This window comes from Triturus cristatus, chromosome 5_1 (genome assembly GCF_964204655.1).
Source record: "Triturus cristatus chromosome 5_1, aTriCri1.1, whole genome shotgun sequence".
Classification (NCBI taxonomy): domain Eukaryota; kingdom Metazoa; phylum Chordata; class Amphibia; order Caudata; family Salamandridae; genus Triturus; species Triturus cristatus.
In genome coordinates, this window is record NC_140587.1 from 548277904 (window position 1) to 548349992 (window position 72089).

The window sequence follows — 72089 nt, forward strand, 5'->3', positions numbered from 1 at the left end:
TCTGTTGCCGAGTGTCCAAAAGCATATAATAACATCTTGAGTGATGAACTTAACCCTTGTACAGAACGTTCAAGGTGTCTTGAAAGAGTGCCTACGAAGTGGTGTTATAATCAAACTGAGTTTGAAGAATATTATCCCATATGTGCACGCAAATGAATGTGTGTCACATGTCATCATGTTTAGGGAGAGAAGGCAACTTAAGAACATGTGCATGTAAAATAGTGATTTCTTTACCAGGCCTAATACTACCACATGACAGAGGCCCCCATTCAGCACAAGGCAAATGAATATCTGGGAGCAATAGGAAGCTCAGGAGCCCCTCGTCACATTCTGCAGAGGGATGGGCATTATTTTCCATTATGCTGCTGTTAATCTAATTTGGTGTACTGTGGTGTCAGCTGTACTATCCCCTCTACATGGTCTCTTTACCACAGGTTCCAACTCCTTTTGGCCCTCTGAGCTCATTTGATTGTCTCCACTTTATAGGCATCGGTTTCCTCCCCTTTCTTTCAGTTTGTAGGTCTATATTTTCTAAAGTGTTTTGTGCCAGCATTTCACGTTACAAACTGACTTGCCCATCCTGCTTCTCAGTTTGGTCAATACTGCCCACTGATGTATAAAAGATTGAATAAACTGTATTGATATGCAGTTCCTAATGAAATAGACTGGTTGTAAGCGAGAATAAAAAGATGCTGTAAGGAGTAATAGAACAGGAGAATAAACTCCTTTTCGGAAAAAGGCCCTCACACACCCGGCAAGTAGGTGTCTTGCTTCATCATCGGGTCTGCTCCTACTGCTCCTACTCGGGCCGGCGCTGCAATGCAAAGATTGAGCCATCCTCTTTTTCAAGTTTAGCCTTTGAGGTCTTTGCTGTCTTTCAGAACACTGATACATGTTTTCATGGGCACTTCTATGTGCCATCCTTTGTTACCCTCTAATCTTGATGAGTTTAGGAGTATCTCTTTGCTCTTCTTCTTGGACATTGATTCTTGTTGTGACTATCTGTTACTGCACTGTTGTTAATGACTGCTGTGACCGCTGGGACATTTGTACCCTATTGGGTCTTTGGCCTTGTAAGAAATTGGCTTACTGGTTCAGAGCGGTGGAAGTCCCACTCAGGCAACAACCACAATCCTTGAACCACATAAGTCACTAAATTGACCTGTGCTTATCCCTCTAGTAACTTGGCACAAAGCAGTCAGGCTTAACTTAGAGGCAATGTGTAAATTATTTTTGCAGCATACAAACAGTAATAAAGTGAAAACAGAACACATGATTTTTAATAGAGGAAAAAATAAACCAACAAATTTCCACTTGCTCCAAGTTGGAGCAACTAGAAATTTTTGATTAGTTGGGCATCCGCCTGACTCCTTCGATCGACTGGGGGGCACAAATGGAAAAGCAAAGTTACAATTAATCTACCAATGTGCCCATATCAACAAAATACGTAGGAAGACAGTATCCTGCCAAATTGCCCCAGCCCTCGAAATTTATAACACCAAGATCTTGGGAGGAGTACTCAATGGTGCTAAGCTACGGGGCACGGGCAATCAATCCCTCCTCACAATTGTCGAAAACTGCTTCCTAAGAACACTGGTCGATCTTCCTGTTAGCTCCCCTCAGAAACCTCTGGACCTTGCCCATAGGCAGCTGCAACATAAGTTGGATTGTAAATTGCTAATGTTCTGGTTTAGGGTATGGGCAGTGGAAGACCTGGAAACTTACCGAGAGACTTTGAAGGATCTCCTGAAATTCTCCAAGGCAACATCAATTAGGTGGTTTATCTCCCCACATGAATTATTGGGGAGGTTGGGGATGGAGACCTTCTGGACTAATCCAAAAAGTATGTTGCAAATCTCGAGGGTGAAGCTGAAAGTATTGTATTGGGAAAATACATTGGCAATGGTTTTGGCAGAACCAGTGAACAGTTTGACAACAGACTTTGCTTTTTAAATCCGTTCCACTGTTTGAGTCAACTATAGATGAAATCATTCTAACAATGACACGTAAACGTTTTTTACAGTTCCGCTCTAAGACTCTGCCCACCAGACCAGTTTGCTCCAAGTGGCGTTCTAATGCTTCCTCTGATGTCTTGTGACCTGCATGCAAAGCCTGCCCATAATCAATTGTCCATTTAATTTTCTTTTGCCCCCATTATTTATCCCTGAGGAGAAAATTGATTTTTCCATTGTGTAGACTTGTTGGTCCGGGTCCTTATCCTGAGGTGATGAGAACATTGTGCATTGATACCTATAAATCAATGGTCTTTGGCCTCTCAAGATTCTGGTATGCACTGTGGATCAGGCGTGGGAAGCTACTAGCATGAAGCACTATATTCTCCCAGGAACTGTTGCATTTTGCTCTTTGCACATCTACTTAATGAAATTGTTTTTAATATATTTATTCTTAAATGTTTAAATCCCTGCTTTTTTACTTGTGCTGTGTACTTTTTAGGATCCTGGTCATCGTAATAAAGTTTTTACAAATCCCAAACCAATATAGAAAAATAGAGTAAACTATGGGTATCTGGTCACGTTGGACCAGGAAAAAGTTACAAGTTCAGGCTAACTACAATGGAGCAGGGGCTGGGTACAGGACCAAGTTCTGTCCATTGTGATTTGTACCCTATGTCCTTGATGCAAGGTCTGTGTGGTATGGCCTTGCACGGCTTTGTGTCGCTTGGGATCGGTTCTGGTGAAGCTTTAAGCTGCGCAGCAAAGTTTTGCAGGGCTTTGTGTCACTCGCCCTTGGATCCAATGGGCTTTCGTCTGCACAGTGAGGCTTTGTGAGGCTTCACGTCACTCTATGTGGATCAGGTGCAGCTCTCAGATGGGATTGGCATGGTGTGGCTCTGTGAGGCACTGTGTTGCTCGGCGTCTGTTCCACTGAAACCTTCAGTTCGAAGCTGCATGACTTTGGAGGCACTGCTTCGGTTTGTGCACATCTGATAGAACCTTCAGTTAGACAAGGAGGAGTGCTCTCTGATGCCCGCCAAGGATCCAAGACCTGTGTGACACTTCTTGTGAATTAGGACTCACTCTAGCAAAGGCCAGCAGCATGGCTCAGATAGGTTGAGTTGGTGATGATCAGCTGGGCAGATGCAGGGCAAGCCTCTGAAAGCTTGTTGTTTCCCTGCAGCTCAAACACAAGGTCACCCAACTGAGCCTTTGAATATCACAGTGGGTAGCCTGGAATCAAGAAAAGCAGGTCCAATTTTCCTTCGTCAAACAACAAGGAAGTCTTTCTGGCAGCAGGGCAGTTGTTCCAGCAACAGGGCAGTACTTTTCTGAATCTTCCACAAGTCCATGAGTGTTCTGATAAGTAGTTCTGAAGATGCCACATTTATACCTGGTGCAAGCCTGTATGTGAGGGAATTCTCTGACCTACCAGGAAACTGGTTCTGGTATGTTCTTCCCCTTTGCCTGGTCCTGGCTCCAAACTGCGTAGGGTGGCAAAGGGAAGGGCAGAACTGGTGCCAGATTCCTTTTTGTATGCTGTGGAAATGTTCCTTTGAAATGTATTCAGGGCAGGGTACAGCTCCTTCCTATCCATTCTGCCAGAAAGACCCATTCCCAGCTACACCCAGGTCCTATTGCTCACTGTCTGGGCCCAATACACAACTGTGATATGGAAACCATTAACAGGCCTAGGCAACTAGAAACTCCAGTAAACATCCTCAGACCTTAAAGCAGGAAAATGTCAACTTTCTAAAAGTGGCATTTTCAAAATAAAAATCTAAAATCCAGCTTCGCCATTAAAGACAATCTTAAATGACAATTCTTTTGAGTGTAAACAGCATATCTTGATCTGCTCCCAATCTGAAGTTAGCACTTATTAAATGTTATAAGGTAGACATGTGTTAGCCTATGGGGGAGATAGGCCCTAAAACAGTGAGAAATTACTTTAGGAGTTTTTCACTGTCAAGACATGTAAAACGTAAGCCCACATGTCCTACTGTACTACCAGGTAACCTGCCCTATAAGCAGTAAGGACCTACCTTAGAGGTGAATTATAGGTTTTAGAAAGGAAGGTTTGGGTCTGGGCAAATGTTTATTTTGCCAGGCTGAAATGGCAGTTCAAAACAGCACCACAGTCTGCAGTGTGTGTGAGCCACAATTAAGTAAATTAAATGTGCCCATTAGGTTTAGGCCAATATTATCATGCTTCAGGGACAGGGAGCAAAAGCACTTTTGCAATGGTTAGCATGGGTAAAATGGACCCATGGTCCTAATGCCAACAAAAACGAGCTCAGCAATGAGAAGAATGCTGACATTTGGGGTGGTCCTGCATAAAGGTACAGGTCCAACAGGCCTTGCCCTACCTGTGGAGTTATGGACACTGAGTGGTGTTGTTTGGTCCTTTTCTGAAATATCATCCATGGTTCAGGCTTGGTTTGTGTCCTTTTGTGGTTTGGTTGTGGTCTAAGGCAGGAATTTGTTTCCAGGCTTGCCTAGGGTCACTACTTGCAGGTCATTCCCTTTCCTGTTTGTATGATCAAGTTGTTCATCTGTGCTGTGTCTTCAACTCTGATCATTATCTTAGCTGCTGATCACTACATCTATTTTTGCTTCGGACTGGAGTATATGCCTTCCTATTAAGCAAGTTTCTTGGTTCTCTGGTTCCAGCTTGATATTGATGCATGTAATGCTATGTACTGGCTGGAGTCCAGGCTTGGCTCTTTCCCTTGTGATTGGTTAGTTTGTTCATTGGCCTGGGCTATGACTATAGTAATTGTGACTTTGAGGCAGATTGGCTCAGTCTGCAAAGTAGGGATACTGGACAGATGTTGGTCAATACCCTGTAGATGCATCTGTTGACTTGTGGGGTTTAGAACTTCTCCTTATGGTGGCCTCTGGCTTTTTTTGTTCCCCCTGGACCTTCTTCTGATGTGCTGAGCTTCATGGTTCTCAAGGTGTTTCCTGCATATCTAGGCAGTGGCGGCTAGCTGAGGGAGTGCTGCGGGGCGGTGGGGTAGGGTGGGGAAAGGGCAGGGTGGGGGGGGGTAGTCAACTCCGGCATACAGTGTAACGGAGTTAAGTAAATAAATAAAACAATTTACATAGCGCGCGCTGCATCCTCTTTGGCATTGCGAATGTCTCTCTTGGCTGCCTCTGACCTTCGCCTTTCCTCTTTGTTTTCTGAGGATTCTTCTGTTACTCAAGTTTGATAGCGCTCTGGTGCCTTTTTTCGAGAGGTCCTTCTGGCAGCCATGGTATTGACTGCTGTCCATGGTATTGGCTGCTGTTCTTTGGTGACCCCCATTTGGATCCTTTCAATTTTTCTCAGCTTCACTGGGGAAGATTCCTCCTTGAACTACTCCTCATTTAGCTTTATTAGAGGCATGAAGGTGTTTGGGTTCTTTTGTGTCTTCCTTGGTACACTTTCTTTGCTGCCATGGCCCCTGGTGCATGGGTTCAACCTTTGCATTCATTTCTGTGTCTTAGTTCACCATTGCTTGCTCTTCCTTGCATATGATTCTAGATGACGTTTCTTCTGCTTTGCTCCTATTGTTGCTCTATTCCTTCATACCTACCTCTGAAAAGGGACAACGACAATGAACGGTGATTTGTAGCTTTCCCACACTCCACTTTGTGTCCGGACTGTCATCATCAGTCCATGTTTGCCTTTCCTTTCCTCTTCTGTGAGCTCTGAATTTGTGTTGTCCTCCTGTTGATCTTCCTTTTGGGATCTGGCTTGTTACAAGCAGATGCTTTCTGGACTGGTTCAGTTAGTTGTCCTGACAAGGTTGTCAGACTGACCAATGTCTGTTCCTCATCCTTATTTCGGGGCTTTCTATTGAATGCTGCCCTCTTCCACTCCTCCCTGGAGGAAGTATGAGCTAAGAATAGGGTTTGGGTATTTGGTATGGGTTACGACCTGTCAAAAGGTATTTAATACCAAAAAACTGCGAGTTTAGGGGTGCCCTCGAATTTGAATAGCAAATCCGCACGGAAATGCCACACACTGTGCCTAAAAAGCATATTTCCTTGCTACCAAATTCTAACACACAGACGGAATTTCCACATAAGTAAATCGCATTTGAAAGACCAAATCCACACACCCTATTTCTGATTCTCAGGAATTATAATTTCCTATCGTAAACACCAATATTTTCCCACCAACGTTTTAATTATGTGCATGATTGGCTTTGCGATTCTAGCCTTTTAAGAAGACTGGGTGGTATGCCGTGGAAGCTGTGGCAGCATGCTTGTGTGTTGTGCTTGTGTGTTGTACTTGTGCTGCGTGTGGGCGAAGGGAAGGGTAGGAGAGAAGAAGCTGCAGTGAAGTATGTTGAATATTGGATGTATAGAAAGGCGAAAAGGGAATGTGATAAGAATGTGAAAGTCGCTCAAAAGCCGTGTGAAAGGGGCGGCCAATAATTGGAGCAGATGTCGCGAGGGATGTCAGGTCAGAGTGCACTGTTATTCAGGGCAGACAGAAAAATATCCTTTCCTAAATTGGTCTTAGTGAAGTGACTGTATCCCTTTCTAGTTTGTATTTTCTTAGCCTAAATTGACTGAAAGTATTTTAAATTAACTTTATAAATGATAAATCTTCAAACTGAAACAGAACCTAATAGACAAACAACTGCGCGGTGTCCTGAGGTGAGAAATGGCCCGGACTGCGTAAGCCGACGGCTGGCGTAAGGAAGAGGCCGTAAGTGGGTCCAGCTGGAATTTAACCGAAACCCTAACAACCCAGCTGGGAACTGCATCGACTGGCCCGGCCCTGTTAACCGCACTGAACGAGGAACGCGGTGGGACTGTCATGTACAAGATATATATCTGCATAGATTTCAGCATGTTTTGCGCCTCCATAATCGGTGTGTGAGTGTGGCCCACTCCGTGCTCACCTATGTCTGTGTATGTTCGCCTGAGTGACCATAACAAGACAGGTCTTTAGGGCAATCAGACCACGGGCGCAATTTTAGAGCCAAATTGGGGGGGAGCTAATACTTCCAGCAAGGTGTCCTTGTATAAAGTACCTCAATACCTTCGGGTGGAGTTCGAGCTGTATAAAACTGCAAAAACAACAAAGTCGAAGAGTACTTTGCAGGAAATGCATTCTCACACTGTGGCAGCAAAAGTAATTTGCAACTTTAAGGAATAGGCAGTGTGGAGATGCAGGGGCTGTAGGAATGGGTGAAAAACATGGCAAAGACTCGTTATCAAGTAAATGGTCTTTTAAAGACATGTGGAATACTCAGGTGCGACTGCAATAAGACGCCACACAAACCACTCACAGCAGCCCAAAAGCTGTCTGTGTGTGGGGGAAGCTGTCTCAGACCGGGCTGACACACACCAGGAGGGGGGGGGGGGGGGGGGTGTAAAGCCTTATGAGTCCTATCCGCGCTGTGCGCCTGAATAAGACAATGCCCAATGGGCTGCTCTGGCAAGTGGGTGTGTGGGCTTTGTTTTAGGCCTTGCCTGAGCCAGCGCATGCGCTGCTCTGGCCGAGACATTTAGTAAGTGGGCTTTTAAAAGTCCGACCACCCGCTTTCACTGGCCTCAAGCTTGCGGGCACGTGCAGAGCCGCCATCTGGCTTTCCTCGCGGCACCCCTACAGCACGCGATGAGGCGCCATCTGGCTTTCCTCTCGCATCGCTCCACCCATCTCTCGCCCCATTTCTCCCGCTCTTTACCTATCGGCCCTCTCTCTTCACCTTTCTACGCTCATTACATGCCTCCCGCTTCCCTGTCTTTCTCACTCCATCACTTTCTTTCTTTGCCATACGAATGAGCGAACTCTATTCAAATGTCCTCACCGCAGAATGACAATCACTTAAAACAACAACAACAACTCAGACGTGCCACATTTAAAGTTGCCCATGCGTGTTGCATTTAGAGACGGCGTAGCTCTCAAGGATTTACAAGTTGGCGCACTTGTATGCATTCACACCTGATTCATATTCACTAGAATTTCTGCTTTTCGACGGTACTTTTTAATGATACAATAGTCTTTTCAAAAAGTTTTCTTATAACTGTTACTCCACAAAGCCAGCATATCAGCTAATCAAAAGCATTCAGCTACGGATGTTGAGTCATCGTTAAAGGCTGCAGCGCATTCTTTAACCTCCTTACTTCTTATAAAGGTAGGCCACAGAAACTAAATGCCAAAACCCATTGAGCAGGGCGTACTGCTCAATGCCAGTCAGCACAAGCACACCACAACTGTGTTGGAAGAGTTGAGCCGCAGTTCAGGGGGAAAAATGTAGCGCTTCGGTAACCTCACATCAATCATTTTTCCACGGGATATCAATAATTCCGCAATACTCCACATGCATTGGTAAATTCGGTTACGAAGTTACCAACCTATTGCAGGTTGGACTGCAATTGTCCCCTTAGAAACGGGGGGGGGGGGTTAATGAGGGACTCCAGATCACCACAGCCGATTCCCTCAGGCAAGTTCCCAATTTCTAGAAGGTTCCAACCTAGCGAGTGCCCCTGAATAAGCCTCTAGGCGCTACAGCACCTTCTTGCATGATCCTATATTACTACCACGTAGCATAATTTCATACTAGTTTTAAAAGATAGGGGTGCTATTTATTCGCTGGTTTGTTTTGGGGACCCTTTCGCTGCCCTGTCCGTCTTCGATAACACATGACCTGACTGACATTCAATTTGGTGACGCGCTATTGTTCGAGATCAAAAATATTAGCTCATGGACATACAACCCTTGACGAAAAGGATCTATTCTGAAAGGAGCCATTGTGTACTACTTAGTTGTAATTGACACGTTCCACAGTGTCAAACTGGCATGGACAAGCACATCTAAGATGGAATACGGAAGCGGGAACAGTCTAAGTCCAGGGTCAAAGGCTGAACCGAGGGGTCACTTCACTGACCCAGCGATCTTCATTAGCTGGCAGCAAGCAGGAGATGGGAAAGGGGCGGTGTTAGGGGTATAAAGCAAGGCAGCAACAGAGCAAGCAGGTGGACAAAATAATCCATGCAATACACAACATATTTAAGCTTAAAGATGCACAACACGAGGTGGTGGTTACGGTTTAAAGCACTAAAATCGATATCTTTAATATGCACCATCTGTCACCTTGATGCAAATATTTTCAACTGTCAAAAGCTGAAGCAATTCTTTACAATATGCTGGGTGACGCTGCAAACCATTCGTATTGTCAGGCACAGAATTTGATGTTTTAACTCAGTCTTTAAACTGCATATTAAAAGATTAAACGTCATTGTTTAATGGAGAACATCAGGACTGTAATTATTCACTTACTTTAAGACATGAGCTTTGTTGCCATTTATAGGGAACAAGAAACGGAGACATCAATATAGATAAGGCGACTGAAATTATCTGGCATTGGGGGAACAAGTTATGCGGCACAGGAAAGAAAAACAAAACTTAAATTATGCAAATGCAAATTATACAACTGTTCTGTGACCTACTTGTCAGTTATGTATACCAGAATTCGAGTACTATACACAGCTCTTAAGAAGGAAAACTATACAGTTCAGCCAATCCTATTCAAAATTGTATTCACCACAATTAATAATTTGGTCTACTCTGAGGCACGCAAATGGCATTTTGTTAACAGTGGGCCATTGTGTATCACCCAGAGAAAAATAGGATGCGTAAAACATATTCAGCGTTGCACTCAGGAGAAACCCTACCTCATTATTCACCCCCTCCCAGTTAAGCCTTGTCTCCTGGGTTGGAGCAACACTATGTTCATAGCTGAGGTCCTCCTCACCCTACTGCTCCCCAGCATCCCATCTGTCTGTCTTGCATAGCTCTAACACTCACTAGATTCACTAGATTGCCAATAGGTCTCGCCTTTGGGACCTTATAAGTGTTTAGCCATGCAACAGTTGATGTTGTTGCACCAAGGAAATTGTGCTGCATAACTAAATACTTATAAGGTCCCAAAAGCGAGACCTATTGGTTATGCCAATGCTTGTTTTTTTAGCAATTGGTGGACCTGTTTTATGGCCAAATGGTCAGGTTTTTGCTGCTGATTTCCCTGATATAACCACAAGCATTGCCTACAACAAACTAAAGTACATACAGCTTCCAGACATTGCAAAACACCTATATAGCTTGTATAAAACTGGCCTGATTTGCAAATATGGGCCAATTTGTAATTTACATGGTTTGCTAAATGGGGATACTTTTATATTGATGCCCAGGCCTAATTTTTGTCTTAGTCTGACTTTGGCATCGAGAGCTAGAATGGGGTCCCTGTGTGCATGGACAAACGCACAAGCACACTGTTGATAGATAGGTCCAAGAGATGCAACCGGCTACAACCTGTGTTGCCTAACAAAGTCCTTTCTGAAACTTTCCTTTCCTTTCATGGAGTTGATTGTAGATTCGATAATGCAAAGAGATAGAATAAACCTCCTAGGGTGGAAAGAACAAAACGGCCCAAACTTTGTGTGGCTGGGAAGGAGATTTCCTGATTAAGAAAAAAACAAAAAGAAAAAATGTTCAGTTCCAAACGAGCCACAGTTTTCCCAGTATGGACTTGCACTCTGCGTACAATTCAGCATTGTGAAAATACTGACGAATAACGTACATGACATTTTCAGTGGTGTGCCTCGAAAGCTGCAGCTGATGGAGTTTTCCAGTTGTACTACTGGGAGAGATTGTGAGCTGAAGAAAATATCAAATCTGCTCTCATTCGTAGGAGTATTTCTATGGGGGCAGATTTACTACTTGTTTATGTGAGTAATTGTGGTGTCTTATATGGTGTCGTTATGTTACCTGACTTTGAAATACACTCAGAAAACCAAATTGAGTCCAGTCAAGCTTGTTTGAAAAACCTTAGCTCAACACTGGGTAGCTGTGTCTTCGAGCAGTCAGGCTTGATCAGAGGAACAAGTGTAGAGCAATTAGAAGAACCAAAGCAACACAATAAGAAAATCATACAACAAGAAATAAATCCCACACCAAATGAATCGAATAGATCTTGCTTTTATGAATTTTTAGACACCAAAATAAAAAAAATCCAGCAGATAGTTCTGGAGATATGGATGTTTAAGTAAAAATTAAATCTCAGCTTTTCACTTGAAAATATGAACAAACAATGGCAAGCGCAAAGTTTAAAAACTTTGTAAAACTTTTAGAGCTGTGTTCGACTACTACAGCCCACTTTGGGTAACCAAATCCAACAGGGGGATGGTCAAGGAGGCTAATGAGAAGTAGTAGGACAGTTACCTTGGCACCAAAGTACTCTTAAGTCCAGTTCCAGGAGCTATGGGTGAACAGCCATAGACTTTAATGGAGTGGTCCAGAAGCAAGGGATAAAAGATGCTAAAGATGCTAAGGATGCTGTGCAGTCAACAGAGGTTTCCTGGGGCTACTCATCCGTCCACGGTCCAGATGGGATGACCTAGGCCACAGAGTTCGATGTCCTTCAAAGTCCTCTTTTGTCCAGCAAAAGTCCAGTTGCCACTGTACTACTGGTTTCCAATCACAGCAAAACCAGTGGTTCCATTTGGTGAAGGCTAGTGTCTGTCTTAAGTGCACCCTGACGACCCTCCCAGGTCCAGCAGACTGAAGTACAACCTTTCAGCTGTGAGACTTGGTAGTCTGGGCTGCACATCGGCAGTCAGTGGTGGTCAAATGATTGTAGCTACTGACTGGCCAGAATGGACTGCTTCAGCTTGAATGTATGACGTTACAACGCATACATTTACAACGCATGCCTTTACAACACAGTTTTTACATCGCAATATCCTTTACAAAGCATACATTTACATCACATGCCATTACAACAAATTTTTTAAAACTACATTTACAACGCATTCCATTACATCGCATTACCATTACAACGCATACCATTACATTGCATTTAAGGTAAGTGTTGGATAGTGTAGGGGTAAAAATTACTATTCTAACTCCAGGGGTTGCAACAGTAGGGTAAGTGTTGGATAGTGTAGGGGTAAAAATTACTATTCTAACTCCAGTGGGTGCAACAGTAGGGTAAGTGTTGGATAGTGTAGGGGTGAAAATTACTATTCTAACTCCAGGGGGTGCAACAGTAGGGTAAGTGTTGGATAGTGTAGGGGTAAAAATTACTATTCTAACTCCAGGGGGTGCAGCAGGAGGGTAAGTGTAGGGGTTCTATGCATTGTAATGGTATGCGTTGTAATGACTTGCGATGTAATGCCTGCGTTTTAGTGACATGCGTTGTAATGTCATGCCTTGTAGTGACATGCAATGTAATGCCTGCATTGTAATGACATGCGTTGTAAAGGATGTTGCAATGTAATGACTGCGTTGTAAATGTAGTGCGATGTAATGACTGCATTGTGAAGGTTGTTTCCCCTTCAGCTTTGGCGGTCCTGATACTTTGAAAGAACTACAATAGAAACTGGTAGTCAGAGAGGCAGTAAGGAACAAACAACCTATCTCTTAGCACCCAAACAGACTATCCTTCCTGCGACAATCGCTCTAGAGCTGAAATATAGGTGAGAAAGGAAAAATGGAAAAGAAATAAATTCACAAAAATTGATAGGATTTCCATCAACTGCCAAGAGAGGCCAGTGTCATCACTTGGTTATCCTTCAATCTTGCTACTGCTCCTCGAAGCATCGAGGGAAAGTATGTAGCAAAGATTGCGACTGGACGAAAAAGATAAAGCCAGAGAAGGAGCCTTCAGGGACAGAGACTAACCAGCATGGTCACGATTATACAAATATAGTACATCGTCTCTTGTGTGATGAAAGTGTTAGTGCAGTGCATATAAATGAAGATTAAAAAGGGAGTTGGGAGAGAGAGAAACAAACTTTAATAACCATCTCTCTGCCAATTCTGTTAAAAACGTGTATCAGCAACTTTTAGCAAATAGGTTGCTTCACAGATTGGTCAACTAGTTTCAGCCTGAATGGACCTTGTTCCCGGCTTTCTTCAGGACCTAAAAGTTAACCAGCTACTACAGAATATGTGAAAGTGACAAAAACACAAATAATTGTCGTGCTATAAGAGTTGTCAAAGAGTACAACCTTAAGTGATGAGATCTCTGAATGAGCAGGACACTCTTCACTCCTGCATTGTGTGAGATTCAGACCTCACCTCACCCGGTCACTAACTCAGGTTTGGGAGACCCCGCCCTATCCGCCGGTGCCTCGGACTCTCCTGAATTTGTGGGAGGTGGTCCTGATACTTTCACAGGAAGTCAGGCAACTGACTCTTTTAGATCACCTTTTCTGTTTGGGCTCGGGATTGACTTTTCCAGAAGCCAGGCACCACAGACATAGTCCTCTCTTTGCTAGCCCAAGGGTTAGCAGGTGCAGTCCCAATGTTGGTGCAGCCTCCCTTGCTAGGTCCAGGGAACAGCAGAGCAGTTGTTCTTTTATCCTCTCTCCAATCCAGATGTGATCTGGGATCTGAGTGCCAGAGGGGCCTTGTTTATGTCCAGAAAAGGCCCTTAGTGGATGTGGTGGTCACTAGCCAATTGGCTAGTAGGAACTTTCCTGCCTGAGGATAACTTCCTACAAAATGTGGTATCAATCTACCCAGAGTGCACTATTCTACTCACACCTAAGATCACATAACCCCTTCCTTAGTGTGAGGAGCTTGGTGGCCCACCCTAGTTGTATGGCTACCTGAGGGATACACACCAATGGAAAAAACAGTTTGGAAACTGATCTTCCCTCTGTCCTGACGCCATCCTGTCTACTTCAAAAAACAGCAGCCTTTCTCATGTGTGCCAATCATCTGCCCTTCATAGGCAGCTTCCCCTTTGAAGCTCGCCTTTTGAGTTCACACCCTGTGTGACCACCTGCCAGGGAAGGGGACACCTCTTCTAATGGCAGCCCTCTAATGTCCTTAATGCTAAGAGTGGTTCCCACTTCTTCCCAGGGGGGAAAGACGGCTGTCTTGTGGTCAACATCTGCGTGTGACCATAAGAAAACTTTAGCAATAGAGTGGCAACATTCTAAAAGTTGCATTTACTTGAAAGTTATATTAAATACATATTGGGCATCACCCTGCCTTAGTGCTCAAAAGGCCTGCTGTAGGGTTTACTTAAATGTACTAAAAGGGACGATTTGTGTTTTTCCATTAGTTTAATTGGCAAACTTGAGTTAGCAGTTAAAAACTGCTCTGCCAGTCTGTAGTGGCAGGCTGGGAGACAGGTTTTCACATTGCCACATCCAGAGTGGCAGAGTTCATGCTACAGCCTTGGTAAGACACTTTAACTTATAGGCACTGAGTACCTCTGATACCCTATACGAGGATATTTAAGTAAGTAAAGTTATGCCAATTATGTATAGCCAATCCAACATTACACTTTTAAGGGCCAAAGCAATGGCACTGAGATCTTGTTAGCTGGCCTCAATGCACTCTCAGAGTAAAAAGACAGCAGCATCAGTCCAAAACATTGGGTGTGTTTATGCAAAAAGATGCATTTTCTTACAGTTTGTAAATCAGGCCCTGTGTGTTCGTATTCAGCCAGTCACTTCTTCAGAAAGTTCAGTGAGTAATAATAAGCATGTTTAATTCATTTAAATTTGCTGTCATCTGTGTAATTTATTAAGTGAGAGGTGATAACAAAGTCTAGCCTGCTATATTGGCTCAACAGCATCATTTGGGAGAAGCTGAAGATTTTGATTCTGAGGGGCACACCATAATACAGTGAATGCCCATTCTGCATTGAAAAGGAAGAAAATGAACCCTGGCTCTTGTGCATGGCCATGAACAGGGCATCAACCTAGGTTAAATGCTGGTGGAGAACCTGAGCACTAAATAGGTACAACTATAGGTGTAAAATTCAAACAATATTTGCCCCTTTTATTACCCACTTTTTACACAAATGCTAAATCAAGCAGCTAACGCAGGCTTAATTAGAAATTGCGTTGAGGAGTTTAACCGCTTTGTTTTGTAAAAGCCAGGAAAGCACAATGCATCTCTTTAGAGTAAGCATTAGTGCTAAATTACTGAGGTGGGTGATATACTGGCAGTCCAAGTGCTACAGCCCATGGTGAAGTGAGTTTTCCTATAGGGACCGATTGATGGTCAGTTCCCCAAGGAGAGGTCAGTCTGCCTAACCTTGTCCAGTTCAGGATCTCTCTAAACCAATTGATTTGCCTTTAGGTGATCCTCAGTCTTTCCTTTTATTTAAAGTGTAGTTAAGTGTCATCCATGTACATAAAATATCCTATAACCTCAGAGGACATCAGTGTACAAAAAAAACACAGACTTTGTATAGCGCATAAACATCTAGCATGCCTTTAAATCTAAAAAAAGGCAACTTGCATCGTAAATAAGCAGGACAATTGCCTAATCAATGGCCTAGAGACTTTCCCTAAATGCGAGTGAAATGAAACGGGAACTTATGATAAAACAGAAACCTACAGAAAGGAACTAAGGAGCAGGTGCAAGTCTCTTCTTGTGTTAAGAATGTGAGAAGGCCCTGGAAAGGAGATAGTTGTATCGCCAGAAATACCAACTACATTCGAAAACCCTAACATCAGTGTGACAATTTCAGAACGAGGTTACACTTACTAGAACTGTTTGGCTAAAATGGGCAGTGCACAACACAGGTTGGCAAAATGGAAACTCATTTTAAATGTGTATAAGTCTTCCATATTGATAAGGCTTTAGTGGGCTTCAAACAGGTATAGAAACGAAATAGCAATTGATTAATAAAATATAGCAAAACACATTAAGCCATAGGTGTGGACTTGCATTACTGTTGTGTATAACCAATCAAAAGGCATATATATAAATGATTTTACATTTGAAAGCCCTCTATTTTTTCAGGGAGGCAATATCACTTCAACAAATCAATAGCTTAAGGTTGAATAATTTCAGTTTTAAATTCTTCATTACCATATCCCTCAACATCCTCAAGTGTATCATGCAGATTAGCTGGGGCAATGCCTTTATTAGTCCAAGAATTTTGTATGATGCAAATACTCAATATAAGTAGAATGTACAGCTGTACAACTTTATTATCGCAAGAATAGGTATAATTGCGATCTCAAATATCTTCATTCTCCAATTCAAGAATATCCCTGACAACCAAGGCCGGGTGCCATTCAAGTAGAAATCATACACATTTTGAATCTCAGTTAATTTCTTCACACTATCCATACATTAATCTATCTGCTTGTGTATGCTAAGGGAAATGTTGGCAACTCAGAACCCACCATCCCAAAAATACCCTCTCCTATGGCTGCAAGAATGTCATCTAAGGCCATTCTACTCTGCAAGAGCATGGTCCGAGGGCATCCTACTGACCTGTTATTAAACCTAGGGAAATGGCAGTGATAATGGCTACTTCTTCCAGTAGCTAAGCATTGTGTCTAGTGTCTTGGAAGGCCTGTCCTATGCCATAGTTAGGGAGCAAAATTGAGAAGAATCTGTTTGTTTCAGGGACCTTGTGGTCCCCCTCCCTATTTCTCTGCTCTTGCAGCTGTGTGTGCCTGCAGCCTGTCTCCAATGTTAATGTTAATTGCGATTTGTAGAGTGGTTAATACCGGCGGGTCTCTAAGCACTGAGAGAGAATAGCCACAGTCCCCACGAGTGAATGTTAACCCCTGATCGGTCTGCGTTATGCCCAGGCCTCAGTGAAGAGGAGGGTCTTCAGTTTCTTCCTGAACGGAAGAAGGGCTTTTTTGAACTGGAGGTGACCCGGCAACATATTCCAATACCAATACACTTCTGGGGTGGGTGACAGCTTATGCATTCCCTCTAGACAGCCACGAACACAGGATGTTTAGGTGCGTCTGAGCACTCATCTGCATTCTGACGGCTCTTCAAGGCAGGAAGAAAGGGAGGAGCTGACACATACACCTATGTGCGATGTCCCCACACAAGGGCTGATAACTCCCTACTAATAGTCTGGAGCAAGGGCTGGAAAGAAAGGACTGCGGTGCACTTCAAAGACCCGTCTTTGAATTCACCTCCAAAACAAAGGCACAACTGGGTATAATTACTGGGACTCTGGCCCCACCAATTCAGACACTGATGGACCAATAACTGCACTCTTTCAGAAGAGCTGCCATGCTGCATCAAGGACCGACACTCTGCTGGACTACTGATGGGGAAGGCCCATGTGCTGCTGCCTGCTGCTCTTTGACCCTGCTGAGAAGAGCTGGGCTCTGTCTTGCATCAAACTGATCTCTAAGGGCTTGTTGACTTGCCTCCTGTTCTTTGAGAGACAGGTCTATCAAAGTCTCTATCCCTGCTTCTGAGCCTGGTTCACTGGAAGTGGACCCAGATACTTGCACCAGAGAAATCCACATATCTCCAGTCTGTGTGTAGCAGAACTGGCGCATCGACCATGTTGCAGCAGTAGAATCGGCACATCACACTCGAAAACCGCCACTTCGGAACCAACGCATCTCCACCACTGCGTGGAGAAGATTGACGCATTGTCCCTCCAGCATAGATTAACTCGGCGCATCTCAACCACAACTGCCACACTCAGAGCCGGACGCATCGCCACGACTGCATGAAGAAAATTGACGCATCACCTCGAGTGCGGGCTCAACATCGGTGCATCGCTTGTCTGCACCCCGCATCTCACTGTTGTGACCAGGATCAAGGTACTCTGTTCACCAGGCCTGCATGGCACCTTTCCCCTTCTTGTGCTCCATTGCGGTAGTCTTGAACTGTTAACTTTGCCCTGGTCCCGCGAGACCAGATAACCCCCATAGACTCTTATTACTTCTAAGCACTAGAACTCTTTTTTTTTTTCAAAATTCATTACTCAACTTCTACTTATTGGATTTTGTCATTCTGGTCGTGATGCATTTATAAAATTATTGTCTATTTTTTCTAAACCAGTATGGAGGCTTTTTATAGTGTTTTCATTGTGTTGATGTGTGTGTGTTGCACAAATACTTTACGCATTGCCTCATTAGATGAGCCTATCTGCTCCGTGCCAAGCTCTTTGTGAGCACAGGTTATCTTTTAGTGTGTATCTAGCTTACCCTGCCTAGAGTTGTGGTCCCTACTTGGACAGGGTGCAGTTTCTCCTTTGAATCCTTGTGCCCCTTCTTTTCCGATTTAGTGAGTAGATAGAGTGAATCAGCTTTGCAGTGATCTAAAGTGACAGATGCCTAAAGAAGTTATTAATATATTGCACCAGAGGAAACTCCCCGGGGAAAGAACAAAGTGTCCAAATCTTTCTTTAAAGCTTGGGGGAAGACTGACAGGGATTCTGTAAATTCTTGTGGGAGCGTTTGCCGTAAATGTTGGGATCTGCCAAATGAGACCAACAAGAGGAACTGAAGATAGGGATGGAGAAAATAGCACAACTGAGGACCACCATGGGAAACCATTCAACACTTGCAGGGATACATGAAAGGATGAAAGCTGAATTGCGGACCACAGAAATACAAGGGATATCCACATTATTGATGGCATTCAGATATACACATTGGTGTTTCCTGAATTTTTTTTTATTGGAAGGTTTGGGGGTATTACATCTGCTAACAGTTGGTACTAAAACCTCATATGAGGTCTGCAATGATGGGATTAATTCATGCTGCAGCCTCGAATTTAAGAGGGGACTGAAGGATTCAAAGCAGTATCTTTTGTGGGATGATATTGATTTTCATGGGTTGAAAAAATTGGTCACATGTCATTGGATTCTGTGGACCACAACACGGAAGGTACCTGGGAAAGTAAATTGGTTAAGTCGGGTGTTAATTCATCCCTATTTACAACAGGTTGACAATTAGTATTTACAAAAAGCAACACCAGAATCTCATTATTGCGGTGCCGGATTATGTTGAGGTAGACTCCAACAGGGGTACAGAACACTGTTGCAGTTTATGCTGACCCAGTAGATTGGCTAGTAAGGTAGAACTTAGTAAGAAAGCATGCTTTGAAATACCGACTATGTTTATGGACAAGCTATAAAAAAGTAAACTTAAAGTTAATCAAAGCAGCGGGGCTGGCACCAGCATTATTGAGACATTGTTTGTTTACTATTTATCATGTAAACAGCATAGAGGCCCTTCTGATCTACATCAATGAGGGTATTCAGACCACAGTCTAAATCCTTTTTGCTTTCCTAAAATTCGAAACAGGAGGTCTGAATATTTTGGTTAAAGTAAGGCAGTTTGTGTGCATTTGAAACAGTTTTGGGGCAGTCACTTTTACAATGTCTCGGTTTACCACTGGGAAAACATAACCCTCCTACACCTGAGGATTCTCCTCATCTCCCAGTACCTCTTCCCTGTCCTCCCATTGATGTCCTTCTTTGCTCTTCCCTTGTGGAGACTCCTTGCCGTATTCCCTTCACACTTTGCTGCATGTTTTGTAGTTTCAAAGACATTAGTTTAGATTCAACATTATTTTTATTTTTCTCCTTCAAATTCATCTATCTTATCGCGATTCCCAGCAGAGATATTCCGGGGTGAGACATTCAAACAACCATTGCTTTTTAAATATGAGAAGAGTATGGTTTAGTAGTAACTAACTAAGAGGTTACTATTCTTGTTCCCTAAATTTATTATTATTATTATTATTCTGAGTTTTGTATAGCGCCTGGTTACCAAATAGGCATCCCAGCGCTTGACGGCACAAGCCACTACTGCAAAAAAACAGGGCCTACACGGGAAACAGAAAGGTTTTTAAAAGTTTACGGAAACGAAGAATACTGGCTTCCGCGCGCAGCTGTAGGGGCAATGAATTCCACAGGGAGGCCACATTTATAGAGAACCTTCTGCCACCAGTTCTTGCCTTTTTCACCCTGCTGACCTGAAGGAGATGTTGATGGTCAGAGCGGAGAGAACGAGAGGCCTTGTAAGGCTGGACCATTTCCTCCAAAATGGGTGGACCCACCCCATGCAGAACTTTGTGGGCAATGCAAAGTGATTTGAATTTCACCCTGTCCCTCACCGGGAGCCAGTGCAATGCTCTCAACGCCGGGCGGGCAGATTGGCACCTAGGGAGACCCGTCAGAAGCCTAGCAGCCGCATTCTGCACTTGCTGCAGTTTATTCAGGGTAGCTTCGGGAGCACCCAGGAAAAGCGCATTGCTGAAATCCAGCCGCGAGATGATAAGTCCCTGGATGAGAAGCCTGCGGGTGGCTACTGGGAGTAGAGGCAGAATCTTCTGAGCTGAGCGGAGCAGGCCAAAACACACGCCAGCAGTCTTTTTGGCATGGGTTTTAAAAGATAGGTCCTGCTCCAGCCATACCCCCAGGCTCTTAATCTCCCGCTTGGGGGAAGGTACCGATCCCAGACAGTCTGGCCAGCTGCTGGGGGACAGAGATGGAGAAGAGTTCCCCAGCAGCATCAATTCCGTCTTGGAGCCATTTAACTTAAGGGCTGAGCTGCACATCCAAGTGTAGATCTTTTCAAGACACGTGTGCAGCCGGTCGGGATGGTGTGCCGACTGGGGAAGGCCAACCACCAGCTGGGTATCATCAGCATAACTGATGATTTTAATACCCAGCGGCAGTACCACACTCTCCAGGGGGGCCATGTAAATGTTAAATAAGGTAGGGCTCAATGAGGAGCCCTGTGGCACACCACACTGGAGAGGGGATGAAGATGATTTTTCCTGGCCTTCCCATACCTCAAATGAGCGACCTTCCAAGAAGGAGGCGAACCATTTGAGGGCCAAACCCGTTATCCCCACCCCAGAGAGCCGTTGGAGAAGCACCTGATGGTCCACGGTGTCGAAAGCAGCGCTGAGATCCAGGAGGATCACTGCCACTGAACCTCCCGAGTCCAGCATGCTTCTCGCATTCTCCACGACCGCCAGCAAGGCGGTGTCAGTCCCCTGACCAGGGCGAAAACCCGTTTGGGAATCGCCCAGAAGGGAATTGATTTCCAGAAAGTCCGAAAGGCGGCTGTTCACCAGCTTCTCAGCCACCTTACTGATCCCCGGCAGCAAGGAGATAGGCCGAAAGTTAGCGAGGTCAGCGGGATCAAGGTTAGGTTTTTTCAAAAGGGCCTTGACCACCGCGCCTTTCCAACTAGGGGGAACTACCCCCTGGGCGAGAGACAGATTTATCAGGTCCGTCACAGGGCCACCAATTATAGATGACACCTGTTTGAGATATTTAATCGGTACTGGGTCTTTCGGGGAGCCGCTCTTCATAGACCCCAGAACCGCCAAAACTTCCTCCTTAGTGACCGGACCAAAGGAGGCCAGCTCCACCGATTGCGACTTACGTTGGGAGGTGGGACTGTCCTCCAAGGACAAGACCTCACCTGGCCGAGGAAGGGAGGCCAAAATGTTGTCAATTTTACTTTTGAAAAACGAGGCTAGTTCTGTACATTTTTTACGAGGGTCCTCGTGGCGAACCGGAGGGTCGGGGGCATTCAGTAGCTCCTTAATAACCCTGAATGATTCTTTAGAAGAGTTGGCTGCCGAGCCTATACGCTCTTCAAAGAATCCTGATTTTGCCACCCGGATAGCGGATTTATACCTGCTCAGGGCCGCACGATATTCTTTGCGACTCGACTCACTCCAGTCTCTCCTCCAGGAGCGCTCTAGTCTCTTGCATCCCTTCCTCAAGGTTCTCAGTTCAGGTGAGTACCAGGGTGCAGAGCCCATTCTCTTCCCCCTCGTGAGTTGTATCTTTTTAGGTAGGAGAGTATCCAGGGAATCCACGAGCCAGGTATAAAGGTTTGCGTCAGCAACTATAGGGTTAGATCCCAGGGAGGGCTGCGTGGCCTCCAAATGCAGCATCCAGGTGTCAACTGGGAGCCTCGACCAGGCTCTCTCTAGGGTGTGTACCCGTGAAACCACTGCAGTTGGACTATCGAATTGCCATATAGCGGACACCAAAAAATGGTCTGTCCAAGGCAGGGCAAGAGCCGAAGATGAAGTAAGATGGTCCAAGTTGGAAAATATAGGATCGAGCAGATGGCCCTTCTCATGAGTCATGCCCGAGTTGGCCAGATTAATTCCGAACGATTTAAGGTCGTCAAGCAAGTCGACTCCCGCGGCATTAGTGGGGTCCTCGAAATGGATATTGAAATCTCCGAGGACGACAAAGTTGGCAGTCGAAGAGGCAAGGAGTGCAGTAGTTTCAAGAAGGGAATTATGGAAGCTACCCAAAGGTCCAGGGGGGCGGTAAATCAACAAACCAACCAAAGACACAGTAGGTGACACCCGAAGGGAGAACTGTAAGCTCTCACAATCAGTCACCCCTCCATTCTGAATCTTACAAGCAAACGTGTCTCTATAGAGGACTGCAATTCCTCCTCCCCTCCCTTTAGGTCTATCAAGATGGGCTATGTGAAAGCCCGGGGGGAGTGCTCTGACCATATCAGGACCAGAGCTGGGGGCGAGCCACGTCTCAGTAAGATACAGTACATCCAACTCGTGGTCTAAGATAAGAGAGTTAATTTCAATGGCATGGCTTGGCAAGGACCGGCAATTTAGTAAAGCCATGGAAATAACAGATTTCACCGCCACTGAATTGTGGCCGGTGGGACAGGCTCTACACGGTAAAAAGGGAATAGTTTCCATCTGAGCAAAGCTACAACTAATGGGGTGGGGCGGCCGCAAGGCCAATAAGGCGTCCCTCCCATATCGAAGCCGGGTAGTACATGGAGCCACAGGGTCGGGTATAATGACAGGCCCTGGGCCCGTCTGGGCCCGGACGGGCCCAGACGGGCTTGACTCTGGCGAAACTCCGGCGATATTCCGGCGATGACGCTGCGTGATGACGCTGCGCGTCAACATGGCTGGCTTTATGCTCGTCGAGCGCGGGACACTAGGGAGACTAGAGCGCTACCTACGCCTCCTGCGATATCCCCCTCCCAAGATGGCCACCAGAACGAGACAGTGGGCAGGGACCCGCTAAAACGCGGTGTTTTATCCAAAATTAGGTGGAGGTAAGGTGGCAGCAATGCGGGTGTGCGAGTGGCTGAATTTTAAAACCAGGGGAAAACCGAGTAACTGAATTAAAATAAAAGACAAAACGGGACGTTTTTTAAAAATATTTACAGCAACGAGCTGCAGCGAAATGGCAGCGAAATGGCAGTGAGTGCGAGGCTATCCAAAAGATGTTGAGGGTGCTCACCTGGAATTTGCCTGACTTTATACTCGTCGAGCGCGGGACACTAGGGAGACTAGAGCGCTACCTACGCCTCCTGCGATATCCCCCTCCCAAGATGGCCACCAGAACGAGACAGTAAATTTACAAATGTATATGTTGAAATAAATGTATTTGTTGTCTATAATCAGGATAGTTTTACAATTATCAATAAACTTAGGATGCACTGAACCAAAATAATGAGACTATGCCAACACATGTAATGTTTGAATTTAATTGTATTTATCATTTATTTTGAGATATTTGGTCTGTTTTTATGGAAGAAGCTATGTTTTTAATCTGAGTCATGAGGAAGGTGATAAAGAATTTCAAGATATACCAAAACGCATCGACATGTAGACAAAATAATGTGTTGTTTTTAAAGAGTTGTTATATGTACTACACGCATTGGAAAATTATATACCATGCAAATAAGTGTATAAAAAATAGAGTGATTGCGTTAGCATCTTTTTGAAACTATAGCACTATAGGAACAAAATATTTTATGACAATGATTCTCTTGTGCTTGAAGTTTAAGAAAATAGTTCCTTGTGTTTTAAGTAATAATGTCTAATTAATATGTACTTTTTATTGATATCTGTCAAGTGTTTTGACAAATTGTGATTACAGACCTTGGGTATAGACTATATCTAACAAGATTTTTTATAAATGTATTTTTAATTAAATGTCAACTGAGGCTGGTTTTAGGCCTATAATGTGTGCAATAAAGTAAAGAATTGTTTTATCAAATTACGATGTGTTATGAAAGTTAATGACTAAGTGCAATTTTTTGGTTCAGTGTAAACTAATAGAGATATTTTTAGATATTTTGACTATAAGTATATTGTGATACAGAAGGGAATTTTATTTTGATTTGATTTTGATATCAGTGTAACAAACACACATAGCCTCCAACATGTAATGTGGCATCCCATGGCAGAAAAATACAAATATTCCATTGTGATACTAATGATGGTCAGTGTGCCTGCCAGCCACCTCTTCCCACTCACAACCACCGCTTTGTGAGGACTGCATTCCATAGGTACTAGGCTTCATTGCATGTGTGTGGACCAGTAAAGCTAGACTTACAGCAGCAGTGTGGAAGAAGGAACAGTGCCCTTTTTAGGTCTCGCCTAGCATCGCAGCACATGCGCTGCTCGCTCTGCGAGATCTATTATTATCGAGGCAATTTCAGAAGTGGAGTGGAAGCTCCGCCCATGCTTTTAATTGGCACGCGTCACACTTTATGCTAAACGCTCGCTTTCTATTTGAAGTGAGGCTTGTTTGTTCCCTCCCTGTCTCCTTTTCGGCTCGCCCATCCAGACTGGATTATGCACTCACGGCGTAACATGGTGGGATTTATATGTTGGTTCAGTACTATTTTATACACATACTGTTCGGGACAATGGCAGCTACGCTGCATTTTCCGGTACAGGTATGTGGAAATATAATCTATTGGTTGTGTCAAAGCGAGGCCGCTCACCTGCTTCAGCCTGCCGCGTATAATTAGAACTACCAACGATCGGTTTCCCGCTTTGTAACTTTCTTTATTTAATCAGAGTCCCTGTGCTTTGTCGTTTCTCAGGGTCTGACTCCGTCTTCAGGCTGTACGGGGCTTGTGATTTAGAGAGGGCAAGATGCACACTACACCGCACTCCATTTATTTATTTACTAACGTAAGCGGCAGTCAGCCTCTGACCCTTGCTGTGGGCCCCAGAGTGCTGGCCAGGGGGTCGGGGGTGGGAGTAAGGGGCAGCTTCAGTGTTAAACCCCCTTCAGCCCCATGAGTTTGCCTCCCAAGGGGAGACGAGGAGGGGGTAGAGGGAGTCTTTGCTGGCTTGTCTTCCCTTCTCTACTGCCAGTCTCTCTTCCCCTTGCCTCTCCCAGGCTCCACCTCCTCAGGGAGGGGGGAGCAGCGACGACTGCTCCCCCCTCCCTTTTCCTACACTTCCAGGCAGCACTAAAAACACACTGCCCCTGGGTGCATTTTTAGCCTCCTCCCCCACCCACGGAGTGCTTTCCAGTCCTCTATGGCTATGGACCGTGTTTTGAGCCACAAACTAGGATTCTGTCATTTGCGTTCTGTAAACCCAGCCCTCAGATCCTGCTGCCCCCATTCTCTCCCCACCCCCAGCCAAGGACTCTGAAAACTGCATGTGTGCTCCCCCACAGCTCCAGGCATCCAAGGAGGGGCCCTGGCATCGCGCCTCCTCCCTTAAACAGTTGACGAAAGCCGGTTTATTATTGGTCTCCCAGGCAGCGCATTGAATACATCTCTCACTGTCCAAGGTTGGTGCGAACCATTATTTTAAACTTATTTTTCTTGCACGTGGTTGCAAAGAAGGCTGAACTTAAAGTTCCATCATGTGTGCCCATAAAACGGTCAGGCACCCCCCTCTCTCCTAGGAATCAATCAACAATGTCACGCTCTAGTTGTAAACTTAGTAAGTGCAGGTGCAGCGATTGCTTAAAAAGTAACCAAATAGAAAAACATATTTTTTCTATTTCTTTACTTTTTAAGCAATTGCGGCATCTGCGCTTTAGCTTCCGATGTATACAGCTAAAGTGCGAATGGCACAAATGTCTCACATTTGCCAGAGTTTGAGGTATTGGCATTGTAAATGACAATGGCTTTTATTTGGTTTTCAAAACACATAACTAAAAGGCATTATCATTTACAATGCCGATACCTCAAACTCTGGCAAATGTGAGACCTATTGTAGCGTAGTTCCAATAGTACCCTTTCATGCGGGACCTACGCTGTTTACGGATAACATATACTGTGGGCCTGGTGGCAGACTGACTCCATACATCCCCGCCACATATGTTAGCCTATGTTTTGCATTGGCTAGCTTGCAGTGCCACTAGAATCTCCTGTTATCAGAGAGATTATTTTTTGGCAACCTCAGAACACAATAACCTCAGACTCATGGAAACAATACACTACTTTTTCACCCAGTCACTCGTGCCTGCTTGTTTTGCTTAGAGAGATACATAGAAGAAACAGTTGAGCGTGTTTACAATAAGAATTTATTGTACCGTTGTTCTTCTCATGTAGAATAAATACGCTGCTACAACTGTAACACAGTAGCAGAGATATAGAACCAGCAGTACAGTGAATAGAAAGAAAGAGTATTGTTCTACCATTCTGCAATAGTCATGAACACATACATGAATCTTAAAATGCATTTGTAAAATAAAGTGAGTACTCCTAAGATGCCTGACTAGATGTACCTAAGTGTACCTAGCATGTGAGTAGGTGCTGTAGAGCCTAAGCCTAAGAGCCTATGAGCCAAGAATCCCACTAGGATTTAGTTGAACCCCCATACCTGAATGGTGAGAGTGTGGGACTTTGTCCTGGACTTGAGCTGGACACCCCACAAGGGATCGTCAGACCACTGTCAGCTGGAGCGATGGCATGCTGGAGCTGCAGTGTTTCTGGTCAGTGTGTCGGCCTTGATGTCTTGATTCCCTCCTGCCGTCTGATAGCAAGAGGTGCTGTATTTATACAGTCTATGTACGTGTGTTACCCATTGTTCAGTATGAGGATGACGTTGGGGATTAAACCTTGTGCGTCGATGGGAGAGGTGAAGTATACCTCCTGGAGAGTGTACTCATCAATTATACATATGTGCTAAGGATGACGTCTTAGCAATATCGATTGGGAAAAACCCACCCTCTGCATGGAACTAGGTGAAAGGTTTAGTCCTTAAAAGGCTGCAGTCCTTATAAGGGATGATGTCCCTATAAGGCATTCTGTCCTTATTTGGAGTTATGCCCTTATAAGTCTCGTTCACATGAAATAACGGGGAGATGATATAGGGAAAGTGTACGATGTTCCCTGGACCTATATTAGGGTACCGATATGAAATATAACACTATTGCATTGCAAATGCTTGTTACGATCTTGCTACAGACAACTTCAGCTGTCTTCTCACAGACAGCGTTGCATATAACAATAAATAGAGTGCACTTTGGCCATAGTCTTGCTCAGCATTGCATGGCTGTGTTGTCCGTCCCAGTTCCTTGCTCTTCATTGGATGGGTTTTCTCCCTATTCTTCTGTTTGTTCCACCACTGGAGTTTTTTTCTTTAACCAACCAACAAAGAGGAAGTGAGAGGAATTTAAAGTTTAATATTTTTATTAAGAAGAGAAAAACAATATACATAACTTTGACAAGCAATTCAATAGTAGTATATTATAAACCGAAGAAGACAAATAATGCCAAATGTTCAACAGAAAAAAAAGAAAGGGAAAGGGAATTTGTCTTGGCATTAAGAACGTTAACTGATAGAGATCATAGGAAAGTTTATGAAAAAGAGAAAGGAAGTTGGAAGAAAGAAAGGAGAGGACGAAAAGAAGAGAAGAGTAGAGAGAAAAAGAGAATAAGGAAAATATATGTTGATACAACTATCTGATCATTGTGGATTCAAATCAATTCCAAAAAAATAAAAATAAAACAAAATGGTAAATATGTCATCTTAATTGAAACAATAATAAAACATACCTTTACAGTTAGCTAGAGTAATCACATGCATTTATGGACAGATATCTAGCAAATGGTTCCCACAATTCTTCTCATTTAGCAAATAGAAAGGTAGACTGTAAATTATGTCAACCCAAATGATGGTTCTAACAGGCCAGGTTACAACATTTTGTGAATAGTAATAGCGCCGATGGATTTCCAGTTAGAGGTGATTAACTGTAAACCAATTGTGATCAAAAGGTCTACTAATTTGCCATGCATTCTGTTATGAGACCAAAGATTTCCCAACATACCTACAAGTAAAGCAGTCATTGAAAATGGAGACCTAATACCCATAATGGCAATTATATGAGACCACACTTGATCCCAAAATTGACAGAGCTTAGGACATAACCAAAACATATGTAGGTAGGTACCAGAACCTGTGTTACAATGCCAACAGATATCTTGTTGAAGCAACTTAAGTTTAAAGAGATGTACTGGGGTATAATTAAGACTGATATAAAATAAAAATAATATAAAGTCTGAGTAAGGCTAGCAGGACATGCAGTATTTTGAATCTTGTCCCATATTTTCTCCCAGAAAGCAGTGGGCCAATTATTTTGCAATTCAGATTCCCAGAAAAGTTCAATTTTAAATTTGGGTCTGTCTGAAGGAAGGATTTTCAGTGTTTTGCAAATAAGAGCAGCCTTAGAGGGAGTGGTGATGTATCTGGGGGAAATCTGCAGAGGATGGTCTTGAGTAGGAGAGGAGAAAAAGAAACTAACTGTATTTGTGAGCAAAGGTTGCAGATACTGATATTGTTTCATGCACCTAGGTGGTTAGGGAGAGGATGAGGAGAGATTCTCAAAGGAAAGAATGGGGTTAGTATGGAGATGCAATTGAGGGATTGTTGTCACAACCCTACTAGGCCAAAACAGTGATTTACCCTTCTTTAAAAGCCATTTGTTATACCAAATGGGACTCTGAACAAAGTGCTCATAAGAGGATGCGTGGGCAATCAGATATGGCATGAATAAGGAGCAAGAGTGAGAAATAAGTGAAGGTATCCAATACTTAGGAGGGCGTGACATATAAAGGATATGTTTGTGATCAAAGGGGGAAATCATGGCTAGTTCAAATAAATTCCACAATTTGGATTGAGTATCAGGGTATTCATAAACACGGTTTGTGACATTGGAGAAATCAGGGAACTTAACCCCACCTAAAGATTTGGAGAACCTTTGTAAAGATATACAAGAACGTTTCCCATTCCAGAGAAAGCATGATAAAAGTTTGTCGATGGCTACCATATATTTCCCAAACATTAATAATGGGAAGTAGCATCATTTTAATTGTATCAAGCCAGCCCCACCATGACAAGAATAATGAAGATCAGCCCTGGGTCAATTGAATAATTTTAGAAAGAAAGACATCCATATTAGATTTTAATGTGGCTCTAAGATTATTACAACACCAGACCCCAGGCATTTTATTTTGTGAATGTTCCCATATAAGCCCATTCCAGCCAAGGGGCTTTGAAACAGAACTTATTCAAAGGCATTACTATAGACTTTTCTACATTAGGCTTATAACCAGATACCTTCGAATAAGCTTTTAACTCTTTAACGGAAGGGAAGATGCTGTCATGAAATCTATAAATATCATTAGAGTGCTTTAGTCGATACTGAAACTGTTCAAGAGCAAGAATGATCAACAGGGGAGATAGAGGTCAGCCTTGCTGTGTACCTCGATATAGAGGGAAGTATGAAGCTTGAACTCCATTAACCACAACAGAAGAATGGGGTGAGGAGTAGAGTAAGGAGATTAGTTGTGGAAATCAAGGGCCCAGACCATGCAAATACAGAGCATGCATGAGGAATTGCCAGTCAACTCTATCAAAGGCTTTTTCAGCATCTAAAGCTATCACCATGATAGAATGCTTAAGCTTTGGGACTTTACTTAGGATATTAAGAAAGGCATGTGAATTATTGATTGTATTTCTATTTTTAACAAATCCTGTTTGTTTCTCACAAGATCGGGAATGTAATCATTAAGGCGGAGGGCTAATGCTTTAGAAAATATTTTACAATCGGTATTTATCAAAGATATAGGACGATAGTTTTTGCATTGGGATAACTCCCTGTCCTTTTTTGGAATGAGACAGATCATAGCCTCCGTGAAGGAACCTCCAGAGTTATTTAATGAGAGGAAGTAATGAACTAGTTAAAATATTTTAGGGAACAGTAATTTGGAAAAGTGTTGAAAGAATTCAACAGTGAAGCCATCTGGGTTGGGCACTTTGCCCATGGGAAGGAGTTTGACAGCTGTAAACAATTTGTTGCTCAAGAACAGACAAAATCAGTATGAGTAGATTTATGCATTGTGGGGTGAGAGAAAAGAGACTCAATGGACTCCTCAGAAGGCATGCATTCAGGAGTATACAGGGCTTGATAATAGTCTTCAAAGCATCGAGCAATGTCATTGTCACAAAATAGGTTACTATCTGAAGAATTGGTAATTGATTTATTATACGACTTTTCCTTCCTACTTACCAGATAATTGCCCGATAGAGTACCAGTTTTATTTTTGCCACAACAATGCCTATTGTTAATTTAAAAGTGTACCACATGCTTTGTCTGTGGTTGATTCATTAAATTGGATCTTAGCGGCTACAAAAGCATCCAAGTCAGTTTTATTATTTCTTGCAGGATAATATTTGTGTTCTATTGCTTGATGTTGATAAAATGGAAGTGGATTCCTTTTCCATAGCCTTCCATTTATTAGAAACATAGTTAATAATGAAACCCCTAGACGCAGCTTTAAAAGCATCCCAGACAAAGTGAAATAAGTTCACTCCTGTGTCGTTATTCGCAAAAATATCATGGAGAAAAGCTTCATAAGCAGTAAGGAATAACTTATTCGATAATACATTATTATTAAATCTCCAACAAGATTTGGGAGAATTATCCAGAAGAATATTTAGATCAGTACTAACAGGGGCATGGTCCGAGATCAAGATGGAGCCTATTTGCAAATGAATTAGATGTTGGGTCAGGTTTTTACTAAGAAATAAATAGTAAATGCGAGTTTGAGAATTGTTAGGAGCTGAAAAGAAGGAAAATTCCTGGAGAGTAGGGTTAACTAGTTTCCAGAAATTAGATAAAGTGTTGTGTGTAATGGCGTTCTTAAAAACGTTGTGGGCTTTATGAGGGAAGAATTTAGTTGAAGACTGTCTGCCAAGAAAGGGGTCAAGGATTTAATTGCAATCACCTCCCAAGATGAAGTTTGCAGTGGATTATTGTGCAATTGTTTGAGAAATATTCCTCCAAAAGGTTGGGTTAGGGTGTGTAGGCCCATAAACATTCATAATTTGAAATGTAACATCATCAATTTTTAGTTGAACCAAAACTCATCTACCCTCCTTGTCATTTTCCTGAGAAACCACTGAAATATTTAAATGTTTGGGGCACAGAATTGTATCTCTATTGTTACGCAGGACAGAGGAGAAAAAATAAACCACCCATTGTTTCTTGTGCTTGCTTGGTCATATCTGCATTAGTGAGATGGGTTCCTTAAAGTAATGCTAGATTGCATTTTAATCTTGAGAGGTAAGACAAGACACGCTGTCACTTGATAGGATTTTTCAGACCTTTGATGTTCTATGTTTTTATTTGAATGGCATGTCAAAGAAAGTCATGAAATAGCATAAACATAATACATGGACAACATAATGAGTATCCACTAGAGAAACAAAAGAGGGCGAAGAAGGCAGAAAGAAAAAGAGAATAAAGAAAAGAAATATAATGAGAAAATACCCCTAGAAAGGAAGATACAAACAGTTAGGCAACACAGGAAGTAGAAGAATTCCTTGGTTGCAGAAATTACGCTAGTGTTGATGAAAGTCATCCCGAGTGATGTGGAGAGTACAGAGCTCCTAAGGAAGGTGGAACCAGGTTCGGCCCCACAAAAAGAAAGGAATACAATGAACTTAGAAAACAATGTGAATTACCACTGGAAGAGAACACAGAGGTGAAAAGGATATATTACAATTTGATACACATAGAAGGCAGGTAAAAACAAAAGAACAAATAATACAACATAAGACTTACCCTGAAGAACAAAGGGAGAAAGTCTATAGGAGCAGTACAAAACGCCATGAGGGTAGGGAGAATGGAGGTGAGTACAATAATCCATACGAAGACTTGATACTAAAATACAAGGAGAAAAAAAAGAAGGTTAAATAGTAATTATTCAAAGGAAACATAGTACCTAAAAAGAAAAAGCAACATGTTAATCATAATAACAGGCAAATGTATCAAAACAACAGTCATGTTTTGGCCATAGCGGCAATCTCCATTTCCTCATGGTGATGTTGATGGAAAAACTTCTGAAGCGGAGATGGATCTTCAAAAGTAAGAGTTTCTTTATAAGTGTTTTTAAAGATACAAGGATGTACTAGGCCGTATCAAATGTTCATAGACTTTAGATGTGGACGAAATTCAAGGAAACATTTTCGTCTGGCAGTCATTGTGTTAGAAATATCCTGTGAGAAATATACCTTGTGGCCAGTCCAATCTAAGGACTCAGCTTGTTTTGCAGTGGAAAGAATGCACATTAAGTCAGTGTGCTGCAGAAAGAGAATAATTAGAAGAATTAGAAGCAGTCGCAGGAGCTTTGGGATCCAAGTGATGAGCCCTTTTACTGTTTAGCAAGTCGTGCTCCTGTTGATGAACTATAAAAGGAAGAGCATTTTGCAAAAAGGAAATCATGTTAGAGCCCTCTGAGAGTTCCGGTATGCCATAAAGTCACTGATTGTTCCTTTGATTCCTGTTTTCCAAATCCTCAATGGCCCTCTTGAGTTGCTCAATGTCTTTTGATATCTGAGATAAATCTGGAATAGAATACTCTACCTCGATAATTTGCTGCTCTATATCAGAAATATGTTGGTCATGCGTGGACCATTTCTTATCAATACGTGCAAGGGCAGCATTAGTTTTCACCACAAAAGGTTTTAGAGCTTTAATTTCTTCCATAACATCCTCTGGTTTGAGAGGAGGTGGTGAATCAGAGGTAGAATCCATGTCTTTCTTAGGTCTGTTAACAGACGCCAGCGGCTTTTTATGGCCAGATGAGGAGGCTGTTGCAGAACCAACCATACTGAAATTATTAGTGCCATCCACTAGAGGAGGGAAATTATCCGGGACAAAATCCTGTTGATCATTCTTGTGGTGGCTAATGAGTTTAATTGAGGTTGGTAGAGATATATCCTTCAACCTCTACTGTAGAGATCTGCTCGTAAATTAGTATAAATTTGCCAAAGTCATGAAGGATAAAATGAGAGAAAGGACCCCCTTGGGTATAAAGAAAATACCTCCAGGAACACCAGAAGGGAAGAAACCAAAGAGGAAGCAAAGACAGATGAACAGCATCGCCTTAGGAGACTAGCACCACACCTTCCATAAATTTGTTACATGGAATGGGGTATAACAAAGCCATAAGTGGTAAATAATGACAGTGCACGCAACAACAATGCCATTAATGAGGAGATAAGAGACTCGAATCCTCATGCATTAATAAATAGTTGCAAAGATAGTAATGTGTTAAAAACAAGATCTTCTCACAATAAAGAGGTGTGATGAAGGGTTTATTTAAGAAACACAGAGGAACAGCATCAATGGTCCGCTCTCTCCCTCAGCTCCCAGCACAAAACCCACCCAGCACTCAACATTCCAATCATATTAGGATACCACATATAACATTCTTATCTAGATTACAACACATCCTCCTTACATGGAAGAAAATAATATATAAAAAAACTAGATATAAAAAAAAACACAGAGTTAACAACAATACAATTTTACAGCAATAAAATCAGAATAATCAAGAATCTAACATAACAAAAGTACAACACATACTCTACTACCGCTAAAGGAAACTCTACAATAACGTATCAACTAATGCAATACATAATCCTCAAATTTCCCTGGATGAAATCTGCGTCTCAGAGGGAATCTTCTCGGATATAATTCCTCTTGCAAAACACCCCCATCTTCAAGATTCCTACTGTGAGATTGAACACCAACCTCACAATTACCATTGCCCAGATGGACATTAGGAGATTTCCCAGGATACTTCACCAACCTTGACATACTCCACACAGAACCCGAATCAACCCTCACCACATTCTTCCTGATAGCAACAATTGTGAAAGGACCAATGAAAGAGGACCTCCCCTTCAAAGTATATTTGGGATTCCTTACCAAAACCTTGTCCCCTACATTCCACTTTTTGTCTCTCACTCTCATCCTAGAGTCATAGTCTGCCTTATATTTATGCTATTATTCTGAAATTCTTTCTCGACACACATCCTTGCTCACTGCAGGACCAGCAAACACAGGCAACCAAGAAGGATTGAGTTTTGACATTGCCTTCCTACCTCTCAAAGCCTCAAATGGTGAGATCTGAGTGATTGCATTAGGTGTAGTGCGATGTGCCCACCACGTATCTCTCAAAACCTCACTGAATGAAACCCCAGAGCTAAGTGCCCGTTGGGCACAATCCTTCACAACATGATTCATTCTCTCAGATAACCCATTGGCTTGTGGGGAATACAACGCTGTCTTCTGATGTACTATACCGTAGTCTCTGAGAAACTCCACCATTTCATGGGACACAAATTGCACACCATTATCCGTTACTAGAAACTTTGGTATCCCTTCAGAAACAAAAACATTCTTGAGGAACTCAATGACAATTCTAGTATTTACAGAGGACACACACCTCGTGACCACCCATTTGGAAGTGTAATCCACCACCAAGATAACAAAACGTTCGCAAGATGATAACAAATCATAGGGGCCCACAATATCCAAACCCAGTTTAGACCAGACCACATCAGGGACTACAATTGGAGACAACGGAACCTTACTAACAACATGTGATTTGTCGCCGGTGGCACATGACACACAGTCCTTAACTACTTCCTCAATCATGTGATCCATACCAGGCCACCAATACCTTTCCCGCACTCTAGCCTTGGTAAGACTCCGCCCTAGATGACCTTCATGACCCGTGTTGACGATTTTACTCCTGAACTCTACTGGGGGAATTACCCTCTCACCCCTCATAAGATTACCACCAATAAAAGATAACTCATCCCTTACTGACCAATATGCCTTCATTTCATGATCCAAAGTTTTGTACTCAGGCCAACCATGAGTAATCCATGCTTTCAGTGACTCCAAGACTTTGTCTCTGTTAACTCCTTCAACCCAAGATTCAAAAGACAAAGAAGGTTCAGCCACCCAACATACAAAATCATCATCATTTTCCTCGCACACCATACTGACAGGCAATCTAGAGAGGCAATCCGCAGTCTTATTGCTGGATCCTGGTATATACTGTACTACAAAATTAAATTCTTGTAACCCCTCACTCCAATGCTTAATTCTGGGGGTTATGTGTTCACTGTGCCTGCAAGAGAAAATTTGCACAAGCGGACGATGATCAGTCCTGACTAGGAAAGGTATTCCCCACAAATAAAACTTAAAGTGTTGCACAGCCCAAAAAACACTCAGAGCCTCTCTTTCTATACATGAATAGTTGATCTCAGCATCGCTAAGAGCCCTAGAAGCAAAGGCCACAGTCTTCTGCTCCCCATCCACTACTTGGGAGAGTACAGCCCCCAATCCCTTAAGACTGGCATCAGTAGTCAAAACCGTTTTATTATTAACATCAAAATGCCCAAGAGTGGGCATCCTTCCAATCTCCACTTTAATCATTTCAAAAGCTTTCTGACACTCTTCAGACCACACAAAAGTTGAGCCTTTCTTCAACAGAGCCCTGATAGGTTCCGTTACACAGGCAAATCCTTTGACAAATTTAGACTAAAATTCAGCAAGACCCAAGAACGACCTTACTTGTTCCTTGTCCCTTGGCATAGGGGCCTTGACAACACATTGTGCAAGTTCAAGTTTAGGCTGAATTCCCTCACCTGAAATCACATGACCCAAACATGAAACAGTCTCAACTCCAATACGACATTTCTCTTTTTTTACTGTTAATCCCTTCTCCCTCAATCTCTTTAAAACCTCAACCAAGGTCTTGTCATGTTCTCCCCTACCTTTACCATAAATCAAAATGTCATCTTGGAAAAACATTATATTGTTTATGCCATCTAAAACCTTTTTCATAACCCTTTGAAAGCACGCCGCAGCAGAGGCCAAGCCAAACGGCATCCTCAGAAAGCGATATGCTCCCAGCGGTGTCACGAACGAAGTAAGATGTCTCGAGTCCTTATGCAAAGGAATTTGGTGATAAGCAGATGACAAATCTAGTACACTGAAGATACACGCCCCCTCGAGCATACTTAGCGACTCTGAGATGTTGGGTAATGGTTGTCGGTCCACCCAAATCCACTCATTCAGACTTCTCAAGTCAACACACATCCTGACCCCAGCACCACCATCCTTTGGGGCTAAAACAATGGGCGCCAACCACTCTGAGGCTTCTATCTCTTCAATGATACCCAATTTCAACAATCTGTCAAGCTCAGACTTGAGGGGCTCCACCATCATGTTGGGTACCTTTCTCACCTTATGAACACAAGGAGTTGCTTTGCCTTTCAGAATGATTTGATGTTCAAAACCCTTAAGACATCCCAATTCATCAGTAAAAACTTCAGGAAATCTTACAAAATACTCACTATTCTGTTCATTCATCACTGCGGATTCATTTCTACCCTCGATGAACATTACTTGGTCCTTGGGATCTTTGGCATTGGGGTTAAGCATGATCCCTAGATCCCTCTGATGTCTCCATCTCAGCAAATTGTCACCTCGTTCAGCCACGTAAACCTTCCCTACCGTATTTCTATCCTTGAACTGGATGCGAGCTTCAGTGTATCCTAGAACGTTAACTCTAGCACCCCCATAACTAACAGGATTGATGTCGGGGGGAAAGAGTGTAACGTTGTCCAACCCTACAACTTCATTGTTTGTTCCCAATCATCGTGAACGGGGAACCCGAATCAGCCAATACCAGAAAATCAAAATTATCTACAGCAATCTTACACTCTGGCATAGATAATTTTCCAGTATCTACTCCTCCATTATCCTCATCAATGCTCAAGATTATGGTACGTACAACCTCTGGTTTTTTTCTGCATTCCGGTTTGATTTGCAGACACGAGCGTAGTGACCTTTAACCCCGCACTTCATGCAGATTGAATCCTTCGCATAGCAATGAGGATAATTTGAAAAATGAGCTGTGCTCCCACACCTTTAACACTTTATTTTTGGCAACTCTTTGGTGACCTTCTCTAGTTCACCCCTACTAGAGGTATGAGTGTTCGAGCGAGCTTCATTATCAGATTTGATGGGAAAGTTCTTTGGAGAATTACCAGCTTTAGGATCCTTGTGAGGGACTCTAAATCTTTCAGACGAATTAATTTTTGCTACGTTCTCTGAACTCACTGTACTTTCTTCACCGGTTAGAGTGTGAACTTCGTTTGAATTTTCCTTCTTCTCATCATCTCCCTTTTTCATTTCCTTCACCCAAGAGGAGGTATTCTCCATTCCCTCAACAATTGCAACTGCTTCAACCAGGGTGGGTTTTTTGGATAATAATAATAGAGAATCAGAAAGATCACCAAACTCACAAGTTCTCGCTAAAGTCTTGAGAGAAGCTACATAACTCTTCACACGTTCATTGCTACCTTGACTACTGGTGAAGAATTTGTGTCTCTCAAGAACAACATTTATACGGGGACCAAAATATCTTTCAAGCATTGTCATGTACATCTCGTACACATCACTAGACTCACCCTCACCCGTACCTACAGGAATAAGGTCCATACATCATAAATATTACGCCCTTCTACTCCTAAATTATGCAATAGGATAGCTTGTTTCCTTATTGCCGAAGATTTCTCCCCACCAATTGCTACAATATAGGAATAAAACAAGTTTCTCCATCTTTTCCAAGGTAGTATAGGATCACCTTTTTCTGAAAGAAATGCTGGGGGTTGGGACATACTAGTCGCAGAAGCCATTGTTAAATTAAAATTTCAACAGGGTAAATTACTTTGTAAAATTATTTTGAAAATAACCTTATTTTAGTGTTTATAGAGAATGAAAGAAAAGAAACAAAAAAAAAACATATACAAAAAAGTAGTCACCGTTGTCTAGACATGTTGTTCAACATAACAAACTAACACAAATAAAGTAGTCACCGTAGTCTTGGAAGAATCAAAGTCAGTGTCAGTAGCATAACAAAGTAACACAAATAAAGTAGTCACCGTAGTCTTTGGAAGAATCAAATTCAGTTTCAGTAGAGGTTCGTTGCTTCTTGAAGTTTAGGTGGTTTAAGTGCTGAGATCTTATTATTTACAAAACACTAATCGAAGATCGTTTTGTCCACCTAAACGCTCGTAAAGCGTTGTTGTTGCAATGAAATACTAGAAACTTTTTTTTAAAAATGGCAGTCACGTAGAGTCACACTGCGTGCCCCCGAGCGTGATGACTGCTTGAGGAATTCTTGAGCGTAAGCAGGATTACACTACGTTGCGTCCCCCCAGGCGTGATGACATTGTGAGGAATTCTTTCATGGAGGTAAGAGAGCGCGCTGGAGTTCCGCGAGTCAATTCCGAAGACGAAGCCACATTCAAATGATGCAGTTACTGTCTTGATAACTGTGAGTACACAAGTAATAAATGATCACAAGACGGCGTATCCATTCAACCGGGCAATTTCGGCAATCTAGGCGATCAGCGATAAAAGTCAATAATGTGTTTAGCACCAAGCATTAACACATAGAATCGTACTCACAGCATTAACCATAAAGCAGTAACTCCGTGTTCCGAGTATAACATTCGATTCGGCAATGTCATCCGATCAGTCCTTTGATTCAAATGCGAGCCCAGAGATAAAAGTCCCGACTGTAATTCTTGAAGGAAGGAATAATAATTAAATATACGGCTCGTGGGTTAATCTTCAGGGGAGTTGATGCTGAAATTCGCTTGTCCCCAATCAAGCTAGTTGGTCCATCGTCGCCAGTGTTAAAAACAAGATCTTCTCACAACAAAGAGGTGTGCTGAAGGGTTTATTTAAGAAACACAGAGGAACAGCATCAACGGTCCGCTGTCTCCCTCAGCTCCCAGCACAAAACCCACCCAGCTCTCAACATTCCATGACATATTAGGATTCCACATATAACATTCTTATCTAGATTACAACATAATCCTCCTGCAATATGTTTCAGAAGAGTATCTGCATGAAAAATACCTTTTACTGTGTTCAGAATATCAAAATGGGACAGTTCAAGCTGGGAAGGGAAACATCCTCAAAACACTGCACTGAAGCGTGGAGCTCTCCTCAGAGGTCGGAAATGGCAGCCCTCCTGATGCACGCAGCACCCCACTCCCAATAAACAAATGTAACTAGAGGGAGATAGAGGGAGAGGGAAGCGCCTACCTTCCGACCACAGAATCCAGTGGTTTGGAGGGCAGTAGAGGCGAAATGAGAAACAACAACAGAAGAAATGCCAGAGCCGCATGGGAGACTCAGAAACCAGCGTCCATATTGGTGGCACTCGCGACGCACTTACTCAAATGATGCTTTAGTATAACTTTTTTCACTTATGATTTTTATGTACACACAACTGTCCCCATATACACAACTAGTCATAGTGAGTCATAGGATTTTGAAATGAGGCCCCTAGTTTGGTGCTGGTAAATGCCGCTGAATCATTTTGGACACTAGATGTTGGCAGATATATGTTGACCTCATAGTAGGACTATAGTGACTAGAGGACCTTTTTTGTCCCTTACTTGCTTTTAATCTTACCACAAAGAGCATTACTAAAAGTTCCATTGTTTAAAATCAGGTAATTCTACTTTCATTTTAAGAGTCCCATACCAGTCAAATCATTCCTGAAATTTACAGGGATACTTTTCTGAAAAAGTCTCCACCAGGACCCCCCATACATAGGAGCCAGTTGCAACAAGTGGACGCTTTGCTTCGCCGATGAAGAACAAAGACAATGATGAAGCATGCCACCCAAGGGAGTGAGTGCCTTGTGTCCTTAAAACTGGAATTACTTTGACTTCAAAAAAGTGAAAATTAGACTCTCAGCTTGTTTAAAAAAGGCCATACTTTTGCAAATGACCAGCTTTTGTGTGGTGTTCCCCCAGATCTTTGCCATCTTTGCCTGAACCCTGTTTTGTTGGCCATAGGACTCTGTTCACTTTACTCCTGCTAACCAGTAGTAAATTGCTAGTGCTCTTCTTTGTAAACATGGTAAAACTGACATACACATGATTTGTACCTTTAATTTACTTATAAACCTCTTATATATGGTACTATAGGTACCCATTGCCTGTAAATTGGATTCCAAAAGTGGCTGCAGCATCCATTGTGCCTCCCACAGGGTTACATTATACCTCCTTATGCATAACTTCAGTTTGGGACTAGCTAGAAAAAATTATTCAAGGACACATTGGAATAGGAATTTAAAATTCAACCTAATGGTCAAATTGGATTAAAAATGACTATTTTGAAAATGTCGCTTTTAGAAAGTTGCTAAGCAAGAATAATGATGGCGGGAGCACTCCTTCCCTTCATGAAGGGAAGGAGTGCTCCCGCCATCATTATTCTTGCTTAGCAATTTTCTTTCGTCCCAAATGCGAGATAGCACCCCAGAGGTTTAATAAATATCGGATAAAATCATTGAGTTAATCAAAAGCATCACTGAGGGGACAGCATTACATCATAGAACCTTGAGCGGATGATTTAAAAGTGGCATGAAGTTTGGACTGTGTAACATTCTACTTGAGAGGAAACATTATCGGCATCTAGAGGGCTGCTCAACACATCATGAACACTGTTTTCTTTAAGTTACGAGATTGTATTGTTTTATGTATCACGCTATACATATGATTGCATGTATTTACACGTATTTTGATGCTCATACTTTTTTGTCTTTATGTAATTTTTTGCCATCATTGAGTTTTTTCAGTCTCGTGGGTTCACGGTTTCAGGCAACTGTGTCAGTGCATTATGGGATATTGAGGCAGGAGCTCTTTTTCACGAGGAAGAGAGTTTAAATAGGTCACGGGGTTTTGACTTAATTAGGGATTTATTGGGGAAACGTGTGCAAGTAGGCTTTGAACAAAACCATGGTGGGAGAGAGAGAAGTTGATCTCTTGTCGAATTTGAAGCGAGACAAGCACAAGTTTACCCGCTGGTTATGGTAGTTTAAGGTAAATGAACACCGTTTGTTTTCTGCAGTTGCCATGAATAATAAGGGGTTTTTCAGATTATGTGTTTCACTTGTTTCGTCACGAGATTTTTTAGGTTAAAAAAAAGGGGGATGATAACGAGGGTTGTTAGGGAGGGGAAGACATGGGGAAAACACATTATTTACAAGTATTCAGTTTCGCTTTGTTCTGGAGCAGTTGTTTAAGCAGTTCTTTCTGATTTGTTACAGCACCCCTGACGAAGAACTTACAATAGTTCGAAATGCATTGGATTTTTACTTAGTACCGGCTCAAAGGACAGTTGGCAACACATGTCTATGTTAAAGCTTGGATGAGCAGCATATGACATTTGAAAATGAGGAATAAAAATATTCAAGTTCAACTTATCTGTCTCCGCAGTGATTCTATAAGTATGGAAAATATGGACTACTGAATTTTAAAGAATGGGAATACTATGGATTACTTTGGTTAATGGAATAATAAATGGTTTACTTATGAAGAGAATTTTGCTCATCGCAGCAGTGCAGCAGTTGGTGTTGAAATTAATGCACCTTTTCTTCGATAGCTTTTAGAAAGTTGGCATTTTCCTGCCTGAGCCAACTGTGCCCTTCTGCCAGTGTCCTGGGTCACCTGACTATTAATGGCCTGGTGTGTATTGCTCCCAGATAAAGGACAAATAACCTGGGTTTGGAAAGGTATTGGTATTCCTGGCACAATGGCTGGGGGAGAGCTGTGCTCCTGCCCTGATTTCACTTGAATGGGTATCCTTTGGGCTGTACCAAGCCCTTCTTGACTTCAGAAGAAGCCTACCCTGTCACTGCCAGATGTAGCTTACACCTGGCCCTGCCTGCCCTTTGTTTTACTAGCCAGGCTAGAGCCAAACCCAGTGGAAATAGAAGAACTGACCAAAACTAGTATTAAAGTTAGACAAAATGGTGCACCCACCTGCAGGCTGGCACTGGGCATAAACGGGACATCCCCAGAACCTGAAATCTGAACACTCCTGGATGAGTGAAGAAGGACTGTCCTTCTGCCTGAGGCTTGAAGGAAGACTGGACCAGCTTACCTTGAACCCAGGACCCCAGAATTGACTCCAAGGGTCAAGAATACAAGTTCCAGAGGTCTTTCCTACTTCCCATCAGACCAGACCCAAATGAACCTGACCTAGTGTCCTCTGCTGGCCTCTGTGGAAGTGGGTTGGGTTTTAATCCCCAAATGCTATACTTATGGTCCTGGACCCTTGGCTGGAGTCAGAGTGCACTTCTCCCTGCCTATCTGAAGGTTTCATTGGCTAAGACACAGAGCTCCACAGAGCCATTCAGCGCATAACACCCCCCCAGTGCAACTCAGAGCAACACATAGCCCTGTAGAGCCACACCACACAGCTCCTTACCAAAGGCTTCACCTGATCTGAGACTGAGAGTCACAAAGCTGCACCGCTCCTTGCTGAAAGTCTGACCGTATCCAAGTGGAGCAATGCAGAGCCCTGCAGAGCCACGTCGCACCAACTTCACATCAAAGTCAGAAGGTAAAACTTTGTGTGGGACGAACTTGCTGGCCCTGTATCTGGCCATCCTCCATCTCAGTCTGTCTGAACTTGTGACTTTGTCCTGGTCCAGTGTGACCAGATACCCTCAGTTAGCGCTATACATAGCCTTAAACTATATAACTCATAACTCCCGTTCTACTGCTTGTATTTTTGTCATTTTGCTGTGATTTTACTTATCAAAAATTACTCTATTTTTCTAAATTGGTTTGGGATTTTTTCTTGTGTTGTGTTTTCACACTCAGTGTGGGAGGGTATGCTCAGACGTGAGTCCCTTGCTCATCGCACCATCAGGATTCAGGCAAACCGGGCCGACGAAGGCTGTGATGCCAGAAACCGGTCCCCGGAAGCTTGTTTCCTTCCCAGTATAAGAATTGGCTTGGTAGTTTGGTTTGCCCTGTTCCCATCATGCACTGGGACAGGTACAGACTAATTTGCATGTAGCCAGGTTCTGAGCTGGGATGGTGCAGTGAGCTAAAAAACGGTGATGGATTAAAACCATGATCTCTTGACTTGGTAAGAGTATTCTGCATCATTCAGAAACTCTGTCCATCACCACCCCCTTTTTCCCAATTTGATTTTATCCACACTCAGTGTGGGAGGGTATGCTCAGACGTGAGTCCCTTGCTCATTGCACCATCAGGATTCAGGCAAGCCGGGCCGACGAAGGCTGTGATGCCAGAAACCGGTCCCCGGAAGCTTGTTTCCTTCCCAGTATAAGAATTGGCTTGGTAGTTTGGTTTGCCCTGTTCCCATCATGCACTGGGACAGGTACAGACTAATTTGCATGTAGCCAGGTTCTGAGCTGGGATGGTGCAGTGAGCTAAAAAACGGTGATGGATTAAAACCATGATCTCTTGACTTGGTAAGAGTATTCTGCATCATTCAGAAACTCTGTCCATCACCACCCCCTTTTTCCCAAATTGATTTTATCCACACTCAGTGTGGGAGGGTATGCTCAGACGTGAGTCCCTTGCTCATTGCACCATCAGGATTCAGGCAAGCCGGGCCGACGAAGGCTGTGATGCCAGAAACCGGTCCCCGGAAGCTTGTTTCCTTCCCAGTATAAGAATTGGCTTGGTAGTTTGGTTTGCCCTGTTCCCATCATGCACTGGGACAGGTACAGACTAATTTGCATGTAGCCAGGTTCTGAGCTGGGATGGTGCAGTGAGCTAAAAAACGGTGATGGATTAAAACCATGATCTCTTGACTTGGTAAGAGTATTCTGCATCATTCAGAAACTCTGTCCATCACCACCCCCTTTTTCCCAAATTGATTTTATCCACACTCAGTGTGGGAGGGTATGCTCAGACGTGAGTCCCTTGCTCATTGCACCATCAGGATTCAGGCAAGCCGGGCCGACGAAGGCTGTGATGCCAGAAACCGGTCCCCGGAAGCTTGTTTCCTTCCCAGTATAAGAATTGGCTTGGTAGTTTGGTTTGCCCTGTTCCCATCATGCACTGGGACAGGTACAGACTAATTTGCATGTAGCCAGGTTCTGAGCTGGGATGGTGCAGTGAGCTAAAAAACGGTGATGGATTAAAACCATGATCTCTTGACTTGGTAAGAGTATTCTGCATCATTCAGAAACTCTGTCCATCACCACCCCCTTTTTCCCAAATTGATTTTATCCACACTCAGTGTGGGAGGGTATGCTCAGACGTGAGTCCCTTGCTCATTGCACCATCAGGATTCAGGCAAGCCGGGCCGACGAAGGCTGTGATGCCAGAAACCGGTCCCCGGAAGCTTGTTTCCTTCCCAGTATAAGAATTGGCTTGGTAGTTTGGTTTGCCCTGTTCCCATCATGCACTGGGACAGGTACAGACTAATTTGCATGTAGCCAGGTTCTGAGCTGGGATGGTGCAGTGAGCTAAAAAACGGTGATTGATTAAAACCATGATCTCTTGACTTGGTAAGAGTATTCTGCATCATTCAGAAACTCTGTCCATCACCACCCCCTTTTTCCCAAATTGATTTTATCCACACTCAGTGTGGGAGGGTATGCTCAGACGTGAGTCCCTTGCTCATTGCACCATCAGGATTCAGGCAAGCCGGGCCGACGAAGGCTGTGATGCCAGAAACCGGTCCCCGGAAGCTTGTTTCCTTCCCAGTATAAGAATTGGCTTGGTAGTTTAGTTTGCCCTGTTCCCATCATGCACTGGGACAGGTACAGACTAATTTGCATGTAGCCAGGTTCTGAGCTGGGATGGTGCAGTGAGCTAAAAAACGGTGATGGATTAAAACCATGATCTCTTGACTTGGTAAGAGTATTCTGCATCATTCAGAAACTCTGTCCATCACCACCCCCTTTTTCCCAAATTGTGTTTTCACTTTATTACTGCATAATTACTTTACACATTTTCTCTAAGTTAATTTGTGTCAAGCTACCAGAGGGTTAAGCACAGGTTTATTTAGTAACTTTTGTGGTTCACCCTGAGAGGGACTGGTTGTTTTATTTGAAAGGAGTTCTTACCACCTTCAACCAATAATCCAATTTCTTACACATGCTATGTTATTTTTTGTAGATTTGTATACCCACCTTATCACCTGTGACCATATCAAGGTGCTGGAGGAGGAGCATAGGTCCGGTGTTCCTCCTAGTTGAACAGCCAGGTCTTCAGCTTCTTGCGGAAGTTGAGGAGTATAGTGGTGGTCCTGATGTGTAGAGGGAGTTTGTTCCAGCTTTTGGCGGTAAAGAATGAGAAAGTGCTTCCTCCTGTCTTCTGGGGTTGGGGGGGATTTGTGCAAGGGAGAAAGAGGTGACGCATAGCTGTCTGGAGGGTAGGTAGAGCTGGACTTGGTTGTTGAGGTAGGCTGGTCCTGCATTGTAGAAGACTTTGTAAGCATGGATGAAAAGCTTGAATATGCAGCATTTCTGGTTGGGTAGCCAGTGCAGTGCAGCTAGGTAGGGAGGGAAGTGCGAGCTTCTGGGGATGTCTAGGATGAGTCTGGCGGTGGTGTTCTGGAAGGTTTGGAGTCTTTGTGTGCATTGTGTGCATTGTTTGGAGAGGCCCTTGTAGAGTGCTTTGCTGCCATCAAGTTTGCTGTTGATGAGGGCCTGGGTGGCATTGCATCTTGTGCTTGTGGGAAGCCCTTTGAAGATTTTGCAAAAGCATTCTGAGAATGTAGCTGCAGTATATGGTCACGGTATTGACCTATTTGTTCATCAAGAACTTGTCATCAAGAATGATGCCGAGTTTTCTGACGTGGCTGTAGGGGTGCGTGCAGGGAGAGCGCTTATCTCTGAAGATCGGGATCTCAGTTTTATCTGTGTTGAATTTGACGCAGTTTTCTGGCATCCAGTTGGCCATGTTGGACATGCAGGCTATGAAGTTCTTCCTGGTGGTGTTGTTTGTGTCAGTGAGGGAGAGCATGAGCTGAGTGTCATCGGAGTAAGAGATGATGTTGATGTCATGTTTTCTTATGATGCAGTCAAGAGGTGCCATGTAAATGTTGAACTGGGTTGGGCTGAGGGAGTAACTCTGGAGGACTACACTGACAAGCTTCCTGTGTTTGGAGGTTAAAGTGGAAAGTCTGACTCATAGTGTCCAGTTGGAGAGGAAGGATGTGATCCAACTTAGGATGGGTCCTTGGATTCCTGAAGTCTGGCAATGAGGGTGCTGTAGAAGATGGTGTTGAACGCCGCCAAGAGGTTGAGCAGGATAAGAGCAACGTTGTCTCCTCTGTCCATGATTGATTGGATGTTGTCTGTTCCTGATAGGAGGGCAGTTTCCATGCTGTCGTTGCTGTGGAACCCTGACTGGGTAGAGTCCAGGATGTGGTGCTGTTCATGATGGGCGGAGAGTTGCTGGTTGCTCTCTTTCTACAGGACTTTGGCCGGGAAGTGTGCTAACAAGATAGGCCTGTCGTTGCTGAGGTCTTTCGGGTTTTTCCAAGGGTTTCTTCAGCAGCGCAGTGACCTCTGCATGTTTCCAGCTGTCCAGGAAGTTTCCCTGTTTATATAGGAGTTGATGATGGGGGAGGAATCGCGGCTGAACTGTGTGCTTCATACCTTGTACATGTGGTAAGGGCAGGAGTCTGAGGTGGAACAAGAGTGGATGTTCTGCATGATTCTTGCAATGTCATCTGTGGTGAGGGGGCTCCAGTTCGTTAGGAGGTGGGTGCTCCTGATGGTGATGGGGGTTGTGTAATGATGTCCTCTATGCTGGGTTGGGGTGCAAAGTTGGAGAAAATCTTGAGAATTTTGTTGTGGAAAACGTCTCAAAGGGTGTTGAAGAAGGTCTGTGAGGGGATGATGGTGTTGGTGGCAGCTGTCTGGTTGGTGAATTCTTTGACGATGTTGAAGAGTTTTTTTGCTGGAGTTGGTGCAGCATTCAAACCTGATCACGAGGGCTGCTTTCCGTGCTTCCTTTATCTGTGCCTGGTACCTTCTGAGTGCGGATTTGTAGGAGTCTCTGGAGGTGTCTGTTGGCTGGTCATCTATCTTCTTTTAAATTGCTAGCAATAGCGCTTGGAGTCTCTTAGGTCCTCTGTGTATCAGCATGGTTGTTGGAAATGGCCCTTTTGCTGGGTTATCCCCAAACATTTTGCTTCTTCCTCCTATTTTTCCTGATCTGATTTTATTGGCTTTAGGACCCTGGGCACTTTACCACTGCTGATCAGTGCTAAAGTGCATATGCTCTCTAGGTAAATTATGATTATAATTGGTTATCTATGATTGGCATGTTTGATTTACTAGTAAAGATCATTATGTGTGCCAGGGCCTGTAAATCAAATGCTAAGAGTGGGCTTGCAGCACTGGTTGTGCCATCCACCTGAATAGCCTTGTAAATGTGTCTCAGACCTACCACTGTAGTTTCTGCGTGCACAGTTCGTAACTGCATTGTTGACCTGGCAAGTGCACCACTTGCCAGGCCCTAACCTTCCCTTTTCTTACATGTAAGACACAAGATACCTTTCTTACAGTTAGGATCAAGGTACCGCCATGGGCAGGGTGCAGTTTATGTAAAAGGTAGGACATGTACTGGTATGTGTGACATGTCTTGATAGTGAAATACTGCAAATTTCATTTTTTCACTATTGAAAGGCTATCTATTCCATAGGATAGAATGGGAGATGCTCTGTAACATCTTACAAGTATAACTTCTCATTGGGACAAGATAGAGGAATAAAGTTTAGGCTCTCTGAACTCAGGGTTTAATAACACATCTTTTAGTAAAGATGGCTGAGAAACCTGCTTGAAGAAGAATCTCCAAGGGACTGTGTGGGCTGGCCTCCTGTTCTGAAGTCTCAGGGACAGAAAGGCTTCAACTGCAACCCACTGACCACCACCTGGACTCCTGTGTTGACTCCTGCATTCAAAAGGGTGCCAGTCCCAGTTTGTGGCCCTGAGAACTGTGTGGCTGGTGTTGCAAAGAAAACCATCTCCTATGCCATCAGCGATGTCACTGTGACGCCGTGACCTGCACCAAGGCCTGGGGCACCGCTTGTGAAGTGCACGGCACACTGCCCTGCCTGCACTGCAGCTTTGACGCTGGTCGACGCCTGCCAACGGCTGAAGTTATCGACCTTCCCGATGCCAGCACTCGCACTGACTCTGTCACTGCCAGTACCTCCATCCCATTATGGCGGCGCCGATAACCGCCGAGGGTGACTCTACGAATTCGTCAACTTCGTATTGCCTCACTGGAACCGAGGCCTTACTGCTGACACAACCAACTTCCCCTGTCCTGGATTCAACACGTCGCCTCCTCGTGTACACAAAGCCTCGCCTCCCCCGTGGCAGTCAGGGAGCAGGCATCGCCCTCTGCACCAACGACTCACCTCCACGATGCCATGCATCGTCATAGACTTTGTTTTCCAAGGTACTGTTTGTTTGGGGGTGCATGTGACTTCGTGACCAGGCGGTATGGCCATTGCGATGGCGGAGGTGGAACATGTGCTGAGCCCGGTCTCGGTGAAGAAGAGGATGTGTCTATGAGGTCCCAGGCCTCAGTTGCACGCTTATAGAATGTTTTGATGTTAAGGAGCATGCAGGCGATGCGGGTGAGGTGTGTGCGGAGGGGGCGTGAGACGGAGGCTGCAAGAGAAGCAACAGTGAGCACATGAGAAAGGTCCTGCTGTGCACTACGTTGCTACGCATTGACACTGGTCATAGCGGTGTTCGGTGTTGAGCACCAGCTGGTCGGCTGAAGTGTAGGGGTCGTAGTTCGGACGGACTAGGGTGACTGAAACTGAGCACGGTCCAGGCGCAGATGGGCTTGCCTTTGTCATGCCTTTTCAATGCGCTGGGGACCCGCCCACCATTAAGTAGGTCCTAGGGGGGAAGGAGTGCGGGCGGGACTAGGGAGGGGCAGGAAAGCAGCAGGAGAAGGCACACGGGAGAAGCAGGTAAGGAGAAATGGAGGAAGGAGGCAGGAGGAGCACAGGTGTGGGAGGCGGGGGAGTCCCAGATGCGAGGGGAGAAATGGAGGAGCATACATTTGGGCAGAGGAAAATGGGCACAAAAGATAGGCACAGAAGACAAACAAGCACAAATGATAAAACAGGCACAGAGGAAACAATCTGTACAAAAGACCAAAGCACAAAAGACAAATGAGCACAGAGGAAGAACGAGTACAAACGACCAAGGCACAAAAAAAGGGCACAAAAGTCAAGACAAAAGGACTGGGCAGAGCAACAAAGAAGGTACACACAACAACAGACACAGAAAGCCAAGCACAGAGACAGAGATGCCCAATTTGACGCACATGAGACAGAGCACAGGTAGAAGCAAGAGTGTAAGGGAGTGAAGCAGACAGAGATGAGCACAGAGAGGCAGGCCTCATGGCAAGCTGGCCGGGTCCAGAAGGGCCCTAGACTGGTTGGAGGACCAGTCCAAGGTAAGTGGGAGGTGGGGCTTAGGCAACTGGCACATACTTTGCAGTTTTGAGGTTTTCAGCATTTTTAATTTAACCTTGCATTTTATTGTCTGAGTTGTATAAATAATAATAATAATAGTCACATTTGTAAAGCGCATGGTTACACTAGGCTAGTGTGTCCCCGCGCTGCGGTACATTCTGATACGCACATCTCAAAGGGGACCCTCAAAGCTGGACAGTAGCGGGGAGAATCTAAACATAGGGAAAAAGGTGAGTTTTCAGCTCTTTACGGAAAATAGTCTCCAAGACCTCCAACCGGAGGCCCTGAGGGAGTTTGTTCCACTGCTGAGCTGCCAGATAGCGAAAGGAGCGTCCACCCATCCTTGCTCTCCTGATGGTAGGGATACTCACCTTCCCCGTCCCACTAGATCTTAATTGACGGGTCGGGGAATAGGGAGTTAATAAGTCATGCGGGTGGGTGGGGCCCTTCCTATGTATGATCCGATGGCTAACATATAGAGCCTTGAACAAAACTCTCTCCCTGATCGGAAGCCAATGAAGGGAGGCTAAGGCCCTCTTAGAAGAGGCTCTTTTTGGTAGCATCAAGACTAGGCGTGCTGCTGCGTTCTGGATACGTTGGAGTCTCTGTATGCATTTAACATTCGCTCCCAGGTACAGTACGTTCCCATAATCCAGACACGATGTCACCAGGGCATGAACCAAGATTTTCCAGGCTGCCATAGGCAGCACATCTAGAGTCTTCCGGAGACCTGGCAGTACTCCAAAACATGTGCCTGCCACTCGCCTGGTATGATGCTCAAATGAGTGCTTGGTGTCCAGCCATACCCCTAAGTTCTTAATCTGTTCACAAGGCGTAGGGGTGGGTCCCAGTGTCTGTGGCCACCATGTAGACGACCATCCTGATGGTGCTTTCACTATCACAAGCACCTCGGTCTTATTGCCATTCAATTTAAGGCAGTTATTCGCCATCCAAGACGCCAGTTCTTGAAGGCAGGTCACAAAATTGAATGCTGCCTTCTCTTGTGCCTGTGTAAGGGACACCACCAGTTGCGTATCGTCCGCATAGGACACGACATTGACCCCGAATTTTTCAGTAATCTCCGTCAAAGGAGTGACGTAGAGATTAAACAGGGTCGGACTAAGGGTGGACCCCTGTGGCACCCCCTGTTTCAACTTGATGTTTTTAGAATAGTGGGATCCCTGCGACACCTGGAAACTGCGCTCATACAAAAAAGATTCCATCCATTTCAAGGCGCTACCTGCCACCCCTCCCTTTCTAAGACACTGTAGCAGAGTATGATGAGCAACAGTGTTGAAAGCGGCACTTAGATCTAATAAGACTTAGGTCGCCGTCTGTCCCTCTACTACATATTTCCGAATGGTCTCCATTGAAAGAAGCAGAGCCCATTCGGTAGAGTAAAGAGCCCGAAACCCAGACTGGGTAGGATGAAGTAAGTTGAATTTGCTGATGTGGGCTGTCAGTTGGATATTTACTACCTTCTCAGCAACTTTAGCAAAGTATGGTAGCAGTGAGATAGGGCGCAGATTATCTAATTGGTCCAAACTAACATGGGGCTTCTTTTTTAATGGGAGAACAACCGCCTCTTTCCATTTTTTAGGAACTATGCCTGAGATGAAAGAGAGCTCTTATGCAGGGCTGGAGAATCTCAATACTCCCTCTTAGCACCTATGGGGAAGCAGGATCTCTGGGTGAGCCTAACTTAATGCTGATAGCTATCTTATTAAGGGTATCGGGTAGGGGAACGTTAAATTTAGCAAGACGTTCTGTCTCCATAATATTGACAGGTTCGTCAACAACCTGGCACCCAACTCACGCAGAGACCGGGAAGGCGGAGTAAATCTTCTCCACCTTCTCTGCAAAAAAATCAGCCACCCGATTGCATGACTCCACTGAGCCAATATTGGGCACTGCAATTTTTGCCAGGGAGGATATCTCTTTATAAACCATGAACTGCTCTTTAGCCGAGTTCTCCGCGGTCTCAATCCTTCCCTTGTAGTAGGTAGCCCGAGCCTTTCTAATAAGCGTATAATAGCTCTTAAGACTGGCTTTATATTCACTCTTTACCTGGGCTCAAAAGTCTCTTCTCCACCGCCTTGCCAGGCGTTTACATTAGGGGTGGGAGGAATTTGCGAAATTAACTTTCGCAAATTATCGCGAAAATGCTAAAAATCTCTGCAAACACGCCGGAAAAATCGCGAAGAAGCGGAAGTTTTTTCCCGCCTGTTTGCGATATTTTTAGCGTTATCGCGGGTCGCCAACTTACCCATGCGGTTGCTCACGGGAGCGGCCATCTTGTTTTCACTTGTCCTGCCCTCTCGCGATGCTTACTTCCTGTTCCAGGTCGCGCAATGCATGTTCGCGCCCGTTCGCGGTAGATATTTCCTGTTCGTGGCCGCTTTTACTTGATCGCGTTGCTTTTTGCTTGCTCGGGAAGAAAATATCGCGCGAACTTGCACACGTGGTCGCAATGGGCGCGGCCATCTTGTTTTTCACTCTATTGCATGGTTCTGGGGCCTGATTTTCAATCCTCTCCAAATCTTTTCAATCCTTTGTTTCAACCCACTTTTTTTTATCTTTCTTATTTATTATTTCCCTTACTATTTTCCAGCTTCTATATTTTTGGTTTTTGTCTCCTTTTTTTTGTTTTTTAGCTACTTTTTCTCTTTCTATTGCCTGCTATTATTTATTTCCTTTACTTCTTTAATTTTATTACCTTTTCTTACCCCAGAACCATGTCTAAGGGTAGGGCTGGTCGACATCGCAGCCAGAGCCTCGACCGCCTTTCTTGCGGAAGGCGGCGCCCACAAGGGGTGCAGGCACGGGCCTTATTTGGGGAGGTGGAGTTGGCTGCACTAATTTTCTTTGTGCAGCGCCACCTTCCCTTAACCCTGGCAGCAGGTGGCAGGCCTGGGTCCGGGTACGGCCTCCGGGAGCGTCGGCAGCGGTGGGGGAAGGTGCGCCGGGCAGTGTCGCGCTTCTCTGGGGTCTGGCGCACCCAGGCGCAGCTGACGCACCGGTGGTCCGACATCCTGGACCATGAGCAGGACCTGCTGGACCTGCTAGGAGTGGAGGTCCCGGGGCTTGGTCAGTACCAATTTAATTATTACTACTTTGTGTCTGTTCTTCTGCTCTGTGTTATATATTGCGAATATCTTTTTTTTCTTCCAACCAGCTAGAATGTTGCTGCTTACATTCCAGGTTAATTACATTTAAAAGTCTTCTGTGATTTTTTATGACACAGGTGCTCTTCTGCGCTACTACTAATCTTACTTGTTTGCAACTTTGCGTTTGCGCTCGCTTAGCGTGATTCTGTACGAGTTTATTTTAGAGAAATTAAGTTACGTAATGCTACAGTGACTCTAGTCCACTCCTTACTTTGTCCTGTCACTAATAGATAGGGGTGGATTGATACTTAGGTTTAGGTACTTTGTATGAGTTTCTAATTTGTTAGTGGTATGCGTGATGCCCCCTCAGTTACGTGACGTGCTGCTAGTACGGCAGTCTTTATTAGAACCTTTTCTAGTTTGTTCAATGAGTGGTGGTAATTGGCTTAGCACTAGCAGAACATCAGCATCAATCAATCAACCCAAAATTTGGTGTATACAAAAAATGTAGTCATGTGTCCTCCATTTGACCATATGCATTGTTGAGGAATAAAAGAAGTGGAAATGCATACTTAATGTACAATTGGCATGCCTGGAATAGGTGGGCTAGGTTGGGTGGTACGTCGTACTTAGGCTTAGTTGTAACTTAGTATTCTGGAATCAGAATGGAAGACTGGATTACTGTTGATAAATAGTAACTTAAGTAGTCGATCCGCGAATCCCCCAATACTACTTGATGACCAGATGAGATCGGTCAATTTAGTTATTGCAATTGTTGTTTACATAAGTGTTTTTCGACCGTTGTTGAAAAATATTGTATTTGTTTGACACCATCCATCAATGTTTGTCTCTTTCTTATATCTTTCCTGTTCATCAGCACCCAGGGGCAGACAGACAGGGAGTGGGGGTTCGGCGGGACAACAGTCTGAACAGCACCAGGAGGACACCAATGAGGGTTCCTCTGCTGGCCCCAGTAAGTCTTCTTGTTTTTAATAATATTTCTTATTCCATAACTTTTACTGCACCATATTTTTCACGAACTATTGTTCCAGTTTCCAAATGCTATTTTTTTACCAACAATTATCCTTCGATCTGTACGGTTTCAAAAATCTTATCCCTGCCTCTGCTATGATGACTCTCAGTACTACTACTACTAATACTATCAGTCTGTCTGTACTGTAGTAGCTAGTCTTGCCCAGTTGGCCAGTGCCACTCTTTATGTGAAAGGTTGTAATATAAAACTCATATTCACTGGTAGCTCTAGCCATTGAGTCCAATCCTTTGGGTCGTCGTCTTGTACTACTTCTAGTCTTATTGATCTTGAGTCTTTGTTAATCTTGAGGCTTTGAAAATTCACAGCAACAAAAGCCCAACCAAGTTTATTACTATTTTGATATGATAGCCTATAGGACATACTACTACTGTTGTAGGGATCTTGCACATACACAGACCTTTGCACAAGAAAATAGGATGTTGGTGATGGTAGGTTGGACCTTCCTCACACACCTCAATCAGAAATTCAGCACCCACCACAATTCCACTGCTCGACTATAGTACTGTCTTGTCATAACTATTAGGTCTCCGAACCCTCCCCCAAGATGCCCAACAAGTAGACAACCCAGAACATAACACACCCAACCTCTCAGTCGTGGAAGCAATGCACATGCACACCCTTACTTTAATTTTCTCACTCGTGTAAGTTAGTCCACACCAAATACCACCGAGTCTATGTAAGTTCAAAATGTTTATTTTGAATTGAGAAGCTCTGTACATTGTTTTATTATAAAATGCAGCACCAACCGGAAAATCAATAACATTAAAACAATAAACATTGTTACACTTATACAGTTGGGAATTAAATCATGATAACTGAACAGTGGTGGAAAGCAGCACCACCATCCCCTAGGAATTTAGTTTATATAAATTTATAAATGAAGATGTGAGTGAAGGGACCCCTCACCGTAGGAAAACCTAGTACTGGTAGTTGTTGCATCATTCAGAAGCTCTGCAAAGCTCTGGTTCGTAGAAGGGAATCTTCCGTCTGAAATGCGAAAAATGAAATGGTGTGCGTTAGTATATTGCAACTTGCAAGCATTTCTCAGCCGTGCCAAAAAGTGTAGCATTTATGGATAAGCAATATGGACTAACAGTACACCAGTACTTCCTAAAAAAGTGGCTTGGTAATGTTTTTGTTGACCGCTTGTACACAGCGCGTAGACTAGACAGTAGCAGTGTGAGGCAGGTCATGTGGGCTCAAAGGTGTCTTATACAAGAAGCTGCAAGGTAACGTCACATGTGCAAAAATAAAAGACACAAAGGTAAAATGGTAGCATGGCTCGGGCTAATTAAGCAAAGGCTACAATAACCATATATAACTATTAGTGTCTACTCTACTACTACCTGATTTGTACTAGTGATGTATGTTAGTATTAACTCATTTTTCAACGTTGCTACTGATCAATAGGGGGGAGGTGTATATGACGCCTAATAAATGTGTAATGTTTTCTAGGCGCACTACCGACCACCATTGCCGGGGCCAGCGAAGGCGACGCGGAGGGCGAGGATGCGGCAGTTGCTGCAGATAGCAACGGAGCGGTAGGGGGAGTGGCAGCACCAGTGGTGGGCGGTGGTAAGTTAGATTCATAATCCTTAACTATTGTTGAACTTGGCAGTACGCTCACTGCAAGGGTGTACTGTATGTATATGTATACTGTACTGTTGAGACTTAGGGCCCCATTAGGATGGCGGGCGTATTGCCCCCGCCGGGCCGGCGGTATTCACCGCCGACACCACAGGGGCAAACCTCCCGCCATCCCTGTAGAAAAGAGTCAGACCCCCCATATGTCGACCAGGCGGAAAAGGGTTCAATATGGCGGTGGTGTCTCTCTGAACACACCGCCAGCCATATAATCTGCATTTTGGAATGCCTTTGCGTGGCGGCATTGCAGTCCGCCACGGAAAGGCATGCAGACATTGCAGAGTATGCTTGGGGGCCCCCATGGAGGGTACCTACCTATGCTATGGTACCCCCCTGCCTTTCAAAGCAAAACGTGACAGGCTCTGTGCGGGGCCCATCATGTTGTGCTTGGAATAGCAGCACAACATGTATTTTTAGCATTGCTTTCGGCACCGTCAACCAGAATGTCAAAAAAACAGGATACGCCCGCCACTGTGCCGGGCGCATCATCGTAATTAATTGTCCCCACGGGACCCCCACCCTTTTTAGCGTGAGGATGGTGGGCGGACTAAGTCCGCCCGCCATCCGATGTCGTAAGTATGAGTTGTTGGGGACGTTTGAAAAGTGAACTAGAAGACTAGAATCCCTTTAATTTGCATAGGAGCGGGAGTATTGAGTAATCAATGGCCTCATCTATCTGATTTCAACTCCGCTTTGAAAGTTTTATGGAGAAGAGCACCTGGTGCACTGTTCAACTAAAAAGTGAAAGACGGGTGGAAGTAAGAAGGACGGGCGAGATTTAAAATGTTATGTACTACTGTGCTTTATACTGCTACTCTACCATGCCACTATGTGTATAAATAATTATTTTGTCTTACTGTTTTTCTAAGAGTATATTTTACAATTATATTGTTTTTTTCTTTTTGATACACAGCTACTCCTAAACTAAACCGCAAGGAGTTGGCCACCAAGGCACGGCGCCGGAAGCTGGAGGCAATCCAGCGGGAATACCGGCGGCTGGTGGTCTTAGCCGAGGAGGAGGAGGAGACTGCGGCAGCAATTCAAGCCTCCTCCAGTGCCCCGGGCCCCAGCCACCGCCCTCCAGCGGTACGGCGCCACCGTCTGGCGGCTGCCCGCCGCCACCATAGTGCCATCTCCGGTGCCCCCCCCACTGTGGCTGCAACTGCCGTGCCCTCAGACGCCACGTCGCCCGTCTAGAGGACTAGATGCGTGTCCTCCTTGAGACCCGCCCCACACCTTAGTCCCTGTCATTAAGTTCTGCCCCTTTTTTAATTCTTGTTTGGGTGGGTGGGAACTTGTTTGGGCGTTGGGTTTGGGATTTTTTCTTTACGGACTTTTTCTCCTGTGGACAATTGGACATTGGTTGGGGTTAGGGAGGGGGGTGGGTCAGCTTTTGTGGGTTTAGTTTCTTTTTGTTAGGGTAAATTAAATATATTTTTCTATGTTACATGCAATGTTGTTAATGTTTTGTAGGTGGGGTAACTGTTTTACATCACACTGTTTCCTTGCTGGTGCATGGCCGCCCATAGCCTGTGTTTGATTTAAATAATTGGCTGACTGTGGAAGACACAAACAGATAGATGTGACACACCTCACTGATTGACTTGTCCATCTAGTACTTTCAGTCTGTCCTCTAGTCTATGTATTCTTTATCTGGACTGGTGTGTGACAATGAAATCATTGACAACATGTCCATTATTAATTCTGCCTCCCCCAAACTTCTCTCTTACCTGTGCTTGATGTTTATGTCCAACTGTGGCAATGGCTGCATGGTGAAGATGGTTTCCTTTTTCTAACATGCCATGATTGGGGTGGTGGTAGTGGTAGTATAGTAGTAGTAGTAGACACTGGCAGGGCAGCAGCATTTGCAAAGAAAGAAAAGGAGACAGTCAATCGCCTTTGAGAGACTGTTAGAGGAGTAGTAGAATGAAGTACAGTACAGAACTTACTGAGCAACAATAATATGCTCAAATATTAGACAACAAAACATAATGGTGGTTGGGCTTGCCTACTAGACAGAGTTACAAACTATAGTTGTGTCGAGTCACTTGACTAGGCCTACAGCCTAACAGTTAGTGCTGTATATGAGGAATGACAACAAACAAATCCAATCAATGCCGGCAATTCATGCTGAGGTATATGTTCCTTTGTTAAATAAAATAACCTAAAATATCCTACTCATGGGTGGGCAAGCAGAAGAAGATCATCGCTCTGCCTTGAAATTGAAGTACTGTTGCTTTCGCCACATCCGCCCCAGCAAGTGTGTGATTAAGTATTGGTGTACATTTAATTTAGTCACACCTCGACAATAAGTCACATAGCCCGGGGGAAGAGGGTTAGGGTTTGTTGAATGGATAGGAAGGGGGTTTTTGGGAAAGGTTTGACATAGAAAAACAGTATGCATGGACAAACAAACGACAATCATTGAAGACTACCATATCCATATGTTAAGGGAGGAAAAGGAAATGCATGCATGATGATGAGACCCGGATTACATAAAATTCTAGTTCTTGTTCTGTTGTTCCGGCCTTAATACTTTTACAGATAGCAAATAGAAATTTTAAATATTGGTAGGGAAGAATCGCAAACAGAGAGCAAACCTAATGATGATAATAACAACTCCAAGAACACACTGTTGTAAAGATTGTATACAAAATATTAATCAAATTATTTAAAAGAAGATAAAAGTGGATACTGTTACTGTGTTATCCTGGTAAAAATTGTGGACTGGATTTGCATCTCGGCATTCCTCTTGGTCCTCCTCTCGTCCATCAATCTTGGGTGTGTCGCCTCGCCACTGCCCGGCTGGAAACAAAAATGTCGATTTATTGATAAGGTAAGTGTGTATTGTAATGTTTTCCAAAGTATAGGGCAAGGCCCGCCCTGTAATTGTAGATGGAAAACCAAAGGGGATATTGAGAAACAAAGTTGAAACAAATGCACAAGTTATGGTGTAGTGCAACAAGAACACTTTCCGAGGTGGCATGTATGCATCATCTCTACTCTTGTCTGTTTCCAGCATTGACCTTCAACAATAACAGGAGAGAGCAGGCCCACAGTGATTAGCAGTAGCACATCCTACGTTAAGACTTTAGAGTACTTTTTTTTTATTTTTTTTTTTAAAGAGTTGGACAAAGGCAAAGCACATTATCCATTCCAAACACAGCATTTTTCAGTTTCAGTTAGTAAATCAATGCACCGCAGTCATCCCACCGCTACACTCTATTCCACTTCTACAGACATTTGGGTCTGCTGTGGTTGTTGTTGACGTGTTTACCTTTAGGCTTTTAAGTTTATGCCACTCATAAAAAAGGCCTCCTGACTTCATCATCATCTCCGATACTTTTACTGACTGACTGTGAAGATCGGCCTGCAGTAGAAGTAAAATTGTTATTACACAACAAGAGTAGAAATATTATTGACTTGAGTCAGTCTTTAGTGTGTACAGAAAGATAGATTACTAGTACACTTTGACTTCACTTTGTGCACAACAAACAAACAACGAAACCACAAAGACCAATCACTCAGAGTCAGGTGTCCAATGCATGCCATTAATTGTCATTACCTGTTCCTTCTCATCTTAAGTTAACGGGCCGTCTATTTCGCCATCATCATGATGGACGGTGCTGTTGTGTCATCATACTCATTGCGTAGATATAGTGAGTCCCCTTCCTGTATTGAATTAAAAGCAATTTCATCTTTGCAAGAAGGGGAAAATTGAATTCACCTTGAGTTAAGTTTAGTGTGTTCTGTAGAAAGTTGATTAATGGCAGTGCACAATTACATAAATTCATGCACAACAAACACAACAAAATCATTCAGTCTGCGACTCTGCGTCCAATGCATGGCATCAATCATTACCTGTTCCATCTTATTTTCAGTTAATGGCCAGTCTCTCTCAGCTCTTAAAAGGAGGATAGCTATAGTAGTCATCTGATTCATGCTCCACTTCTTTTGGCAGGACTAGGAAAGTTTTGATTTTTTTCTTGTGGTATTTTACCATCATCCAACCATCATTCATGAGGGCAATGGATTTGGGTGGGAGATTCAGTATGATGGAGCGGAGGAGCTGGATTCAGAGGACTGTACTGTCAAATTGCAGACACCTGAAAATTGTATATTAAATAAGAAGAGTAGAAGACGGTGGTAATGGATTTGTTGTGATTCACAAGTTTGTAACCGGAACGACAGACACACAAATAACGGTGGGAAAAAAGGGAGGAAGACAGTAAGTGCATGCCTAATTGTCAGGGAAGTATAGCTCGTCCTCAAACTCTGGCGGGTCAGCCAGTAGTAGGTAATCATCATGTGACACACTACTTCCGTCACCTGAGCCGCTGTCCTCATCTTCCTCCATTGCTTCATGTATTGTGTAATTCGGTGGTATGAAGTGCTGATTCATTTTGATCCTTGTTAACCTCTCCACGTTTTTGGGCAAGAGACTGGTCCTTCTCAAAGTTACAATGGAACCAGCAGCACTGAAAACACGTTCGGAGGAGACACTTGCGACAGGGCAAGCCAGATAGCTTATCGCCAGCATGCTGAGCTGTGGCCATTCAGACCATTTCCTATACCAATACTGCAATGGGTTTTGATCAATGTACACCTCTGTTGGGTCGTCCAGATAGGCCTGGACCATCCGTTCAATGTTCAGGGTTGCTGCTGGTAAGGTTTCGGGCTCTTTTCTCTGTGCATCAGCACTGTGCTTATTAATGCCTAACTTTACATACCAATCGTGTAATGATTGTACTCGGCCTAATGATCCAGTTATTGTTTCTGTGGTCGATAGTGATGGTGAGTGTTGTGATCCAAACGCACTGCTCTCAGCCGACGAAGTTGCACTTGATCCTGCATGGCCTGCTTCAGTACTTCTTGTGGGTTGATCTTGCAGGGCTTTTAATTAGCAGCCGTTCGTTTTCCAACTTACTGGCTGCTTCAGCTATACAACTTTTGTAGCGGGCAACATCAATCTCGGAAAAAGCAAAGAATGTCTTCAGTCCAAATTTTGCACGTGGATCCAGAATTGTGGCACAAATGTAATGTTCTTGTGACAAAATTGTATTTTGTATCCTTACATTTTCAGCTAAGCGCCGGGATAAGCTCTCCAGCAAGTCACGGGCTTGCCTTTTGTCCTCTACACCTTTGTATGATTCAGACACATTATTCAGCTAATGCTCTAGCATTTGCAATAATGGGATAGCTTGGCCCATTGTACAGTCCTCCTTGCTGACTTCACGTGTGAAGACCTCAAAAGGACACAGCATCTCAGTCAGGCATTTAATTAGGCTCAATTGCTCCATGTCAAGGTTCATGCCTTTAACAGTAGCATCCCCTCTTCTGTTCCAGACATATTCATGGAGTGACCTGTACTGCTCATACAGACGATCAAGCATGTAATACGTTGAGTTCCAACGTGTTGCCACCTCCTGTATGAGTGCCTTGACTGGCATCCTATGTTCACGTTGGATGATCCTCAGCTGCTTCCGAGCTTTAAAAGAATGGCTGAAATGAGTGCATATTCTTCGGCAGATGGCCAGTAAATTGCTGACTATGGGTTCTTTTTTCAGAAAGTCTTGAACTATAATGTTTATGCAGTGCGCCAAACACGGAACCCTGAAATAGGAACCAAGTTCCATGGCCTTAAGTACATTACTGCCATTGTCTGTGGCAACAAAACCAAAACCAAGCGCTCTTGGCCGCAGCCATTCCAAAACCTTGCTGCAAAACTCGAGTAAAATGTTTTCAGTCGTATGAGATTTCTCCATGGCGAACATGGCTACAGTTGCTTGTTTCCTAGTACCTTCAAAAATCGCAGGTGTGTCATCAGCACCTCGTGCAGATAGCTTATCTCTAACCCCCACAAAAGAGATCCAGTGTGCAGTGATGCACATGTAATCTGTGTCTTAGCAACTAGTCCACATGTCTGTTGTCAGGTGGATATTGTGAACAGCACTCTGCTGCAAAGCTTGTCCAACCAATTCCAGCACATCATGATGTAGTGCCGGAACAGCAATTCTTGCAAAATAGGACCGGCTGGGAGCCTTCCATTTAGGGCAGATGGCAGACACAAATTCAAGGAAACCCACCCCTTCCACAAATGAAAAAGGAAGAAGGTCCAGCGCTAACATTTTAGCCAGCTTCGCATTTTACAATAGTGCCGTTGGGTGGTTGCGTTGGAACTGCCCCTCCAACCTAAATATGCTCTCAATGGTAGGCTGGATTACTTTCCTTTGTGGTGCTGTTTTCATTAACCCACTAAGGCTCAACGACACAGATTGTCTCATTGCGGTACTCGGTTGCCTTGGTGTCTCACTCTCAGCCTGACTCAGAGTATGGCTCTTACTGCAGTGCCACTCTGATGTTACTGAGGAGGATGTGGGCGTTACCAGTACACTACTGGGGACAGGGCTAGAAATGCCTCCCTCTTCTTCACCTGCCACCGCAATAATATCGCTCCCTGATTCATCCTGACCACCTTCAATGGGTTGAGTTTTTCTACTTTCTTTTAACTTAAGTAGGTGATCCTCCCACACGATAGTGTGGTGTATTCTGAGATGACTTGCTTGTCCTCCGGTACCATAGTTTGTACCAAGCTTACCACGCCGAACACCTTGCCGACAAATTGAGCATATAGCAACGTTCTCCTCCTTGGCGCTAACAGAAAAGAAGTCCCAAACTGGGGAGGAGAACTTTCTGGCACTGCTGGATGTGCCACTTTCAATACCAGATGAACTGGAGAGTGGGCTTGAAATGTGACCCTGTGCACCTAGACTGTAACTTTTACTACCACTACCTACTGAGATGGTTGAGCTGAATGTAGGTCCCTGCCGGGCCTTGGAAAATATGGCAGCTGGAGGTAGTGGTGGTGTAACCTGTGTTGGTGATATCCGTGCTACATCCCGCTCAGTAGCAGCCTTTCTGGATAGGGTGAGAATGTTGGTCTCCAATCCCTTTGGGGCGGGAGTAATGTGCGTGATGACTGGCTCGTCTTCATCAACATCATCACCCCCCTCTTCTACATCTACCTCCATAACTCTAAGTTTTTCTGGGACCTTCCTTTTCAGAAGCATTGTCTTGTGGCGTATATCACTCTCAGACTGAGCTGGTGGGAGCCAAGTGTCATCACGATCATCAGAAGCGGGGCTTGAAGAAGAAGATGATGGACTAAGCCTCCTTTTCCTTGCTGGTGGTCTGGAAGACAATAGATCTTCTGAAACAGTGGTTTGACTTTGCTCCACTTTGTCTGCAGGAAGCTCGATTTCCTGAAATGCCCCTACGTCAGGAGCAACAACTACTATGGTTGGCTGTTGTGGCCGCTGCTGTTCTTGTTGCGGCCGCTGCTGTTCTTGTTGCGGCCGCTGCTGTTCTTGTTGCGGCTGCTGCTGTTCTTGTTGCGGCTGCTGCTGTTCTTGTTGTGGCTGCACACTGATCTGCTGAGTTTGCGCCTGCGTTGAACTTGATTGTGTACTACTTTGCGGTAATGACATTTCTTCAACATCGCTGCTCGTTAGTAGACTGGCTACCTCTGCGACACTAAAGCCCTTGGGCCTAGGTTGGTGGGGTTGGACCGCTGTGCTGCTCCCAGCTTGGTTCCCGGACAACGCTGCTGCAGGCGTGTCTTTTTTGGTGCCAAAAAAAACATTGGCTGGCACACCACCAGTCGTGGTTAATGGCACTTTTTCTGTTCCTTCTTCTCACCGGCAACGTTCTTGGTACTGGACCTGGTACCTTTCTTTGGGGCCATCTTCTTCAGATGTCAGGCAGGAACAGATGCACAACAAGTTCTGGTCACACGTGGACGTGATGCGCAGCAGGACTTCTGTCTGGCTGGCAGTACAACGGGTAGCCAGGTGATGCTGATGACACCTCCTCCTCTGTCTTTTGTGCACCTAAAAGCAAATAAGCCAGGAGAAGAACATCAGTGAAATGTTGCATTTGTTGTTGTGGTTCAGTTACTTAGTACTGTACTAGTGCAAACAAAAGATAGTCTAGCCATTTATGACTTTTTTTTTAACAAGGGCTATGTTATACTACTGTGTACAGTCACACACTACACTCTCAGGAAGGATAGGAAAGTTAATAATAACCACCAAAATAAAAATGTAATGGAAGTGGAGTGGACCCTATTTGCCATTAAATTATTTGAGCATCTCAGCATCCATGGAACTGCTGCTGGGAAAGGGGGTGGATGGATGGAAGCAGTAAGCCAAATAGCCAATAGGAAAACCATGCAGGCCTATGGCAAAAGCAGGACACTAATAACTCCCAGTCCAAACACAAAAAAAGGCCACCACCCACATGGACACTCACAAATCACAAACAAGCAGGGGGCCTGGGAAACACCAGGAGCTGACAAAAGGCCAATAAAAGCCAGGTAAAGGATGCATGCTAAAGCACACTGCTCTGCCTTTTTAATGCAACAAAATGGAAATACGAACATTCACAGGCCCCAAAAAGGTCTGCAGGGTGCATGCATTGCACACCAACACACCAGACACATACAACAAAAGCATGTCTTTAAGACAACCAACATCAGAAAGGCCACCCCAAAAAAAACACACTTCCCCAACTCAATCCAATGCCATCCATGCCCTAAATGATGTCTAAAAATTCAACAGACCTTACAGAAAACACTTGATTAATAAAGCAGTGGCTACCTGCTCTGATCCTAGTGGATGGAAAAGCAGGCCTGTTGGCAGACAAGGCCAGGCAAGCTTGCAGGCCTAGGCTTCAAAATGGCCACCAGCCACATGGCCAGGCCCAACAACATCAGAAAGGCCACCCCAAAAAAACACAATTCCCCAACTCAATCCAATGCCATCCATGCCCTAAATGATGTCTAAATTCAACAGACCACACAGAAAACACTTGATTAATAAAGCTGTGGCTACCTGCTCTGATCCTAGTGGATGAAAAAGCAGGCCTGTTGGCAGACAAGGCCAGGCAAGCTTGCAGGCCTAGGCTTCAAAATGGTCACCAGCCACATGGCCAGGCCCAACAACATCAGAAAGGCCACCCCCAAAAAACACACTTCCCCAACTCAATCCAATGCCATCCATGCCCTAAATGATGTCTAAATTCAACAGACCACACCGAAAACACTTGATTAATAAAGCTGTGACTACCTGCTCTGATCCTAGTGGATGAAAAAGCAGGCCTGTTGGCAGACAAGGCCAGGCAAGCTTGCAGGCCTAGGCTTCAAAATGGCCACCAGCCACATGGCCAGGCCCAACAACATCAGAAAGGCCACCCCAAAAAAACACACTTCCCCAACTCAATCCAATGCCATCCATGACCTAAATGATGTCTAAATTCAACAGACCACACAGAAAACACTTGATTAATAAAGCTGTGGCTACCTGCTCTGATCCTAGTGGATGAAAGCAGGCCTGCTGGCAGACAAGGCCAGGCAAGCTTGCAGGCCTAGGCTTCAAAATGGCCACCAGCCACATGGCCAGGCCCAACAACATCAGAAAGCCCACCCCCAAAAAAACACACTTCCACAACTCAATCCAATGCCATCCATGCCCTAAATGATGTCTAAAAATTCAACAGACCACACAGAAAACACTTGATTAACAAAGCTGTGGCTACCTGCTCTGATCCTAGTGGGTGAAAAAGCAGGCCTGTTGGCAGACAAGTCCAGGCAAGCTTGCAGGCCTAGGCTTCAAAATGGCCACCAGCCACATGGCCAGACCCAACAACATCAGAAAGGCCACCCCAAAAAAACACACTTCCCCAACTCAATCCAATGCCATCCATGCCCTAAATGATGTCTAAATTCAACAGACCACAAAGAAAACACTTGATTAATAAAGCTGTGGCTACCTGCTCTGATCCTAGTGGATGAAAAAGCAGGCCTGTTGGCAGACAAGGCCAGGCAAGCTTGCAGGCCTAGGCTTCAAAATGGCCACCAGCCACATGGCCAGGCCCAACAACATCAGAAAGGCCACCCCAAACAAACACACTTCCCCAACTCAATCCAATGCCATCCATGCCCTAAATGATGTCTAAATTCAACAGACCACACAGAAAACACTTGATTAATAAAGCTGTGGCTACCTGCTCTGATCCTAGTGGATGAAAGCAGGCCTGTTGGCAGACAAGGCCAGGCAAGCTTGCAGGCCTAGGCTTCAAAATGGCCACCAGCTACATGGCCAGGCCCAACAACATCAGAAAGGCCACCCCAAAAAAACACCCTTCCCCAACTCAATCCAATGCCATCCATGCCCTAAATGATGTCTAAATTCAACAGACCACACAGAAAACACTTGATTAATAAAGCTGTGGCTACCTGCTCTGATCCTAGTGGATGAAAGCAGGCCTGTTGGCAGACAAGGCAAGCTTGCAGGCCTAGGCTTCAAAATGGCCACCAGCCACATGGCCAGGCCCAACAACATCAGAAAGTCCACCCCCAAAAAAAGACACTTTCCCAACTCAATCCAATGCCATCCATGCCCTAAATGATGCTTGAAAATGAAATACATTCAAAAAACACCAAAGGAACAATTGCTTCATCATGCACACACCCATGAGGCCATGCCAATGACTAGCTCGGGCCTACTACTGACTACTACTACCCACAACATTTTAAAAAAAAAGGAATGATGATAGTTACCAAAAATAAATTGTAGTTACAACAACTGCAATGCCCACAATCAAACAGACACAACAACCACTTACTTGTAAAATATCCTATTAAAAAAATCCTCAAATCCAATTGCAATGATGCAGCAGACAAAAAGAGTGATCTTTCCAGCTCAAAATCCAAAGGCAGAATGAGCAGGAGATAGACAAAGCACTGGGAAGAGCCTGCTGGACAGGAACAGGAAGTTGGAGATTCTGTGTCACTTCCTCCCTCTCCCCACCTTTTTAAAAAAGGACTCCTTGCACGAAAAAGGACAGCCAAATGTCAATCTGAGGAGTTGTTTTCATCCAAAATCATCATTTGCAGAATGTTTCATGCTGCTAGAGCTGATATTCTTCTCCAAATTGAAAATTTTACATGTTCGAGTTCTCGAGCTTCACATTACTTCCGCCGGATGTCGATGGCATGTCGAAAATGACTTTTCGCTCCCTGTCGCGTTGGATATGACGTGTTCGGGGTCTCTTTCTCCTTTTCGCGTTCGATTGGACGTGCCCGCGTCCTCACGCTCTCGCTCGCGGTGTAGAATGACGTGTTCGAGATCTCAATCTTCTCATACTCACGCGGTGCATGATCGCGAGAAGAATGACGTGCTCGCGCGACAAATGACGTGATCGCGCGACAATGCGAGCGCGAACTGTTGCGAGACAGCGCAAAATGGCTACCAACAATCCAATAGCTCGTGGAGAACGCGACTGGGTCGGGAAAACTTGTCAGCGAACGCGGGGATTCAGGTAAGGCGATCGCGCGCACGCGAGAATGTATTTTTTTACAGCGCGAGCAAGAAACAAATTATCGCTAAGCTGCGGAATGCGGAAATTTTGACATTTTCGCGCTTTCTGCGGAACGCGAAAATGCCAAATTATCGCAATTTCCGCGAACGGAATGGAATTTTGGCCCATGCCTAGTTTACATGCTGATTTAGCCGTTCTTAGTTCGTCCCTAAACCAGGGAGCCGATTTTTGTCTTTTCCCTGACGCTTTAGACAAACATGGTGCATTACTATCTAATGCCTCCGTGATGCGCCTATCCAAGGCTTTACCGGCAGAATCTACATCTAAGCCACCCGGTAGCCCTCCCTGTAAAAGGGCCCTGTTAAATTTCCCTTGTGAGAAACCAGCCCACTTCCTGAGTTTTATATTGATCTCGAGTTTCCCCTGTACATTCGGTAAGGGCATCCTTGCCTTAAAAGAGATCAATAAATGATCCGACCATAAAACCGGGAGTGGGGGCTCCATTTCTAAAGCTACCAATTAGCAAAAATAGGGTCTAGTAAGTGGCCCAACTGATGAGTGGGGAGTTCTGATTTCAGTATTAGCTGTAAGGCTGGCAATTCCTGGCGAATCTCTTGAGCCCCGGAGTTGAATGCGTCATCAAAATGAAGATTCATGTCACCCAACATTAGTAATTTCTCATACCGTAGTGCTGGTCGTATTAGGAGCTCAATCAAACTAGGTGCAAACCATGTAAAGGGTCCAGGAGGTCTATAAACCAGAAGCCCATTAATGATATAGTTGGTAGCTGTCGTAATAGAGAAAAGACCTGTCTCGCTATCTACGTTTTCCGGTTCAAGGGAACACTGGATAGCGTGTTTATGGATAATCGCTATCCCCCCTTCTCTAACGGAGGGTCTATCCACTCTGGTAATCCCATAGCCACTAGGGAGGGCCTCGAGAATTTCAGGAGCTGAATCCTCATCTAACCATGTCTCTGTGAGGAATAGCACATCTGCCTGACCATCTAGTGGGTAGTTGCAGGTATTCACTCTGTGTTTCCTCAGGGACCTGCAATTTATTAAAGAAAGCCTGAGTAGCTGATCTGCCTCCTTGTCCTTCACCAGGGAGTTTGTCGTAAAAGGGCAGTGGCAGCACTCCCAGCTTCCACTCCCTGCCATTATGCTGTGCCTACATGGGTCACCAAGAATGGGGCAAAGCGCATGTAGCTGTTGAGAGCTATAATACAGTCCTTGTTCAAAACCAGCAGCGCTTCTGGCCCCGGGCCCCGGACGTCCGCAGACAGACGCAGACGGGCTTGCCTTTGGCGCGCCAGCTGCACGCTATCGGCACGCCCACTGCGCGTATCTGCTGCGCGGCCGCTGAGGCAAGTGATCTTGTAGCAGGTCTCGCCCGGCAACTAGAGCGCTAACCCTGCAGAGCGGAAGTGCCTGGCTCTACCTTCCACGCCCTCCACGCAACGGTACTAACTACCGCGTCGGACCAAGGCAGGAAGGACCAGCAATTGAGCCCAGGCCTCCACTAGCAGGTAAGATACAAAATGCCCCCCTTGCGCTCCCCAAAATAAGCTCAAGTTCAAAAAACAATTTTTTTAAAAGTAATCAGGGCAGAAAGATTTAAAAAGACACCTTGTCAGGCCATACCGAAAACGGGTCGGGAGACTCTGCCACTGTCCGCGCCTTCACCGCAGCGCGGCCACTAAACCACACGACCTTTGTAGCAGGTCTCACCCGGCAACTAGAGCGCTAACCCTGCAGAGCGGAAGTGCGTGGCTCTACCTTCCACGCCCTCCGCGCAACGGTACTAACTACCACGTTGGACCGAGGCAGGAAGGACCAGCAATTGAGCCCAGGCCTCCACTAGAGGCTAAGATACAAAATGCCCCTCTTGCACTCGCCAAAATAAGCTCAAGTTAAAAAAACAATGTTTTTAAATGTAATCAGGGCAGAAAGATTTAGTGCTTAGGTCATGAAACTATTTTTATCTTTTCTTTTTTACATTGCGTTTTCATTTAGAGCTGCATAGGAGTGCACATCCTGCTCCCTGCTTCCATAGTGTTTTTGTTTAGAGTGCAATTACTCTTTTTCCCATGGTCCCCCACCTCTTCCACCCCACCTCTCTCTTCCCATATTGTTTGAGTGTGCAATACTGGGATCTCCTGTCGCTCGGTTTTGTACTCCCTAGCATCCCTCCTATCTCTCTCTCTCTCTCTCTCTCTCTCTCTCTCTCCTTGATTTTCTCTCCTGTTGCATTGATTTTCTTTCTCTCCTGTGCTACCCCTCTTTTGCACCATGCTGGCTGCCACAATTGGCTTTGATAATGCCAGAAGCTTTTAAAATCTCTCTGTCAATGGCGTAGTCAATAGTTAAAAGTAGCCTTGCATGACACTAAGTGCCAGATGTACTAATATTAGCAACTGCAATTTTCAAATTGTGATTCTCACCAAATCACAATTTGGAAATCTCAATTCCTAATGTACTAAATAATTATTTTTAGAATAGCGATTCCCAGGTAGGTCACAAATCGACATACCTTATGAATATTATTGAGGTATGTCACAATTTGCGACCCACTGGGGATCACAGCAACCAGAGGGATAGTGGCCTACGGGGGTCAGTAGACCACTAAGTCTGTGATTGATGTATAATAAAGCAAACTTTTTTTTAAAATGCATCCTGTTTTCCCTTAGTGGAAAATGGGATGTATTTATTAAAAAGAAATTAAAAGTTTCATTTTTTTAAGAATGGACCGTGCTCCATGAGACCACTGCCTGCTCTTTAGAAAAAAAAATGTACATTCTCAATGGGGAGGGGGTACTTTGGTGACCCCTTCTCATTTTCGAATGAGCTACCATCTCCTTCAAGGTGTCAGTAAAATATTAATGTTTTGCAAACGGATATTGGTTGCAAAACATTAATACGCTAATGCGCATCAGTATTTGGAATGGAGCCCTAAACACGCCTCTTTCAAATACCAAATCGTGAACCCAAAGTGCGATTCGGTTACAAGTTACCAATTTGCTATTTGGATTTTATAAATCAAAAAAAGCATTTTTGTGGACACCAGTTATGTGGCCTGAAAAAGACTTTGTGGCCCCACATGCTGGCTATCTTATGGTATGGCAAATTTATCATCATATTAACTTTATTTCGGTTCAATGGACCATAAAAGTGCACAGTGCAATAAAACATTATGCATGCATAAAAATATCCTAAAGACAGATCGCATTCAAATACCAATGCACAGTAAAAAAGAGATAAAATCCAGTAAATTGACAAATGCTGCCCCCCCCCGATTAAGACCAAAACCAGGAGACAAAAAACTCAATGAGAGAATCCTTATATAAGTGCTCTTAAAGGGTCCTCAATTCACCCAAAATGTGTGTATAATTTGCATTCATTCATACCTTTAGTCTCTGCTTTGGGTTTTAAAAGCCATAAAATTCATCAAAACATAAAAAGCAGATAAGTCGAATATGTACACATTTGGGTCCAGATTGAATTAAGAAGCTCATTATTTAAAAAAGAAGATCTTAAAATAGGATTGGTTACTTTCTTGACCCCCTGCCCAAAGTAACAAAATCAAGAGCCACATCAGCATAGGCCTAGTCTTATCACCAAAGAAGCCCTCTATTCTGATCAGTGTGAGATGGCTCTCCCTTATCCTAGGAACCTTTTCCTAACGCACCATATGGAAAAGAGATATCTGCAAATATTATCGCGTGGTGGAGATTGTATTACAGTATCCTTAGGGCCTCTGGGTGTTTAGGGATCCCTGCGTTCCTGCAAATCTGTACTATTCCTTTTTGTCTAACTCTTTTATCTGCCGGACAAAAGAAGAGCATGTGTGCTTCGGTTTCTTCGGCTGTACCACAGGAGTGACAATTCCAATCTATTTCCCTCGACCAGGCACAAGTATATGTGTGCAGGGGGAGCAAGCCATGCCTGAGCTGCAAATACAACTTCCTGGCTGCTGATGGCTCGATTTCATACAGGAAAATCTCGTATCTATAAATGTATTCAATCTGTATGAAATTCCTAGTTAAAAATACCCTCTGCTGAACCCTTCATATGAGAGGAAAGTCTAGAAGCCCTGTAGCAATCCACAAGTTTCTTCTTGGAAATTGCCAGGGAGGTTGTTAGAGGGTCTTTCCATAGAGAAACCAGTCCTATACTAGTCAGAATGTCCTGAGATGCGAAAACCAAGGTAGAATTTTGGCCCTGATATCCGCAGAAATTCTTCTAATGATTGTCTATATGAGGTCAGCTCTGGGGTTGACCAAACTCTGGTCCAAAAGAGGAGAGGTCTTAAAGCAATAGTCTCAGAAATGGGGGGCAACTCTAGATGAAGTCGGAGCGGAGTCAGGGGAGTGATAGGGGGAAGAAACACTAGGTCCCTAATTGATTTATTTTCTACCAGCACAATGCCTTTAACAGACTTTTGTCCCCATGGCTTTACCCCATAAGTAATGGATCTCATATATTGGGTTTTGTATATTTCCATCAGGGGGCTAAAGGGCTCAGAGAATGTAGACCTATAGACCTTAGCCAGACCACCTATACTCTGTGCTAGTTTCAATCTCTGTTTCCCTATGTGAAAGGCCCAATCCATATGCTCATTGAGAGTGATCCCCAGATGCTCAAAATGTCAACCCTCTTCAATGGGATTCCATTAAACATGGGGTTGGTTCTGGTGGAACGCATAGAATTAAAAAACATAAATTTTGTCTTGGCAACATTCACCTCAAGAACCCGCTCGATGCAAAAAGAGTTAAACCCGTTGAGTATCCTTTGGATCCCCATGGGAGATTTTGATAGGAGGAGGGTATTATCGGCGAACATTAGGGCTGGAACTTTGATGGAACAAATCTTGGGAGCGTCATTGTCGCCGACCCCATTTAGGGTAGCCACCGAACCCATTGATGTACAAACAAAATAGGGTTGATGCCAACACACAGCCCTGTCGTACACCTCTGGTTACCAGAAATGGTTCAGAAAGCTTCCCTAATTTCCCAAACCAAACCTGTGCAAAGTTATTTTCATGTAGCCTCCTAAGGATATAACAGAGGTAGGTGGGAACCCCCATGTTAGTTAGAACTGCCCAGAATTAGGAACTCGGAACTAGGTCAAAGGCAGATTTTAGGTCTACGAAGATTAAATACAAACTGCCACCCTCCAGCACCACCATTTTCCAATAGAGAAGTTGGAGGTGGAATACCTGATCAATGGTGGATGTTCGGTTTCTAAAACCAGCTTGTAAAGTGCTAAGAGCATCATGGACCTCGATCCTCTCTTGTAGCCGTTTTAGGATGACCCTTGAGAAAAACGTATGCATCACATCTATGAGGCTAATGGGCCTATAATTCCCCCGTAAAAGTGAGTCTCTCCTACTGGCCCTTAAACAGAAAGACCCAAGAGCATTTTGGAACATAGACTACTTCGGCAATCGGGAAGGGAGATACACTCTAGAGCCAAACATTGCAGCCGAAGCCTGGAATAATCACTTTCGTTCTCCCTATGATGTCCAGGATCCCCCTGAGTTAGTGGTGGAGAAAAAGGTAGACCATCAAACATATGATCTAAACCAGGTTGGTATAAAGGCTAATGAGGACTTACCCATACTTTCTCTTGAGGAAGTATGTAAAGCTATTTTTTAAGCATAGTCCCTCACAAGGTGCCTGGAATTTATAAGATCCCTAGGGACTTGTATTTTTCTAAACCAGATGTTTTGGGCCCCTACCTGCTAGTCATCTTTAATGCTGTATTGGGTGATATGCCCATCCCTGAGACCTGGG